The 72,089-nt window shown below is 38.1% G+C and overlaps 2 non-coding genes across 2 annotated transcripts; both read left to right on the forward strand.

Annotated features, from left to right (window-relative positions):
* Positions 1–32,323: 32,323 nt before the first annotated feature.
* On the forward strand, positions 32,324–32,430 carry LOC145123059 (small nucleolar RNA R71). Its single transcript, XR_013714939.1, has one exon. It is a non-coding gene; the product is annotated as a small nucleolar RNA R71 (small nucleolar RNA).
* Positions 32,431–40,698: 8,268 nt separating this feature from the next.
* Positions 40,699–40,805, forward strand: LOC145123122 (small nucleolar RNA R71). Its single transcript, XR_013715000.1, has one exon. It is a non-coding gene; the product is annotated as a small nucleolar RNA R71 (small nucleolar RNA).
* The last annotated feature ends 31,284 nt before the right edge of the window (positions 40,806–72,089 follow it).

The following is a 72,089-nucleotide window of genomic DNA, read 5'->3' on the forward strand; positions in this document are numbered from 1 at the left end:
TTTCTATTAAAGATATCATTAAACTCATATGTTATGGACTTGAAGAGTTTTTACAAGTTTCAAAACTTGCCCTCAAGTTTTGGAATTTGTAAAGTCTCACTAAATGAAACAATAATTCCAAACCTTAGAATTTTAAAAGCTAACATTCAACCCTTATACTATTATAATATTATAGGTTTAATATTTATATATATGTATAAGACAAGTCAATTTTACCGTTAGTAGGCCTCATTCACGAAGCTGGTCTATAAGGGCGGTATAAGGTTACTGCCTATAAAATGGTGGTTTAATGGGTGTCTAATCTCACCCACTGCTTCCTTGACTGGTGGAGGGTCGTTAGCCGAACGGGTAGGACAAAGACTCTAATTCTCATCAAAAGTTTAATGATAATTATAAAATAACTAAACTTTTTATAAATTCCCATTCTTAGTTACTTTAGGAAAATGTGAAATTGATGCTAATCCATGAAATTAAACTTTGCACCTTACCAAGTCGTTGACGGAGCATGTGTGGTTAACCGACACATTAACTTGGACTAGTAAGGGTGGCAAAGGGTGGCTTGATGTTTATCATAAGGTCAATGGAGCGTATGTGTGGTTAATCAGCACATTGATTAAGGTGATAATTGACATTAAGAGTACCAAGTACATTTGCATGGTTATTCACACCTTGTTTGTGATCCTCGGTATCCCGGTCACAAACCTGAAAGGCATAATCGAGATTTAAACATGCCATTGAAAAGTTCAATGAATCTCAAAGGATCTAGGAGTTTCAAATCCAATTAAAACCTAATAAACAATTTCGTTTTTCATGGTGGAAATTGGTAAATCGTCATTTACCTACCTTCAAATAAATTGCAAGCAGGATTACAACATCCCTCTTCCAAATTGTAAAATATTGTGTTGGGTCCTAGCCTTAATATTTCATTTGGGTGTTATATTAAGGACTCTTATCTAATCTAAACTTTGTTCTTTTCAGATGTTCCAACAATGCTGCTTCTGGCTCAAACCCCACTGGCTCCTTCTCTCTCATGAAACTTTGTGGGAGAGTCATCTTTGCTGGGACTAATTTCAATGAGTGCATTAGGAACATCAGGATGGTCACTCGCTACGAGGACAAGGAATATGTCCTCGACAAGGAGCTTAAGGAAATTGATGAGTCTGCTGCTACTCCTCAGGAGATTGCTGATTTCAGGGCACATGAGAAAGATCCCACCAAGGTAGCTTGTATCATGCTTGCCACCATGTCTCCTGAACTCCAAAAGTCCTATGAGGACTTCTACCCTTTTGAGATGCACCAGGACCTGATGGAAAGATACCATCAGAGTGATCGTCAACAGCGGTATGAAATCATCTGCTCCATGATTACAACAAAAATGAAGGATGGTGAACCCATCACGGGCCACTTGTAGAAAATGCAAAGGTTTGTAGACCGTTTGCTCAAATTGAATGTTAATTTCGATGAAGAGTTGGCCACAGACATCATTCTACACTCTCTACCTCCATGTTACGATCAGTTTCGTATGACTTATCATAGGAACAAGGAGGAGGTCACTCTGAGCAAACTTCAAGCCCTTCTGCGGACCGCTGAAGGTGGTCTAAATGGTAAATCTGTTGTAACCACTCCGACTGCTAATGCCCCTGTTCTGGCAATTAGGCAATGTAAGGGGAAGAAGAGGAAGGCTCCTTCCAAGAGCCGCAAGGGAAAGTCTCTTGATAGATCCTCTTCAAGTGGAACCAAAGGAGGTTCTGCTACTCCCTCGACCATCCCAAAAGAAGCAGAGTGTTTCTATTGCCATGAAAAGGGGCACTGGAAGCGAAGCTGCCCCAAGTACTTCCAGGATGTTAAGGATGGGAAGGTTAAACCCACTCATGCAGGTATTTACATTATTATATCTAAAAACTCATCACATACTAACTCTTGGGTCCTTGATACAGGTTGTGGATTTCACATTTGTTCTGATGTGCAGGGACTAAAAGGAAGTAAGGATGTGGAGCATACGAAGATAAGCTTGATCATGGGGAATAGGAAGGTTTCACCTGTCACCAAGATTGGAGTTTACTCTTTATTGCTTAGTAGTGGGTTAGGAATAGATTTGAATAATTGTTTCTACTCGTCTGATATGGCGAGAAATATTATTTCCTTTCATGGGTTGTACACACAAGGTTTCACATTTTCATTTGATAATTAAATTGGTATAGTAAATGTTTATTATAATGGTGTTTTTTATTTTAGAGCATTACCTTGTAATGGTGTATATGAAACTGTGATGGTTGTAGACAACTTAGGAAATAATGTGTTGCATATCGATTCTTCTAATGATTTAGATAAGGCATCCTTGTGGCATTGTCATCGTGGACATGTCAACAAGAAGCGCATAGGCCAACTCCAGAAGGCTGGAGTTTTGGAGTCATTCGACTTAAGGTCGGATGACACTTGCGAGTCTTGTTTGCTTAGGAAAATGACTAAGTCACCCTTCACTGGTTCTTGTGAAAGGAGTGAGGGTTTCTTGGATCTCATACACACCGATGTGTGTTGGCCCTTCAGAACCGCCACAAGGGATGCTAACCGCTTCTATGTGACTTTTACTGATGATTACAGCAGATATGGCTATATCTACTTAATCAAGCATAAGTCAGAAACCTTTGAGAAATTCAAAGAGTTTAATCAAGAAATGGAGAATCAGCTGGGCAGGAAGATAAAGATGCTCCGATCCGATCGAGGTGGTGAGTATCTTAGTATCAAGTTACTAGACTATCTTAAGGAGTGTGGAATTATTTCACAGTTGACGCCACCCAGGACACCACAGCTTAATGGTGTGGCTGAGAGGTGCAACCGAACCTTGTTGGACATGGTTCGTTCCATGATGAGTCGAGCTTAATTACCAATCTCATTCTGGGGGTATGCCTTAGAGACTGCCGCCCATATCCTTATCTTGTCCCAACTAAAAAGGTTGCCAAAACACCTCACGACATGTGGACATGGAAGGCTCCCTCATTAACACACATCAAGGTTTGGGGTTGCGAGGCTTTCGTGAGGCGTGAGACTCACGACAAGCTCGAACATCAGAGTGAGCGGTGTATATTCATCGGCTACCCACAAAATTCCTTTGGTTATCTCTTCTACAGACCGAGTGACAATGTTGTCTTCGTTGCGAGGAGAGGGGTTTCCCGAGAGAGGGAACTTATATTCCAAGGGGACAGTGGGAGGCAAATTGACCTTGAAGAACTTCAAGAGTTAAGCGGTGAAGGAACCTCAAAAACTAGCGGTCAACCTGAGGAGGAAACTCCTGTTGAGCCAGTTGACAAGTTCGTGCCTTTAAGGTGTTCCAGTAGAGTTAGTGTTCCACCTGTGTTATATGGTTTTCATATAACATCTGAGGGTGATACATTTATCAGTGATAGCACACTGGTAAATTTGGATGAACCTAACAACTACAAGGAAGCCATGGCAGACCCCGAGTCTGCTAAATGGAAAGAGTCTATGGACAACGAGATTCAGTCTATGTATGACAATCAAGTTTGGAACTTGGTTGACAATGTACCGAATCGTAAGACAGTCGGGTGCAAATGGATCTTCAAGAAAAAGACCGACATGGATGGGAAAGTACACACATACAAGGTGCGACTGGTTGCGAAGGGCTTTACTCAAACTCCAGGAGTTGACTATGATGAGACATTCTCACCGGTAGCGAAGATTAAATCTATTAGGGTTATGCTAGCCATAGCTGCATTTCATGACTATGAAATATGGTAAATAGATGTCAAAACCGCTTTCCTTAATGGAAAGTTGGCTGAAGATTTTTACATGAGCCAGCCAGAGGGTTTTGTCGATGCAAGGTATCCTAATAGAGTGTGTAAACTTGAGAAATCCATTTATGGATTGAAACAAGCATCTCACAGATGGAATCTTGTTTCGATGAGAAAGTCAAAGAGTTTGGTTTTTCGAGAAGCGAGGATGAGTCATGTGTGTATGTAAAGGCTAGTGGGAGTATAGTTACTTTTCTGGTGTTGTATGTGGATGACATACTACTCATATGAAATGACATCCCAACCTTGCAGGAGGTTAAGTCCTGGCTTGGGAAGTGTTTCGCTATGAAGGACCTTGGGGAAGTTGCCTATGTTCTTGCGATAGTGCGGTTGCCTTAGCCAAGGAACCAAGGGATCATGGTAGGTCTAGACACATCGACAGGAAATATCACTTCATAAGACACAAGATAGAAGAAGGACTCCTCGTGGCAAAGAGGGTGTCATCAGATGAAAACCCGACAGATCCCCTCACGAAGGGACTGAGTAGGGTTAAGCATTTACAGCATGGGAGGTGCATTGGGCTGAGGGATGATATTAGTTTTAATCATTAGATAGTTGTTTTGAAACTTGTAATAGATAAACTGTAATTGACATTTGATGCTTAAATAAAAGGTGTTTTTATTTACTAGTATGGTACTGTCTCATGTCAATTGTTTACTATTGTTTCATTTTGCATGTTTTGACTTCCAGAATATATTGAATTATTCAAACCATCCACAGCTGATCATACTTTGGAAGTAGATATTGAAGCAAGACTGTCATGAATTTGGCTTGTAGATTGTCAGAAATGGTTAGACATTGCTATGACATTCATGAGTGCTCATAAGGTCTGATTATTGGATTCAACCCGTGCTCACTTGTATCACTTCATGGAATTTATCTCGAGTGATCATGAGACGATAATATCATATAATCTTCAAACCTAGATATATGAGTTCTTGACTATAAGTTGGTTGTACATTAATAGTACGAAACCACATCGGTAAATCGATGTTATAAAACGTGTTGTTGTGTATAGTTCAATGAATAGTTAGTACAAGAATATACTGTCAAAGTTTATCTGTTCCTTTTAGTCCTTGGAGGATTAAAAGAGATATATTGTGCCCCTCGATGATTTTGTTTTGACTTATGTGTCGGGCCCGGTCAGAACTAAATTCATGTGTTCGATTAAGTTCTATGTCTAACGAATCGGAAATCGAGAAACAAACTGTTGGACAATAAGATTGACTATGTTCCATGTGTTTGTCCGGCTGATATCTTAAGAACTGAGTATTCTATGATCACTTATCTAAAATGGTACGTCTAAGTTCGAGAAAGGCATTTAAGAGCCACGATTGCTAGTCGTATCCTGAAGTTATACTTACAACTATAGTTATTAGACTTATCCAAGTGAGAGACTGTTAGATAAGGTGTCTAAGTCCATAACTATATTTGGTATGTACTTGACCCGAGAGTAGCATGGTCCATTTGGGTTGCATTTCACCGGAACAATTTGTAAGGATGGACTTTTGAGAAGAGATTATTTATGATTTATTAATATATTATATGTTCTAATATATTAATATGAAATCATATTATTTAATTAGTTTTGATCAAGAATTAATTTGGAATTAATTTTGTGATCAAAAGAGACTAATTAAATATATGAGGATTGATTGTGTAAATCATTCATTCTTATATAGTGGGCTAATGATCCATGATTCCTTATGTTGGGCTAAACCCATGTGGCGACCCATGGATACTCCATGGAGGTTAAAACCCATGGATCATGAGGAATGTGGAAAGTCATGCACATTAGGGTTTGCATGGTGTAACCCTAATGTAGTCACACTATATAAGAAGCCCTCTATTGCATGAAATCAGCCACTAGAGGATACTCGAGAGTGCTAGACGAAATTAGTGTGTGCAAATAACCTCTCTCTAGTTCGTCCAATTGTTGGTGGTGATTTGTGGTTCCATTTGAGGCATTCACATTATTGGTGCTAGGCTCTTAAAGCTTCAAGGTTTCAACTACACCAAAAGGTATGTCATCTAACTAGATTTTTGTATAGGAGTGTTAGAATTCTCAAATCCCTTCATATTGCTCATCATGGGGTTCCGGTATCCATTATTTTCAGACCGAGATGTTCGGTTCACTTCCCGTTTCTGGCAGAACTTCCATGAGGAACTGGGCACGAGGTTGCATTTCAGCACTACTTATCATCGGCAGACCGACGGTCAGAGTGAGCGGACCATCCATACCCTTGAGGATATGTTATGGGACTGTGTCATTGATTTCGGTGGGAGTTGGTATTCCTACCTACCTCTTATGGAGTTCTCCTACAACAACAGTTATCACTCTAGAATTGGAGCCCCACCATTTGAGCTCTTGTATGGTCGGAAATGCCGTACCCTGGTATGTTAGGGAGAGGTTGGTCATAGGGTCATGGGAAGGACCAAAGTAGTCCTTCAGACCATGAAGCTTATTCAGCAGATCAGGCAAAGACTACAGATTGCTCAAAGTCGGCAGAAGAGCTATGTCGACCGGCGCCGATCAGAGTTGGAGTTTCAGGTCGGCGATATGGTATTACTGAATGTCTCACCTTCGGAGGGTGTGATACGCTTCGGGAAGAGGGGGAAGTTGGGTCCTTGGTATATTGGACCTTTCCGTGTGATCGCTAGGGTAGCAGGGTGGATTACCGGTTGGATTTGTAGAGCGAGCTCAGTCAGATCCACAACACTTTCCATGTTTCTCAGTTGTGGAAGTGTGTGTTGGACTGTGAGACAGTGGTTCCTTTGGATGATATTCAGGTCGATGAGTGTCTGAATTATATCGAAGGAGACCGGTAGCTATTTTGGAAAGAAAGATGAAGGTTATACGCAACAAGGAGATACCTTTGGTAAAGGTTCAATGGCAGCATCGAAGAGGCTTCAAGTGGACCTAGGACCGGAGGCTGAGATGAGGGAGCCCTACCCCGATTTATTCATTGTAGAGACTTCTAGGACGAAGTCTAAGTCAAGTGGGGGAGAATTGTAACATCTTGTTTTTAGGTACTTCATTATTGACCTTGGTATTGAAATTTATTTCATTTTGGTCCCTCGGTAAAAGAAGGAGTGGAAAAGGACCCTTGATGGCATTTTGGTGAATTTTGGGTTTTAGGAGTATGTAGTGTGTACGTGTGTACGATGGGCGTACATCACGCAAGGCGTACGTGCCAGGCATGCAAACCCTAATTTTTAGGTTTTGGCTCATATTTAAGCACCACTATAAGCCTCACGTCTCATTCTTACTCAGCCTCTTTCTGTGAAATCGATTCCCCAGGAAACCCTAAGAGCAAGAGAGCATTTTGGAGCATTTAGAGTGATTAGAAGAGTCCTTGGAGAAGAAGAGAGTGGTGTGGAGATCTTGTAGTTGGGAAAGCACTTTGGATTTGAGGTTTCTTTCTTGTTGGCAAGTTCCAGAAGGTTAAAAAAGCTTGCAACTTTACCACTCTATCTTGTAGATCTAGACTTTTGCTCTTTTAAGTCACTTTTTGGTCCCAAAATGGTGAATCTTGAGCATGGCATGTTCTTGACCCATTAAGTCGTCCTTTCAGACCTTTAGAAGGGTCTTGAGTCATAAAAATGAGGTCTTAATGGTTGGTTTTTCTCCATGCATTACTTAGAAGGTCTTAATGTATTAAGATGGTTATTTAAGCACTTAATGGACATGCAAAGTCATGGAGTTGGAAACTTTATGACTCTTGAGGATGATTTATGGATGTTTGACCAGTTTGACCTTGACTTTGACCAAGTTTGACTTAAGGGTATTTTGGATATTTTGGATTGTGGTTTAGAATTGGTCATTTGGTTCGATAGGTGATGGTTAGAGCTGAGATTCGGAGTCGGGACCTCACTAGCTAGTGTTAAGACTGTGAGGTGAGTTTTCCTCACTATGCTTATGGGTCGAAGGCACCAAGGCCGGTCCATTGGATTGGATATTCCGTGATATGGTAGTTTGTTGTAGTGATCTGTAAGATCGACATCCTGGTATATAGGATGTTGTTATGCTTAGAGATCTGTTAGATCTGCTTGCTATCTGTTAACTGGTTATATGTTTATATGTTATGTATATGTCGACATGTTATGTGTGGTTGGGTTGAGGCGGACCAGTAGAGATTGAAGGCCAAGAGACCCAGGGCGGTTCGGATACACTAAAGGCCCGTGAGGCGGACCAGTCAGGCCGAAGGCCCGGAGAACGGTTCAAATAGGCTGAAGGCCTGGTGAGGCGGTACACTCATGCTGAAGGTTCTGTGAGTGGTCCAGATAGTCTATAGTCCTGCGAGGCGGTCCAGTCAGGTTGAAGTCGATCTGTAGGCATGTTGTTTGTTATTATGTGTATGTGGTGGTAGATTGGGGGAACTCACTAAGTGTTGGCTTACAATTTTGGGTTATAGTTTTAGGTACTTCGGATGAGTGCGAGAAGGCGAAGGCGTGACCGTACTCATCCTCTTGTTTATGGCTTATGATTTGGGAGACTCTAATATTTGGATAAAATTTTGAAAACAATGATTTGTAAACAATTTATGATTTTGGTTTGATTTTCAAAGTTTAAATTTGTTGTGATTTTTGAGATGTTACACTAATTACCACAATAATATTTGTTTATTATTTATATGATAGATTTGCATGCTAGTGATAGGCTTAGGATTTTTAGGAATTGCAAGATAGAATTGTCTGATGTGTGATGCTTGATAGCCTAGGAGGACTTCTTATATGATAGATGAAATTGACATCATTATTGTAGTTGCTTAGTGTGTGCATCATAGTTTTGCATAACTAAGGTTCTATATGATGGGTTTTGAGCATAACAAACAATTCCAATGTGTGCATGCAACCCTACTAAATTGGATCTATGTTTTCTCTATTAGACATACAAGCATTGAACACAAAACTAGAAACCCTAGAAGGTAACTATGAATTTCGAAATTCACAATAACTAGGGTTAGAAATCATACCTTTAAGATTGTTATTGTAAACAATCTTGAATCCTTTCTTGAAAGACCTTTGGTAGCAAGCGCCAAAAGTGTCGCGCCTCTAATAGCTCACAAACAAACCCTAGCAACCAAGCAAAACTATAGAGAGAGGGGGAGCCAAAATTTTGTCCAAGGCTCTTATATGGAAGGCTTAGACGAAATTCAACCCTAATGAGGGTTTATATAGGTGTTAGGAAGGTATTGGATAAGGCAGGTATATCCAAGATAACCCTAATCCCTTAACTTCCTCCCTAAGGCATCCAAGGAACCCTTAGAACCCAAGAAAGCCTACGACACTCTAGAATTCCCCCCCCCCCCCCATAGGGAGGTTCTAGAATGCTCAATGCTTAACTATTGAATATTGTCACCTTTAGTCCCTGCAGTTTTAATTAATTCTTTTCACCCCTTAATTCCAAATTAATTTCTGATTAAATATTAATTAAACAATATGATTTCTAATAAATATATTATTTCCATAATACATTAATAAATCATTTATTTTGATTCCTAATTAATTTATTAACCAAGTAATAAATTAATAAATCATTTATTTTGATTCCTAATTAATTTATTAACCAAGTAATAAATTAATAAATCATTCTTCTCTCTCTAAAAGTTATCCTATTCAATTGCCAGGTTTGAAGGCAACCCAAAAGGACTGTGGTACTATCAATTCAAGTTTATTAGACATCTAATGTAACACCCAAAAATTTCATGCCAAATTAAAACTTTTTCAAAGCATTTAAAACCATTCATCATTACAAAGTTTGTTTTCAAAATAACTAATATCAGAGTTTTCCCAGAAACATAAACAAATCATGAGGAGCTGTACGATCATGCCTTCGCCTTGCCGTGATCCCCTGATGTACCTGAAACAATAAACTGAACTGTAAGCCCGAAAGCTTAGTGAGCTCCCCCAAAATACCAACTCCATAACATATAACAATTACAGATCAGCATGCATAATGACCCTTCAGCCTGACTGGACCGCCTCACAGGGCCTACAGCCTATCTGGACCGCTCCCGAGCATTCGGCATGACTGGACCGCCTTGTAGGGCCTACAGCCTATCCGGACCGCTCACCGGGTATGTTGGCCTACAACACAAAGCAGGACCGCCTCAACCTAACCCCCAATCAAACAAACATGTGCACATAAATATCATACGCTATCTCATATCATATAACAGTCAAACGATCTATTAGATCACTAATCATAACAACATCCCAATAACCGGGATACAGACCTAACCGGTCATTAACATAGCATCATCCTATAACGAAGACACTGACCTAACCAGGTCACTAAGCATAAGCATACCACCATCCTAACTATCAGGATGAAATCGATAAACATATTATGCCATAATCCAGATACAAATATATAAAGGGTCGGCCTTGGTGCCTTAGACCCATTGGTATAGTGAGGATAACTCACCTCGTACTGTCGACTCGAAGATAAACTCAAGATCTTGGATTGCCGGTACTACCCCACCACCTAAATGCACCATAGAACCATGCTTGTAAATTCCCAATTCCCCAAAATAGACCCAGAAGTCCAATAGTCAACCATTGTCCAAAGTTCAAGTCATCTTTCAAGGTCAACAGTCCATGTTGACCTCAACTCGTCGAGTACCCTTAGCTACTCGTCGAGTTCCTAGCATGACTCACCAACTCGCCGTGTCACTTGAGTGACTCGTCGAGTTCCACGTCTCAGTGGACGTGACTCCTTGGCCAACGCGCCGAGTTTTCCCTATACAACTCGTCGTGCTTATATGTGTCCAAAGGTTGGGAAAACCCTAACCGACTCGCCGAGTCATTCTACTGACTCGCCGGCTCTACGACAATCTTCAACGGACTCGCCGAGTTTCTTATCCAACTCGTCGAGTACAGGACCATCTTCATGTGGCTCGCCGAGTTGACTATGCAACTCGCCGAGTCCCTTCAGACCTTCATCCATACAGGTACTTTTTAAGCCATGCAACGGCTCCATATTGCAGATCCAAGCTTCTAAGGCATGTTTATCACATAAAGTTGCAAACTTTACGTGCATGCAAAGCCCTAAAGCCTTAGAATGACAAAACTAAGCTTGCAAATGAGTTTAACACTTGAGGGGAGGTTCATACTTTCCAAAGCTAAAAACTTTATTTACTTAGAGGCCAAAGAGAGCTCAGATCTGAAGTTGCAACTTCAGATGTTAGCTCACTCACAAGAAAAGCTTCCTAAAAACCCACCAAAAAGAGATCTAGGAAGGATGAACCAAGATAACAGCTTAATACCTCCAAAAAGGTGCCCAGTGAAGTAGATCTCTGTTTCCCCCACGGGTTCCTTGCTTCAATCACTTGATCTCCAAGCTTCTTCCCACCAATTCCTCTTCCCAAGCTTAAGAACACAAATGGAGTACACTTCACACGATTTAGGGTTTAAGGGTGTCAAGTAACTATAAAGGGGAGGCTGGGGAAGGCCAATGATCCTTTAAATAGGGTGCAAAACCCCGGGATTTAGGGTTTCATCTGCCAGCTCCTACTCGTCGAGTCCCTTCTTGGACTCGGCGAGTAGGTCACTAAAACACGTGGATCAACCTGCTGCTACTCGACGAGTAGTGCAACCAACTCGTCGAGTAGACCTTGAAATCAAGAAAATTCTTATATAAAATCGATACCTGAGAATCGGGGCGTTACATCTAATCCAATAGTCTCCCACTTGGATAAGTCTAATAACTATAACTTCCAGTATAACTACCAAATTGACTAGAAAATTGTAGCTACCAAAATCCGCTGTCGAACTCTGACCTAGTCAGTAACGTATCCTTAGATAAGTGATCAAATGTTCCTCCATTCTACAAGATATGTATGGACATGACACATGGATTATAATCAATCTCTCTATCCAAGATTTGTTTCCCGATTTCTGATTTATGACGGCTGATATCAGACTACTAATTGAACACATCAATTCAGTCCATCCTTGGCCAAGCGCTTTAGATGTCATCATCAAGGGGCCCACATATATTGCATTTCCCATTAGGGAAAAAGGAACGAATAAACTTCGACTGGTATGCTTGAACTATTTACTCATGAAATCACGCACAACAATACATTTTATATCATCAAGTTACTAATGCGTTTACATATTATCAATGCACAACTGACTTGTAAACAACAACTCATATATATCCGTTTCAAGAATATAAGATATTATCGTCTCAAAGTTACTCATGATAAAATCCATGAAGTAATTCTCTGAGCGTGGGTTTATCCAATACTCAAATCACCATTTCGAAAGTACTCACGAACACTACAACAAATATTTGCTATGTCTAAGCTCTTAGACAATCTACAGTCAGATTCATGATAGTCTTAAGTCAGTACTTACTTCCAAAAGTATGATCGGCTGTGAATGTTTGAATAATTCAATTATTCGGGAAGTAAAACATGTGAAGTGAAACGCAATAATAACCTAATTAACTATGGTCTCAAAACTATTGAATATAAATAAAAAATTATTATTTAATCACCATATTAACTAGACTTTATTAATTGTTTAATGTTTCGAGTAATCAACTAAACACTTGAATTTAACATTAGTCATGTCATGTTCTAAACTTGCATACTATGTCTCTATATGGTCTTTCCTTTGTGAATAGATCAATTGGATATTATTCCAATGATTCTCATTTCACAATTCCAAATTCTTATTAGAACGTGTAAGAATTCCAAATTTTTGTCACTTCTAAATATGTTAGAGTCCAACCTTACATGCAATACCTTTTGTTACGTCGAGGCTTCAAAGTCATAGAGACTGAGCCAACGATATTACAAAACATTCTATTGGAGATTTGTTACTAAAACATTTCCATGGAAACGAAGTTTCAAATTCAAGGTACACTCCTTGAACAACTTCTTGCATTAAAGTCTCTAACTCACACGTAGATTTCAATAACCAACTCCCATTATGGAAACATTTCCATATTCCCATACGTCCATCAATTCTGAACAAGAGTTACCACCACTCAGAACATGTCAATATGGTTCATCCAAATTAATACTATACTTCCAACTATCCACAAGCAACCAATCTTCAGTAAACATCAGAGTGTTCTTGACAGTTGTTTAACAACTTTAGTCACACCAAGTTCTAGTTCTTTCTCCTCTCAATGCCCTAGGCATTTGAAAAAATCAGAACAAGTAAATATTATAGCATATGTAATCAATCATATATATGAAGCATATGGGACTTGATTCATAATGTCTTATAAAAAGACCTGGTATCTGTTCAGACTCTTGCTATAATATGTCCACATATCGAATTTCATATGTTGAAGCATTTCTACACGATATTCATATATGTCCAAGACTAAGATCATTTAAAAATTTTCAATCTAAACTTTTAGATTTGAAATGGATTATGAGTGCCTTCTCCCTAAAGCTTATCATAGCGAAACAATTCCTAAACTTTGCAACTCGCAAATTTGTAAACATTGTTTCCTATAAATAGTATTGCCAATTTGCAACACTTAGCATAACAATTATGCTCCCACTAGCGCAACAATTATGCTCCCACTAGCTTTGACATGTACCCATAAATCAACTCGACTTCTAGAAATCAATGCTCTTTGACTTTCTTACTAAAGTGTAGATTTCCGATACATAATGCTTCGATAAGTCTTCAACTAGACTTCTCAAGCTTATACACCTTCATTAGATAGAAAATGTGTGTGTTTAAACCCTTTCAGAACTTATAGCTATAAGTCTTGAACGTTCAAATTATTTCTTGTCATTTCTCACAATTCCAACTATGAAAATGGATGTCGTAATCATATGTGAATTTGAGAACACAATTATCACAACTGCTAATGATATTAATCAGATTTAAAATCTACTAGCAAAAGTGTTTCCTCATAATCATTTTCATGAATTAGAGTGAAACCTTTTGCCACCTAGATGTGTTCCTATCCACTTGAAATTTTCATTTCCAACCTACAATCATAAGATAAGGTTTATGCAAAACCAAAATCAAATTTAGCTTTCATGGACTGAACTTTTCTTATTCTTAATTTCTTGCCATTTGGCAGCACAAGGGCCTACCAGTGCTTCCATGTGGTTTAGTAGCTCACCCATATTGATCAACGTACTATCACTGACCAACGTGCTCTACCTTTTACAGTCAACTAAGAACCATAGAACTCATAAGCTTTACCAACTCAACAGGAAGGTGCATAGCAACAAGAATGTGTCAACTGAACACGATAGGTTATTAACCTCAGGTCGTGTGCTAGTGATAACTAAAAGGTTTATTCTTGATTGACTCCTGAAACTCTTCCAGATCAATAAGATTCCTACTAACTTCTTGACATATAAGTTTATTCCTACAAGGAACATTCCTTGACGAACTAAAAAAAATATTCAAAATTTAGTGTGGATTCTCAGCAAGAAAACATCTCAAGGAATTGGTCTTAGTCCATCTTATGTTTTAACCAAAACATTACAACTACCAATTTCAAATGTGCCAGAGTAAGAAAACATTATTACACCATATTTCATGATGTGTTATAAACCTACTTAGTATGAAATAAGCTTCAAGATACGATCTGTAGATACTAGAGTATGACTCTAAAACTTGATTGGAAACGAAGTATGACTTATCTCACGATTGAACCATTTCAACAATATTCGGTTCCTCTTCTTAGTCAAACAACTGCACTAAGATGTTCTTCTTTCGAGGATCAATTGTGACATGGTTCCATAATCATTAAGATGGTCATAAAACACGACGCTTAAGTACTCTCCTTTCCTTTCAGATTGGAGAAACTTTTATCTTTCTGCCTAACAGATTCTTCTTATTCGTTCTATTACACTTTGAAAACATCTCAACGTGTTAGAATTATGCTTAATCTTATAAACACAACCATATTTATTGAACCATCAGTAAACCATGACGAATAAACTTATTGTCCTTTGTGTTGGATCTAAATAGTTCACATCAATGTGTATTAGATCCTTTAGTCCTTCACTTGATTCACATAAACATGTGATCAACGAATTAGTCATGATCTTCCAACGATCAAGATTCTCATTCATCAAACAATTCAAATTGTATGATTCCAAGTTTCTATCTAGTTGAAACTTGGGTGATGAGAATTTCTTTTTACTTGGTTAATTATGACATTTCCACAAATGACATAATTAAGAATCAAATCCACTTTTAACATTGCTAATAATAGAAATATGACCATCAATTTTCATAAATGCCAATGCAAAGAAATATAAGGTAAACAAATCAAAATTCACTTTTATTGATAATAAGCGGAAAATTTTGTCCTTACAATGCAAATATATGAAAACTATGTTTCTAGATATTTCCTAAGCAATCTATTAGTCTATCATAACTCCTAAGTAGTAGCTTCCAAAATCTGATCATCAATCCATGCAACCGAAATCCATCTCTCACGATCAGATTCAGCTTACTCCTCTTAAGCTTCCTTCTTCTTGCAAAACATCAAAATGTGACTATCACATCATGTATTAAGAATCTATGAATAGGAACTTAATAAAATAGAGTTATATAGTGGATGTACTTGAAGTAGAGTCACACAACTTGACTTTACTATCTCTAAGATCTTTCAGGTAGTCAGGGCAGCTTCGCATCCAATTCCCCTTCAATTGACAATAGAAACATATGGACCTTTCAGGAATAGCACATGGAATATCTTAGAATTAGCCTTTCTCTTTACCATATGGTCAAATGATATGACCTTGGCCGATTCCTTTCCATTTGGAAGAGAAACCTTTTCTGGACTACCAGTGTTGCCATTGTCAATGTTCATGGAAATTTTGAAGACAGATCCTTCAAACAATTTTGCTTGACTTGTGCTTTGAAGCATTTCTGCTTCAGCAGCAATCAACATATATGTTAGATCAATTAAGGTCATGTCGTGGTCCCTCATATAGTAGTCTTTGATGAACTGACTATATGACTCAAAAAACGATATTAGAACCAAGTCAATGGCTAGCTCCCTTGGGAAAACGAAACCAACATCCCTAATCTGTCAATATACGATTTCAATTTCAGAACATGTGCACACACAGAATTTCCATCTCGATGTTTACATGCAACCAGGGCTTGAGTAACTTCGTATTTTTCAGCTTTAAGAAAATGTGGCTTAGGGAGAATTACTGGAGGAGGTGGAGGAAGAGTTGGAGAAGCATGATTTCCAGTTCCACCATTGTTCGAAGAAGGGAACATTCTTTCACCTTGATTAACATGTGGAAGATCACCTTCAAAAGGAAAAACATTTCCAGAAGAATGCGGAAACCATTGTTGTCTGAACTCGACATCTATGATGGGAGAAAATAGAATTCAAGTTAGTCGATTTTAATCCTTAATTATTAACCCAAAAATTAAAATTAAGGCTAGGATCCATATTTTCGATTCGAACTTTGAAGAGGGATGTCATAATCAAATTCGAATCTATTTTAGGTAGGTAAGCATTTACCAGTTTCAATCTAATGAAACTCCTAGATCATTGAGATTCATTGAACTATTCAATGGCATGTTTAACCTCGATTATGCTCTCACTTTGTGACTGGGATGCCGAGGATCACAAATGAGATGTGAATAACCATGCAAATTAGCTTGGTACTCTCCATGTCATTTATCATCTAATTAATGTGTCGGTTAGCCACACGCGATCCATTAATAAATGATAATTTACGAGACACCCATTGCCAACAATATTAATCCATATTAGTGTGGCGGTTAACCACACATGTTCCACTAACGACCAATAAGGTGCAATGTGCAAGTTCATAGATTAGCATTAAATTCACATTTTTTCTAAAGTAATTAAGAGTGGGATTTAAAATAGTTTAGTTACTTTATATCATTATACTTTTAATGAGATTAATTTTCCTATCGAACCCGTTCAGCTAACGAACCTCTACCAATCAAGGGAGGTGTGGGTAATAGTGGATACCCAATGGCGGTCATTTTATAGGCCGCTTCCTTAAACTCCCATTATAGATCGGCTTCGTGAATGAGGTGTGACAACCGTCAAAATTTGAGACAGTTCTAGATTTGAATAAACTTAATTGCACATATAGGCACGATACATACTAGGCTTTATAACTAGAAGCTAAGTTATAACCTACTAGAAACTTGTAAACAAGTAGAATCGAAGGATAGTGTACTTAGATTTCACATTGATACGTGACTTTTATAGTTACTTTAACTGTAACAACTACTCAAATTCGGGTCATTCCTTGACTTGAACACCTTTTCATGAATCATATACACACATCATGCACTTGAACTAGAAGTATAAATTAGGTCAGAGTCTCATAGGATCTTAAGTCAAAGTTAAAACTAGGACTAGTATACTTGATTCTTCAATTTCACTTGAATCTTGGAACCACTACATAGAAATGCCAATAAAGTAACAAAAATGAATTACAAACATTATTTATAACTATAAAAGAGTTATAAGACTCTAAAATAATTTCAAGTCTCAAAGATTCAATTTCTTTTGATATCCAATGATTTATTAAACTCCAAAACCCTAAAAGCCATAAAAACTCATATTTATTAACTTTAACCTTAAAAATTCTATAAAAATAATTATGAACCTTATAATATTATCTTATAATAATTAAAATTAAGAAAATGCATTCAAGAAAATTAAAATTTAACACATTAATATTTACCCTTAATTTATAAATCAAAAATCAAGGTTTTATGAATAAATATTTGATTAGGGTACATATTTTATAAAAGAATTGAGGTTTTTATAAAAGAATTGAGGTTTTTATAAAAGAATTAAGTTTTATAAAATTTGAAGAGAGAAGGGGGCCCTTTTCACCTCAAAAATTCGGCCACCCTCTTGCCTCCTTCAAAAATTGTATTCCCAAAACAATTAATCACTTTACACAAACCTATACACTCCATCTTCTCTCATCTCTCTCATTTCTCTCTCACACACTGCACCACACATTTCCTCTCTTCCTCTCTCTATGAACCACAAATTTTTCCAGAAAATAGGTCCAAGAACACACCTTAAACTCTAAATCTTCATCATCTAGAAGTGTTCTTAAAGGAAAACCCTAAAATCCTTCATTCTCCCTTCATTTTACCTTCATTTCACTAAGATTTTCATGCATATCTTCTTCTTCTACCCCTTAATAATGAAATATCATGAACACACACACACACATATGGTTTTGATGATGATGGTGGTAGGATTTCACCAAAAAACAACATGCATGTTGTAAATGGTGAAGTCCTATGACCAAAACCTAAGTCAAAATCAACATAATGCACTTTTCTACAAGTTTTGGTGGAAAATCACCACATGCACCCTAATTTTTCTTTAAAAAACGACTTTTGAAAATTTTAAACTCATGAATGGTCTTCAAACCAACATGTATGTGATGATCTTCAAGCTTAGATTCTAAATGATCAAAGTTTGTTGTTAAAAGCTTTCAAATATGTTCATAAAGGATTTATTCCTAAATAATTATCTAAAACTTCTTTTTCTGATCAAATCCAATTTTTCCCAGAATCCCATAAACAAAATGAGAAGTTCTATAAATTTCCAAAATATTACTTAATTTTCTCGAATTGTTATAATTATTGCAAGAAAATATAGAAATAATTCACATAAAATAATTTTTGCGGTCAATAAATTCTGGAAAATTTCTGATATTACCCATACACTGATTAAAGACGTTCCATGAAGTTTCATGCATTTATGTAACTGCCTTCTGTTGATTATTTGCAATGTCTTTCAATGTTTTGAACAAAGTTACATTAGTGGTTTAATTATAATAAAAATGAAATTTTTACCCTAGAATTTTTAGGTCGTTACAAGTTGGTATCAGAGCCTTGGTTTGAGGGATTCGGGCGTGCTCTTGGGTGTTCCTGAACACAAACTGAGGGTTTGGTGAATTTTTTTTATAAAAATAAATATTTAACAAAAAAAGAATTTCTAATCAAAGAAAAGGGTGTGATGCATTCAATCGGCCGAGCTCAAGTAAGTGGTTCCCAGAATACCAATACATGTTTATTATGATATATGTTGTGATTATGAGAATTGCATGCTAGATTAGGGCTAAGGATCTGCTCATTATTATACGACTGGAGAGATGCCTTTATATGCCTGATTGTATGAGCTTTAGATTTGCATGCTAGTATTGATTCCAGATAAGTAGATAGAATGGCTTAATTAGTGTTTTTGGTTAGATTTTTCCGTTTCATGAATGTTTCTTTCTTTGTTCTTTGTGGGAGGGTGATGGGAGTTAGCTACTAAGTGAATATGTTAAGTCACATGTGACAAGGGTTAAATAATCTCAAAGTGATGGATTTAACCCTATTGCGCAGCTCTCGTTTGAGTCTTAACCGTTGTAGGGATGAGTCCTTTACTCGAAGGATTATCCGAGCTTCGTTACATGTGATGGTATTCCTGAAGTGGCTAATTGGATTTATGAGGAGTCCTTCAGCAGTTGAGGGTTGGGTGGAGTTAGGAACCTAGGAGAGCCTAGGATATGCTTCAGTGGGTTAGTAGTGCGGTTTAGTGAGTTTGGTGCATTGGTTTAAGGAAGTGACTTAGAGGATTCGGGAGGAATGCTGATGAAAGTATGGATATGTGTGGAAGGTAGTATTAGGCCCGTACTACTGAAATCACAGGATCCATACTCGAAAAGGTGAGAGTCTTGGAGAATCCAAGAAGCTTAGGGGAGGAGAATTCTTGGTTATGTTCTGATCGTGGATATAGTTGCTTTTCAGATTGGTGATGAGCACGCATGGGGAAGGTTCAGGGTGTGGTCCCGGTTCAGGTGTTGAGCTAGTTGGTGGAAGGACTGCCAGGGTTTTGAGTTCGCATTGGATTAAGGAGATGGAAAGTGTTTTCCGCACTAGTCCCTACCTTATAGGAGCCAAGGTACGGTTCGCCTTGGATCTCTTATATCGGGCGGAAAGGAGTTTTAGGGAATTTATGGTGTGATCTATTGTGCTTTCTGAATTGGAGGCTATGTCTTGGGAGGAATTTGTGACCCAGTTTAGGGCAGAGGTTGCACCAGCTATTGCAGTTCACCCATTGGCAAGTGAGCCGGTGAGTGTGTCAGGGTGCCAGACCCTGAATGATATGACTTTCAGAGCCTGAGGGCGGGAGATCGATTTGGAGCACCTTGGGAAGAGAGGGTCATACCAGGTGTGTATAGTGGAGGGTCCCTAGAAGACACCAAAGACTTCGGATGATCGATTGAGGGGCTAGCAGGGTCAGGGTCAGGGTCAGTGCAGCACGTGCGGGAAACGGCACGATGGAGTTTGTCGTTCCAGGGGTATGGTTTGCTACAAGTGTGGAAGGGTTAATCATGTCAGCAGGGATTGTACTCAGGGGCAAGCTCGTTATGTTTTCTCTGTAACCAAGTGGGCCACAATCGGGTCGTCTGTCCGAGGAGGAGGAGAGGAGCAGTGAATGCACCTGCTCCGGTTATTTTTCAAACCTCTGATAGTCGAGAGGATAGGGCAGGAGCCCCAACAGAGAGGAGTCGGGCTTGGCAGTGTCAGACAGGGGAGGTCATGACTCCAGCAGGCGATGTGGCATGTATGTATCTTGTACTTTCTTTTCAGTTTTATCTGCATTTTGTTATTGTCATCTTGCATCGGCTTGGGTAAGTGTATCACTTGTTTATTTCTCTGCTTATGTTTGGGTTATATCTTTAAGAAATCTTATATGCCAATTGCATGCCATGAATCATTAGTGGTTTAGTAAAGGGTTGTTTCTCTTATAGCGGGTTTAGAGTGTTCTGTGTTATCTTGGTAATAGTCGGAATCGGTTTAGGAGCATTGTGTGGAAGGTTTATGGTCAGGGTTCAGTGGGTTAGTTGTCCAGTATCTCCAGGATTCTGTGGTTTTAGCATTTATGCTTAGATTGGCTTTTAGGAGGTGCCGAAGGAAGTGGTTTGTTGCTGAGATTTTGGTTGGAGCATCCGTCCTTTGGACTTTAAGATTTGAGTGAGATATCAGGTTAAGCATATGGGGTCATCAGTGTTGCAGGGATTCGGGAAGTGTTCAGCTGGCCTTCAGGGGTTGTGCGGTCTTTTGAGTTGGCTAGTAATGGATCACTAGCAAGGGTAAGCGTTGGTTGTCAGTGGATCGATCGTTGGAAAGTAAGAAGGATTGGGAATTTTTCAATTCTCAAGTGTTGTGAGGATTTAGTCGAATCAAAGTGGGGGAGAATCGTTCAGGGATTCAGGAGAAAAAGCGGTTGTTAAACTTGGGCATGTTTCGCATCCCCGTCGGGGAGGAAGGCGACCCAAGTGTCTGTTTGGATGGAGGGTTGGGTGAGTTGTAATTTCGGGAAACTTACCAATATTGAGATAGCGTTCTCTTGGTGCTTGGTAGCAGGCTTTGGGGAACCAATTTGGGATTCTAATCATGACTCGAGTTCAGCTTGGGTGTTCGGTCGAGTGTGTGCTCGACTCTGGGTGTGTCGAATTGATAAATTAGGGGTAAGGCTTTGGGCTGCAGTTATGGTCAGTTGGTGTGGGAGTGCTGTAAGACTGTGGGGTGGCCCGCAGCATTCACCCGTCGTAGTTTAGTGGTGAGACTGTGGCAAACCTGTGTTTTTCTCGCGGTTTTCTTTGGATGCTTTAGGCCAGGGTGGTTCAGTTCGCTAGGCTGTAGGAGGACCACAATATGTTTGGAATCAGGATATGGTAGACCGTGGGAGACCGGGTATGAGTAAAGACTACAGTTGATCCTGTAGCGTTCAGTTTAGCATCGAGTTAGTGTCGAGATAGTTTGGATAGTTATTGCCTGTGAGGCTTTCTGTCGGAAGTCACGATGGGCGACTGTGTGGGAGGCTTTTGGCTCAGCAACCGGGTTGGAACCCGATATTTCAGATGACTGGCAGAAGAAATTGGGACCAGGGAGGTCTCGGTGGATTTTGGAAAGCAGCCAGGAGGCAGCATGTTGTTTGGGGCAGTTTCAATGTTTCGGGCAATTCCAGTGTTTCAGGCAGTTTCAGTGTTTCAGGCAGTTTTAATGTTTCGGGCAGTTTCAGTGTTTCGAGCAGTCTCAGTGTTTCGGGCAGTATTAGTGAGTTGGGTCTCGTGTGTGTGTGGAGTAACTGGTTGATTGGGAAATGCTAAGTCACTCACAGTAGGATTATATAATCTCACAGTAATTGATTTGACCCTGTTGTGCAGCTCTCGTCTAAGTCTAACCGTTGCAGGGATGAATTTTCTACTCGAAGGATTATCTGAGCCTTCTGTCTAGTATAAGTGTTCTATAGCTATATATGGTCAGTGACTTTGTTTCCCTTTGAAGCATTTTGTTGGTTCAAAATTTATGGGGTTGGCTTGGTGGCGGTTCAGTGTGGGAGGTCTGACAAGGAGTCAGACCGTTGATATTGTAGGTTTCAGAATTCAGGCGAGATATGATTGGGTTTTATTTAGAATACTGAGGATTCGTTCTTCACCAGGATTGAAGAACTATTTTGAGGATGGTTTCAGTAGATCTGGATAGGTCGTTGAATGATCACAGTTGGAAGGGTTATGATCGGTTTGTTATTCGTTGAGAGTTGGCATGGGTTGTTTCAGCATGGGCGGTCAGTCGGGAAGTCGGGTCATTGTTGATTTCAGGTCTCAGAACGTAGATGTGGTTTGCAAGGGCTGAAGGATTTATTAGTGTATTCGGGTTGGAAGTTTCGTTTTAGGTTTCGGTTGTCTTGGGAAGATTGTCTTTCGCGCAGAATTTTCGATTGTGATAATCAAGTTGGTCATTTTGATATGAGGGTTAAGAAGAAGCGATTTCGAGGACGAAATTTGATCTAAGTAGAGGAGAGTTGTAACACCCGGAATCTAGAAGGTTAATTGTGGAATTATGCCATATTCAAGTTGAACTCGGCGAGTTGGAGGAGCTAACTCGGCGTGTTGAAGATGAAGAATTGTAAGGATTTAATGGGTCTACTCGACGAGTTGAGGAGCCTCAACTCGGCGAGTAGAAGTTGGCTTGACCGTGAAGATTAATGAGGCGACTCGACGAGTTTAGGAGCCTCAACTCGGCGAGTTGGCCACTCAGAAGGAAACCCTGATTTTAGGGTTTTGCACCCTATTTAAACACCTGAAGTCCTAGGTGTTGGCCTCATTTCCAGCCTCCATAGCCCCTAACCCTAATCTCGAAACCCTAGAGCCTCCTTGAGTGTTTTGATCTCATTGTGGGTGTTTTTTGGTGTGTTTGAAGCTCATTGAGGGAAGAGAAGCTTGGTGCAAGATGATGGTTCAAGTAGGAGCTTTGAGATCTTGGTTCTCTGCTCCATTTCCAACATACTTCGGGTATAAAGTTCTAACCTTACTCAATATTGGCTTAGATCTCTTCTTGGATTTATTTATATGCATTTAGCCATGTTTGGGTGGTTTGTGGGGATGTTGGACGTCCCAAGGTTTATCTTTTCATATCTAAGACCTTCATGATCTCTTTTGGTATAAAGGTGCCAACTTTATGGTCTTAAGGGCTTCATGATTTCATTAAGCCCTTCTTTTGGTCTCTTTTGAGCTTTTGAGCTTCTTCTAGTCATGAATAAGTGTAAAGTTGGAAACTTTACATGGCCATCTAGCCTTATATGGTTAGATATGCATTTTGGAGTTGTGTCCTTGTCGTATAGGTGCTTAATGATTAAGTCCTTACCCTTTCAAGTTTAAGGTTTGGGCTTTGAACCCATTTTGGTGGTTCTTAAGGATAAAGTTGGAAAGTTTACCCTTCTTGAGGCCATTTCAGTTAAGATCTGGGTTGAGAAGTCCTTAGTTTCGAAAAGGTCGGCTTAATGAATTAAGAGGTTGGATTCCTGGCGAAATCGGCGAGTTTATGAGTCAACTCGGCGAGTTTATGAGTCAACTCGGCGAGTTGATGGGGTTTTACCCGATCTTTGCAGACTAATGAAGAAACTCGACGAGTTGAAGGACAACTCGGCGAGTTGGGTCAACTTGCACCGTTGACTTTGACTTTTGATTTATGTCTTTGAACTAGTTTTTCCCAAAGGGCGTTTAAGGTAATCTGAATTTTATTTGAGGAAATTATGGGCTTAGGATAAGGTCCATATGGGATTGGGCCCAATTCCATTAGTGGACCTTTGTGGATATTTTGGTTTTGAGCCTTTTGGTTAGTGGAATGGGGCCTTAGTTTTGGTTCTTCATGGGGTTAGGGGGTAAAATGGTCAGTTTACCCCAAGTATGGTTGGTGGGCCTTGGAATGGGATCCAATTTCTAATTGGGTGTTATTTTGATCTGATAGTTCGGAGGTGTCGTCAGGGCAGCAGCTAGGGATTCTTTCAGGGAGCTTCTGCATTCGACGTGAGTTTCCTTACCGGGTTTAGCGGGTTGAAGGCACCTAGGCCGGCCCATGTTTATATTATGTTGCTAGTATGCTAGTTGTCTTTGTGCCTCTTACATGTGCTTGCGTTTATCTGTTTTTCGGGCTAAGGCCCGATGTCGGGCGGGGCCTGATGGATATTTGTATGCTATGTATCTCTGTGATTATTTCATGTGTATGTGTCTATTTGATATATGTTACTATATGTTAGGCGGGGCCCGATTTACCGAGCTCAGCACGATGTCGAGCCGGGCCCAATGCCGGGCGGTGCCCAATGCCAGACGGGGCCCGATGCCGGACGGGTTCCGAAGCCGGGTGTGGCCCGAAGACGGGCAGGACCCACTATATGTTTATTGTATGTATGATATGTGGTATTTGGGGAACTCACTAAGCTTTGTGCATACGGTTTTCAGTTTATGTTTCAGGTACTCCACATAGACCGTCACTTCTAATTCACCATTAAGAAACACACCCTTCACGTCCATTTGATAAACTTCGAAATTCTTGTGAGCTGCGTAGGCAAGGAAAATGTGAACAGATTCTAGCCTTGCAACCGGTGTGAAAGTTTCTTCATAGTCTATGCATTCCTCTTGACAGCATCCCTTCACAACTAATCGTGCTTTGTTTCTGATTACGTTGCCTTCTTTGTCAAGCTTATTGCGAAAAACCCATTTCATACCTACAACCGATGCATCCTTCGGAGTTGGAATCAGCCTCCAAACTTTAATGCGCTCAAACTCATTAAGCTCTTCCGGCATTGCTTGCACCCAATAGGAATAATTTAGAGCAATCTGATGTGCACGGAAGTACCCACTAATTTTAATATTTATAACCTAACAAACTTAGACTAACTATGCACTTATAGGCAGTGTACCTAGTCAGATTACAGTATAGCTTGGGTAAGTCGGGTGTCGATCACAGGGAACGGTGTTATTAATTAATCTATTTACTACTAAATTAATCTAATTATTAACAAGCTAAAAAGGGTTTTTATCTGATTTTGCAAGATCAGACTAACTTAACTCAAATTCAATCAATAATTAAAAACACACTCTTATCCAGTTCGAATCCACTTCATCCTTATGGCTAGCTAATAATTATGGATTATTAAGTTGGTTGTTATTATATTAGTAATTTAGGTCTAAATTTACCAATAGTTAATTAATTCATGTAAAACTATGTATGGTCACACACAATTAAACACATAACCAATTATGTTTATGAATACGCTATGTAAGATTTATCATGTAAACACAATTATAGTCATAATCTATGTTCTCTAGCACAGCAAAGTTAATTACTTCAATTACTAACTAAGATTTTGGTTGATCCTAGCTCTAGTAATTCAATGTTCACTAAATTACCAAGTTATCAAGTTCATGCAGTTAATGGTCACTAAACTACACATAACATGAATTTAAACAACTAAAGCAACAACATAAGCATGCTAGGTAACAATAAATCAAACACAAGCAATTCACCAACAAAATAAATCCATATAAAATTATGCTATTCATAAGTTAGAAGCTTCATCTAGCTAGATAAGAGTAGCTAGATTCAGCTGCTCATAGTAGCAACTAACACATAAACACAACTCAAATAAGAAAACATGTTCATAAGGATCAAACAAATAACTTAATTATGAACTTTTACTCTTTTGGTGTTGAAAACCCTTTTTCCAGAGCCTTACTTCTGCTGTAAATCGTCTCCTGGAACCTCTTCCTTCAGCCAAAAGTCTCCCAAATCGTAATGGGCAAAGGTATTTATAATATCTTTAAATTTCCCATTCACGTCGTGAGAATTTAAGACTCACGTCGTGAACTTCGAGATAATCGTGTTCGGCAAGGATTCCTTCACCCGGATGCTTATCTTCTAAACCTCTCTACTCACGTCGTGAACCATGAACTGTTCACGTCGTGAGTACGTCTTTTGGGTGTTTTTTCGTTCTTCTCTTCTTCAAGCCCCCCAAAGTTCCAAGTATTGTTACTTCTGGTCCCTTTCTTTGAAAATACTTCTATTTGGCTTCACATAACAATTTATCCTTATAAGTACCATAATTCTGTGCAAATAACCAAAATATTTAATAAAATGTAGATCAATATTGCCTAAAACTATGTATAAATATAGCAATATCAAAATACCCCACACTTAGGCTTTGCTTGCCCTCAAGCAAATCTACTTATTTAAACTTAAACCTTCATCACTAGCATTACATAGAACAATCCAATTCCAGCTCAGCCATTATGCCAAGACCTCAAAGCATGCATTTGTGTCTAAATTTTTTCCTAAATGACCCCCCCATACTTTAAATACTCACAATCTTCATAAACAATTACCCACTTCTTTCGAACAATGCTCATTTTATGCAACCCTCCGAATCCATCCTCAGAGAGCTTTCTAACCTCAAGATATTTTTGTAAAGCTACCCAAGCATACATAAACTAGAGAATTACAACTTTTTAGAAGATACCACAACTTGGAGCTCTTGAATTCTTCTTTCCTTTAATGTTTGATCTTTCACTTCATTGAATTCACTTCTTTCATGATTTTTGGCATCTTTAACTTTTGATTCTTTAGAACTTTGATCTTCTGATCTTCAACTTTGATAGCTCCAAAATTCTTCAAGAACTTTTACTTTTCGGTAATTTCTCTCTTTTTTTTACATGTATAACACACTTTTTTTTTATATCACTCAAAAACCTACATGCTTAAGCAGGGGCGCTTAACTTCAACCTTTATTGGTTAAGACATATATTTCCTGGATACATTTCAAGTTTAGGCTGCTAAACATGTTGCATTCCTCAAACTAAGCAGGGTTATGTTTTTGTTCCATGATTTCACTAAAATAAGGGAGGCTACAAATGCATTGTAACGTATATCGGCTCAACTAAACATTTGAGCTCTTATCGGATCATTCCACTAGCAAGTACAGTTCAAATTATTACTACTAGATCCAATTAATAAAATTTTTAAATTGTACCAAATTATCTAGCAATTTACTTTTTCTACCCTCTACCCCCTACCCCACACTTATTTCATACAATGCCCTCATTGTATGCTTAAAATAATATAAAAATTAAGAGAAGGGAGAAAAAGGAACAGACTCCCCTGGGATAGTGGCGTGATCAAAACTCCAAAAGTGTGGAAAAACGTGCATCTCGAATATGGACCTCTTTTAAATAAGAACTCGGACTTGAACTTGCGAAACCAGCCATCAATCAAAACTCCAATCTTCAAAAAGAATGGTGCAAGCCTCCAAATCATGTAGACAATGTGGGAAAGCATATGCCACATTGTATATTAGAGAAAACAACCCATCGAATCGTCACAAAAGTGTCATAAGGAATGGTAGTAATTTCGTGTAATGAAGAAGAACGGAACGAAATGAATATGGTGGAAATTCACAACTCACGACGTGAATCAGTACAGGCTCACGACGTGAAGTCGCTGAATCGCGTATTCTGAATTTCCTTGGAACTTTGTTCACGACGTGAGAAATAAAGGGTCACGACGTGAACTCTGGGTAAACCAGAATGAAAACTGCCTTTTTCCTTGTAAATGCATATACTCCACTCAACATCTTAACGAATTAAGACCCTTTTAAATTCAGTGTATTTTAACGACTCTTCTAACTATAACCTCTCTCTCGACTCACCCCACACTTATTTCCAATTGTGGGTTTCGACTTTCAACTTCTAAACTTGAACGACACTCGCTTAAACGAACACGACTCTTGACTTGACCTTACTCCTTCCCCAAGACTCCTTAGCAAACTGAAAGTTAACAACCAAAGAGCAAAGTAACATAATATCTTAAAGTCTTACAATCCAAACAAATTTAAAAACAAAATAAAAACAAACCAAACAAAAATAAACAAAATAAAACTAATTGATCAATCATCTTCATCCTCCTCGTTTGCTCCACTAGTGCCCGCCCCATCTCCTCCATGTCCTCGATACTCCGTCCACCTCGGGCAAATTGGGTAATGATACCCCAAATGAGGCGGCTGCTCCACCCCAAGGTGTCGAACCACGTTCTCCATGGTACCCCCAATCCAGTTGACGCTCAATGATAACTGGTCAAAATACCCAGCCATATCATTCCAAAAAGGTGCTCCTACCATGGGTGCGGGTGGATGCATTGGCTGTCCTCTCTCTCCTCTTCCTCTCACGTTTCTTCTCCTCGGTCGTGGCTGTGGTTGTTGTTCTGGTTGTGTATCAGGATGCTCATCACCCTCATTACCCTCATCATCTGCAGGTACCAATCCCCAATGCGACCCAAAGTTTCTGACAACCCGCATGGTCTCCAAATACCCCATGCCAAAATCATGCTCATCCACACAAGTCATGGAACGAGTAATATCAGGGACAAGCAAATGATATGAGCGGGCCAAACGCGTAATAAATTGCCCTCCACAAATAGGGCTCCCCGGGCGAGAACTAGCTGCAGACCCGGCCAGAAAACGTGCCAAAAAATACGGAATGTTGCAACACACTCCGGGCTGCAAGATACACCATAAGAAGAATAGATTTTGCTTTGTTACTTTGTCTCCATGCCTCCTATGATTGATGGAGAATGTGATGAAACGTTGGAGTAAGCGGTGGATAGGGGACCGAATACTACTCTCGGGAGACACTCCGGAATTAAAAATCCCGGATGCAATACTATGCCAGAAAGCATATCCAGTGACACCCTCCGTGTATCCTCTAGCTGCGTCGCTCAAGAACATACCAAATTCGGGAGTCATTGCCTCTTGTCTATCATATATTCCAACCCTCCAAGCGAATTCAACGAGGCTGCACTCCCGATACTCACCCCCTAACCGGAATACCAAAGCTTGCAGCCAATGTGGGTCTAGGACAGTCTCCTGGAATGTCACTGTTGAGTAAAACTCAACACAAAATTCCTTATACACCCGCTCTTGGATCCGAAATAGGTTGAGCCAACCCGAGCAAGTGAATGAATACCCATCTCCAATAAATATTTCTGTCAAAAACGGGGACAGCCTTTCCACGAGCCCGACTTCCCTCAACCGCGTCCAATTGATTGTAGGAGCAACAACAATCTCTCGATTGTAGAGCCACCCTAATTTGTTGTTCCATCGGGTCAAGATGTCTCGGAACATCATTGTGGGAAAATTGTAAAACGAGTGTAAACCCGCAACTCCAAGAGGTGCCTCCCTTCTAGGACCCATTTCTGCAAAAACAAGCAACAAACACAGCCAAAAGAAACAACCCACAAGTTTAGAAATAAAAGAAACAGAAAACTGTTCAGCCCAGAATTCACGTCGTGAATTCCTAAGAATTCACGTCGTGAGTTCGTCATCGATGTCAAATTATGTTCTGTTCCTGTACAAATCGGCCAATACAATGCTGAGGGTTTACTCCTATGTTATTTTCGACCATAAATCGTCTACATTCCAAGGCTAATTCATGAATTCTAGGGCATACAATTCAACTAACTAACAAACCCTAAACCTAAGTTCAACTATTAGAGAATAATTAAACTTAGTACTTAAGAACCATTACCTTAGATTGAAGTATTACGTAAGCAAAAAGGAAAATAGAGTGGTTGTCGGCCAATATCGAATGGAGGGGACCAGCTGACGCTTTCACTTTGTGAGGAATAAACAAAGTGGTAGGTCAAACTGATTCCTTATCCTTTAATCTGTGGTCCCGAATAATTTACAACTCACGTCGTGAATCCATAATGGTTCCCGTGTGAGTTTTGTCTGGACTCTAAAATTGGGCCATTTAAGTAGGAAGTGGGCTAAGGCATAAAAAGTAGTTATCATAAAATATTTATGCCCGTATTCCGTCGTGAATCCGAAATGGTTCACGTCGTGAGTCCTTTCTAATCATGAAATTTATTAATTTCTCCAAATTTAATTTTGTAAGATATTCAATAAGTGTTACCACTTGATTTTAATGACTCCTTATGCAGATAATAATTCGGATGACATGATCGACTTCTTAAGAACTAAAAACATGCTAAAAATTAAAAAGAAAAAGAAAGAAAATGCAAACCAAACTCGGGTTGCCTCCCAAGAAGCGCTTCTTTTTGAGGAGTCTTGAGCTGGACTCCGTGCCTCCTACGTTGAATCATCTGAAGAGTTCACCACCAGGATCTTTTGCTCCTTGAAACGCCTCTTGTAAGCTTGAACACGTCTTTTATACGCCTTTTTCGAATTTTCCTTTTTAGCTTTGACCTCGTCTCTATCAAGCTTGCGTTTGGTCGCTTTAGTCTCTATCTTGTCTTCATACTTACACTCCATAGTATCCTTTTCTTCCTTTACCACTGGACTTGTTATTTTTGATGTGACCTCCTCTTCATCACTCGTCATCTCATCATCTTCCTTGCTCACCCAAGAAGTTGGATTCGTGTAGGCAATGACTTCAACTAAAAATGGAACAGATGCTCTCGGTTTTGTTCTTTTAACTTGGTGAATTGTTTTGATTTCTTCTTCCATGAGCTTCTCTAATTCTTCAAGTTCATTTTCTTCATCAATGTTGAAAACCCCTTCTCGAGCATGATTCCCTTGGAAACCATCTTCTATTCCAAAAATTTCCTTCTCATCCCCAACTCTCAAGGTGAGCTTGGATTCGCGTATATCAACCAGAGCTCCAGCAGTGTTAAGTAACGGGCGACCAAGAATAATTGGAACATTGGGATCTTCTTTCATATCGAAAACCACAAAGTCTATTGGAAAAACGAATTTCCCAATTTTCACGAGAATATCTTCCACAATGCCCCGTGGCTGTGTCACTGAACGGTTTGCCATGTGAATAGTCATCTTTGTAGCCTTCAACTTCTAAATATTTAATTTTTGATAAAACGAATAAGGCATCAAATTTATGCTAGCCCCAGAATCGGCTAAAGCATAAACCTTCATATTATTCCCAAACTCACATGGGAGAGTGAGTCGTCCAGGATCCCCCATCTTCTTAGGTATTTCTCCCAACACAGCTTTTGAGCTTTGCTCACTTAGAATCACCTTAGAATTCTCCTTTAATTGCTGACGAGTGTCTAACAAGTCTTGTAAGAACTTAGCATATTCTGGAACTTTTGCAAGTGAACCAATAAAATGAGTATTGATAGGAATACCCTTCAATTGCTTGATAAACTCCAGATGTTCTCTCTCCAGTGGACTGAGATTAGATCTAGACGGGAATGGAAAAGGTGGTTTATAAGCTGGAACATATACGAATTTCTTCTGTTCAGACTGAGCCCACGACGTGAGCATGGCGGGCTCACGACGTGAACTGGGTATTACAGCAGATTCTTCAATTTCGAGCTTCGACTTCTTTGGCTTTGGATCGGGCTGTTGTGGCTCCACTTCTAAGACTTCTAGGAACTCAGAAATCGCCTCTTCTTCAATATCTATGGCCATTACGTGAGATTGGATTTTGTTTTCAGGATTTTTCGGGAACATCTTCTCATTAACCAAAGTGGTAAGTTGACCAAGTTGTACTTCAAGGTTATTGATGGAGGCTTGCTGATTCTTTATTAATGCTTGCTGATCTATCATCATTTCGTGATGATTCTTCAATATAGTTCTTTGTTCTTCCATTGCAGTGCCAGTAGCATCGTGTCTTTTTTCTGAAGCTTCCATGAATTTCATCAACATGGTCTCTAATTCTGATTTCTTCTCAACTGGTGGTTGCTCTCTTTGGTAGAAGCCTCGGCCAGTTTGCCTAAATTTCTCTTCTTTTTGCTTCTTGTATTCTTCGTAAGGCAGCCACTCTTTCTTTGGTTTTCTCCAATCTTCATCATACTTGTCCCCACTTGAGTAGCATACTTGAGCTTTCTTGTTTCCATATTCATCCATATTGCAATCCTTTGTCAAGTGTGGGCCACTACATCTCTCGCAACCAACTCGAATTGCATGAATTGATTGGTCCAATTGAGTCAATCTCCTATCCATAGTGTTAAGCATTGCCATTGCAGCAGCCATCTCTTTAGTTTGTGTACCTCCACTGCCTTTTATTCCATCACGCCCTGGGTTGTGATACTCACGAGAGTGCCTTGAAAACTCTTCAATCAACTCCTTGGCCTGATTTGGGTTCTTCTTCGTTAGTGGTCCTTGCGAATCAAGGAGTTGTCTAGTCATGACATTCACCCCATCATAAAATATCGACATCTCTTGCTGAATATTGAGGTCATGTTGAGGACAATTCCTTAACAACCCCTTGTAGCGTTCCCAGGCCTCGTATAATGACTCCCCCGGATTTTGCTCAAAGTTGGCAATTGTCTTCTTGAGTTTAGAGATTTTGGAGGGTGGACAAAACTGATCTAGAAATCTCTCACGCAATTGGGCCCATGTGGTGATTGTACCAGGTGGGAGTGCCTTCAACCAGTCTTTTGCTGCTCCCTTGAAAGTGACTGGTAGCATCCTTAGCAAAGCTGTCTCCCTTGGGATATTGGGAGTATTAAAATAATCCGCAATATCGTTCACCTCGTCTAAGTGTTTGAAAGCATCCTCGTGATCCTTCCCGTAAAATGGGATATCCTTAAGTGCAGTAAGGATATGTCCCTTTAACTCGAATGTGGCATTGGCAGGAATCGTAGGATGTACTAAACCCGGCCCCCCATCATCTCGAATGCGCTTCTTGTAATCCCCCATGGCCATCTCATCAATGTTCGCCATTTCGTTCACCGGATCGTTCTCAGGTTCACTCGTATAAAGTCCAAATTTTGTTTCTGATTCGTACTCGGTCTCGTGTGGGTTAGGAGTTTGATCGAAGACTTCAAACTTGCTCTTTGAGGCTGAAATCGATTCTCCCGTTTTCTTTCCTGACTTCCTTGAAAAGGCTGATTTCAGTTCTAGTAAAGGCGACTTCTTATTATCGTTTTTGTGCAGCGTACACTCCGGATCTTCCAGCGGTGGCACCAAAGGTGTGTTGGAACCTCTGGTCATGAACTCCTGGAATAAAACAAAAAGATAAAACGTAAAACTGATCAAAACGAACTGAAATAAACAAAACTAAGGACTTCAGTTCTCACATCGTGAATCTTGAAGGTTCACGTCGTGAGTCCTGTAATGCAGAAAAATTAAAAACAGAAAAGTAACTTCTTGTAGGTTTTAACCTACAAAAAGGATCGATTAATTTAAAGCAAACAAACTAATAATTAACTAAGTCGTTCCCCGGCAACGACGCCAAAAACTTGATGTGCACGGAAGTACCCACTAATTTTAATATTTATAACCTAACAAACTTATACTAACTATGCACTTATAGGCAATGTACCTAGTCAGATTACAGTATAGCTTGGGTAAGTCGGGTGTCGATCACAGGGAACGGTGTTATTAATTAATATATTTACTACTAAATTAATCTAATTATTAACAAGCTAAAAAGGGTTTTTATCTGATTTTGCAAGATCAGACTAACTTAACTCAAATTCAATCAATAATTAAAAACACACTCTTATCCAGTTCGAATCCACTTCGTCCTTATGGCTAGCTAATAATTATGGATTATTAAGTTGGTTGTTATTATATTAGTAATTTAGGTCTAAATTTACCAATAGTTAATTAATTCATGTAAAACTATGTATGGTCACACACAATTAAACACATAACCAATTATGTTTATGAATACGCTATGTAAGATTTATCATGTAAACACAATTATAGTCATAATCTATGTTCTTTAGCACAGCAAAGTTAATTACTTCAATTACTAACTAAGATTTTGGTTGATCCTAGCTCTAGTAATTCAATGTTCACTAAATTACCAGGTTATCAAGTTCATGCAGTTAATGGTCACTAAACTACACATAACATGAATTTAAACAACTAAAGCAACAACATAAGCATGCTAGGTAACAATAAATCAAACACAAGCAATTCACCAACTAAATAAATCCATATAAAATTATGCTATTCATAAGTTAGAAGCTTCATCTAGCTAGATAAGAGTAGCTAGATTCAGCTGCTCATAGTAGCAACTAACACATAAACACAACTCAAATAAGAAAACATGTTCATAAGGATCAAACAAATAACTTAATTATGAACTTTTACTCTTTTGGTGTTGAAAACCCTTTTTCCAGAGCCTTACTTCTGCTGTAAATCGTCTCCTGGAACCTCTTCCTTCAGCCAAAAGTCTCCCAAATCGTAATGGGCAAAGGTATTTATAATATCTTTAAATTTCCCGTTCACGTCGTGAGAATTTAAGACTCACGTCGTGAACTTCGAGATAATCGTGTTCGGCAAGGATTCCTTCACCCGGATGCTTATCTTCTAAACCTCTCTACTCACGTCGTAAACCATGAACTGTTCACGTCGTGAGTACGTCTTTTGGGTGTTTTTTCGTTCTTCTCTTCTTCAAGCCCCCCAAAGTTCCAAGTATTGTTACTTCTGGTCCCTTTCTTTGAAAATACTTCTATTTGGCTGCACATAACAATTTATCCTTATAAGTACCATAATTCTGTGCAAATAACCAAAATATTTAATAAAATGTAGATCAATATTGCCTAAAACTATGTATAAATTTGGCAATATCAAAATACCCCACACTTAGGCTTTGCTTGCCCTCAAGCAAATCTACTTATTTAAACTTAAACCTTCATCACTAGCATTACATAGAACAATCCAATTCCAGCTCAGCCATTATGCCAAGACCTCAACGCATGCATTTGTGTCTAAATTTTTTCCTAAATGACCCCCCCCCATACTTTAAATACTCACAATCTTCATAAACAATTACCCACTTCTTTCGAACAATGCTCATTTTATGCAACCCTCCGAATCCATCCTCAGAGAGCTTTCTAACCTCAAGATATTTTTGTAAAGCTACCCAAGCATACATAAACTAGAGAATTACAACTTTTTAGAAGATACCACAATTAGGAGCTCTTGAATTCTTCTTTCCTTTAATGTTTGATCTTTCACTTCATTGAATTCACTTCTTTCATGATTTTTGGCATCTTTAACTTTTGATTCTTTAGAACTTTGATCTTCTGATCTTCAACTTTGATAGCTCCAAAATTCTTCAAGAATTTTTACTTTTCGGTAATTTCTCTCTTTTTTTTACATGTATAACACACTTTTTTTTTATATCACTCAAAAACCTACATGCTTAAGCAGGGGCGCTTAACTTCAACCTTTATTGGTTAAGACATATATTTCCTGGATACATTTCAAGTTTAGGCTGCTAAACATGTTGCATTCCTCAAACTAAGCAGGGTTATGTTTTTGTTCCATGATTTCACTAAAATAAGGGAGGCCACAAATGCATTGTAACGTATATCGGCTCAACTAAACCTTTGAGCTCTTATCGGATCATTCCACTAGCAAGTACAGTTCAAATTATTACTACTAGATCCAATTAATAAAATTTTTAAAATGTACCAAATTATCTAGCAATTTACTTTTTCTACCCTCTACCCCCTACCCCACACTTATTTCATACAATGCCCTCATTGTATGCTTAAAATAATATAAAAATTAAGAGAAGGGAGAAAGAGGAACAGACTCCCCTGGGATAGTGGCGTGATCAAAACTCCAAAAGTGTGGAAAAACATGCATCTCGAATATGGACCTCTTTAAAATAAGAACTCGGACTTGAACTTGCGAAACCAGCCATCAATCAAAACTCCAATCTTCAAAAAGAATGGTGCAAGCCTCCAAATCATGTAGACAATGTGGGAAAGCATATGCCACATTGTATATTAGAGAAAACAGCCCATCGAATCGTCATAAAAGTGTCATAAGGAATGGTAGTAATTCCGTGTAATGAAGAAGAACGGAACGAAATGAATATGGTGGAAATTCACAACTCACGACGTGAATCAGTACAGGCTCACGACGTGAAGTCGCTGAATCGCGTATTCTGAATTTCCTTGGAACTTTGTTCACGACGTGAGAAATAAAGGGTCACGACGTGAACTCTGGGTAAACCAGAATGAAAACTGCCTTTTTCCTTGTAAATGCATATACTCCACTCAACATCTTAACGAATTAAGACCCTTCTAAATTCAGTGTATTTTGACGACTCTTCTAACTATAACCTCTCTCGACTCACCCCACACTTATTTCCAATTGTGGGTTTCGACTTTCAACTTCTAAACTTGAACGACACTCGCTTAAACGAACACGACTCTTGACTTGACCTTACTCCTTCCCCAAGACTCCTTAGCAAACTGAAAGTTAACAACCAAAGAGCAAAGTAATATAATATCTTAAAGTCTTACAATCCAAACAAATTTAAAAACAAAATAAAAACAAACCAAACAAAAATAAACAAAATAAAACTAATTGATCAATCATCTTCATCCTCCTCGTTTGCTCCACTAGTGCCCGCCCCATCCCCTCCATGTCCTCGATACTCCGTCCACCTCGGGCAAATTGGGTAATGATACCCCAAATGAGGCGGCTGCTCCACCCCAAGGTGTCGAACCACGTTCTCCATGGTACCCCCAATCCAGTTGACGCTCAATGATAACTGGTCAAAATACCCAGCCATATCATTCCCAAAAGGTGCTCCTACCATGGGTGCGGGTGGATGCATTGGCTGTCCTCTCTCTCCTCTTCCTCTCACGTTTCTTCTCCTCGGTCGTGGCTGTGGTTGTTGTTCTGGTTGTGTATCTGGCTGCTCATCACCCTCATTACCCTCATCATCAGAAGGTACCAATCCCCAATGCGACCCAAAGTTTCTGACAACCCGCATGGTCTCCAAATACCCCATGCCAAACTCATGCTCATCCACACAAGTCATGGAACGAGTAATATCAGGGACAAGCAAATGATATGAGCGGGCCAAATGCGTAATAAATTGCCCTCCACAAATAGGGCTCCCCGGGCAAGAACTAGCTGCAGACCCGGCCAGAAAACGTGCCAAAAAATACGGAATGTTGCAACACACTCCGGGCTGCAAGATACACCATAAGAAGAATAGATTTTGCTTTGTTACTTTGTCTCCATGCCTCCTATGATTGATGGAGAATGTGATGAAACGTTGGAGTAAGCGGTGGATAGGGGACCGAATACTACTCTCGGGAGACACTCCGGAATTAAAAATCCCGGATGCAATATTATGCCAGAAAGCATATCCAGTGACACCCTCCGTGTATCCTCTAGCTGCATCGCTCAAGAACATACCAAATTCGGGAGTCATTGCCTCTTGTCTATCATATATTCCAACCCTCCAAGCGAATTCAACGAGGCTGCACTCCCGATACTCACCCCCTAACCGGAATACCAAAGCTTGCAGCCAATGTGGGTCTAGGACAGTCTCCTGGAATGTCACTGTTGAGTAAAACTCAACACAAAATTCCTTATACACCCGCTCTTGGATCCGAAATAGGTTGAGCCAACCCGAGCAAGTGAATGAATACCCATCTCCAATAAATATTTCTGTCAAAAACGGGGACAGCCTTTCCACGAGCCCGACTTCCCTCAACCGCGTCCAATTGATTGTAGGAGCAACAACAATCTCTCGATTGTAGAGCCACCCTAATTTGTTGTTCCATCGGGTCAAGATGTCTCGGGACATCGTTGTGGGAAAATTGTAAAACGAGTGTAAACCCGCAACTCCAAGAGGTGCCTCCCTTCAAGGACCCATTTCTGCAAAAACAAGCAACAAACACAGCCAAAAGAAACAACCCACAAGTTTAGAAATAAAAGAAACAGAAAACTGTTCAGCCCAGAATTCATGTCGTGAATTCCTAAGAATTCACGTCGTGAGTTCGTCATCGATGTCAAATTATGTTCTGTTCCTGTACAAATCGGCCAATACAATGCTGAGGGTTTACTCCTATGTTATTTTCGACCATAAATCGTCTACATTCCAAGGCTAATTCACGAATTCTAGGGCATACAATTCAACTAACTAACAAACCCTAAACCTGAGTTCAACTATTAGAGAATAATTAAACTTAGTACTTAAGAACCATTACCTTAGATTGAAGTATTACGTAAGCAAAAAGGAAAATAGAGTGGTTGTCGGCCAATATCGAATGGAGGGGACCAGCTGCCGCTTTCACTTCGTGAGGAATAAACAAAGTGGTAGGTCAAACTGATTCCTTATCCTTTAATCTGTGGTCCCGAACAATTTACAACTCACGCCGTGAATCCATAATGGTTCCCGTCGTGAGTTTTGTCTGGACTCTAAAATTGGGCCATTTAAGTAGGAAGTGGGCTAAGGCATAAAAAATAGTTATCATAAAATATTTATGCCCGTATTCCGTTGTGAATCCTAAATGGTTCACGTCGTGAGTCCTTTCTAATCATGAAATTTATTAATTTCTCCAAATTTAATTTTGTAAGATATTCAATAAGTGTTACCACTTGATTTTAATGACTCCTTATGCAGATAATAATTCGGATGACATGATCGACTTCTTAAGAACTAAAAACATGCTAAAAATTAAAAAGAAAAAGAAAGAAAATGCAAACCAAACTCGGGTTGCCTCCCGAGAAGCGCTTCTTTTTGAGGAGTCTTGAGCTGGACTCCGTGCCTCCGACGTTGAATCATCTGAAGAGTTCACCACCAGGATCTTTTGCTCCTTGAAACGCCTCTTGTAAGCTTGAACACGTCTTTTATACGCCTTTTTCGAATTTTCCTTTTTAGCTTTGGCCTCGTCTCCATCAAGCTTGCGTTTGGTCCCTTTAGTCTCTATCTTGTCTTCATACTTACACTCCATAGTATCCTTTTCTTCCTTTACCACTGGACTTGTTATTTTTGATGTGACCTCCTCTTCATCACTCGTCATCTCATCATCTTCCTTGCTCACCCAAGAAGTTGGATTCGTGTAGGCAATGACTTCAACTAAAAATGGAACAGATGCTCTCGGTTTTGTTCTTTTAACTTGGTGAATTGTTTTGATTTCTTCTTCCATGAGCTTCTCTAATTCTTCAAGTTCATTTTCTTCATCAATGTTGAAAACCCCTTCTCGAGCATGATTCCCTTGGAAACCATCTTCTATTCCAAAAATTTCCTTCTCATCCCCAACTCTCAAGGTGAGCTTGGATTCGCGTATATCAACCAGAGCTCCAGCAGTGTTAAGTAACGGGCAACCAAGAATAATTGGAACATTGGGATCTTCTTTCATATCGAAAACCACAAAGTCTATTGGAAAAACGAATTTCCCAATTTTCACGAGAATATCTTCCACAATGCCCCGTGGCTGTGTCACTGAACGGTTTGCCATGTGAATAGTCATCTTTGTAGCCTTCAACTTCTAAATATTTAATTTTTGATAAAACGAATAAGGCATCAAATTTATGCTAGCCCCAGAATCGGCTAAAGCATAAACCTTCATATTATTCCCAAACTCACATGGGAGAGTGAGTCGTCCAGGATCCCCCATCTTCTTAGGTATTTCTCCCAACACAGCTTTTGAGCTTTGCTCACTTAGAATCACCTTAGAATTCTCCTTTAATTGCTGACGAGTGTCTAACAAGTCTTGTAAGAACTTAGCATATTCTGGAACTTTTGCAAGTGAACCAATAAAATGAGTATTGATAGGAATACCCTTCAATTGCTTGATAAACTCCAGATGTTCTCTCTCCAGTGGACTGAGATTAGATCTAGACGGGAATGGAAAAGGTGGTTTATAAGCTGGAACATATACGAATTTCTTCTGTTCAGACTGAGCCCACGACGTGAGTATGGCGGGCTCACGACGTGAACTGGGTATTCCAGCAGATTCTTCAATTTCGAGCTTCGGCTTCTTTGGCTTTGGATCGGGCTGTTGTGGCTCCACTTCTAAGACTTCTAGGAACTCAGAAATCGCCTCTTCTTCAATATCTATGGCCATTATGTGAGATTGGATTTTGTTTTCAGGATTTTTCGGGAACATCTTCTCATTAACCAAAGTGGTAAGTTGACCAAGTTGTACTTCAAGGTTATTGATGGAGGCTTGCTGATTCTTTATTAATGCTTGCTGATCTATCATCATTTCGTGATGATTCTTCAATATAGTTCTTTGTTCTTCCATTGCAGTGCCAGTAGCATCGTGTCTTTTTTCTGAAGCTTCCATGAATTTCATCAACATGGTCTCTAATTCTGATTTCTTCTCAACTGGTGGTTGCTCTCTTTGGTAGAAGCCTCGGCCAGTTTGCCTAAATTTCTCTTCTTTTTGCTTCTTGTATTCTTCGTAAGGGAGCCACTCTTTCTTTGGTTTTCTCCAATCTTCATCATACTTGTCCCCACTTGAGTAGCATACTTGAGCTTTCTTGTTTCCATATTCATCCATATTGCAATCCTTTGTCAAGTGTGGGCCACTACATCTCTCGCAACCAACTCGAATTGCATGAATTGATTGGTCCAATTGAGTCAATCTCCTATCCATAGTGTTAAGCATTGCCATTGCAGCAGCCATCTCTTTAGTTTGTGTACCTCCACTGCCTTTTATTCCATCACGCCCTGGGTTGTGATACTCACGAGAGTGCCTTGAAAACTCTTCAATCAACTCCTTGGCCTGATTTGGGTTCTTCTTCGTTAGTGGTCCTTGCGAATCAAGGAGTTGTCTAGTCATGACATTCACCCCATCATAAAATATCGACATCTCTTGCTGAATATTGAGGTCATTTTGAGGACAATTCCTTAACAACCCCTTGTAGCGTTCCCAGGCCTCGTATAATGACTCCCCCGGATTTTGCTCAAAGTTGGCAATTGTCTTCTTGAGTTTAGAGATTTTGGAGGGTGGACAAAACTGATCTAGAAATCTCTCACGCAATTGGGCCCATGTGGTGATTGTACCAGGTGGGAGTGCCTTCAACCAGTCTTTTGCTGCTCCCTTGAAAGTGACTGGTAGCATCCTTAGCAAAGCTGTCTCCCTTGGGATATTGGGAGTATTAAAATAATCCGCAATATCGTTCACCTCGTCTAAGTGTTTGAAAGCATCCTCATGATCCTTCCCGTAAAATGGGATATCCTTAAGTGCAGTAAGGATATGTCCCTTTAACTCGAATGTGGCATTGGCAGGAATCGTAGGATGTACTAAACCCGGCCCCCCATCATCTCGAATGCGCTTCTTGTAATCCCCCATGGCCATCTCATCAATGTTTGCCATTTCGTTCACCGGATCGTTCTCAGGTTCACTCGTATAAAGTCCAAATTCTGTTTCTGATTCGTACTCGGTCTCGTGTGGGTTAGGAGTTTGATCGAAGACTTCAAACTTGCTCTTTGAGGCTGAAATCGATTCTCCCGTTTTCTTTCCTGACTTCCTTGAAAAGGCTGATTTCAGTTCTTGTAAAGGCGACTTCTTATTATCGTTTTTGTGCAGCGTAGACTCCGGATCTTCCAGCGGTGGCACCAAAAGTGTGTTGGAACCTCTGTTCATGAACTCCTGGAATAAAACAAAAAGATAAAACGTAAAACTGAACAAAACGAACTGAAATAAACAAAACTAAGGACTTCAGTTCTCACGTCGTGAATCTTGAAGGTTCACGTCGTGAGTCCTGTAATGCAGAAAAACTAAAAACAGAAAAGTAACTTCTTGCAGGTTTTAACCTACAAAAAGGATCGATTAATTTAAATCAAACAAACTAATAATTAACTAAGCCGTTCCCCGGCAACGACGCCAAAAACTTGATGTGCACGGAAGTACCCACTAATTTTAATATTTATAACCTAACAAACTTAGACTAACTATGCACTTATAGGCAGTGTACCTAGTCAGATTACAGTATATAGCTTGGGTAAGTCGGGTGTCGATCACAGGGAACGGTGTTATTAATTAATATATTTACTACTAAATTAATCTAATTATTAACAAGTTAAAAAGGGTTTTTATCTGATTTTGCAAGATCAGACTAACTTAACTCAAATTCAATCAATAATTAAAAACACACTCTTATCCAGTTCGAATCCACTTCGTCCTTATGGCTAGCTAATAATTATGGATTATTAAGTTGGTTGTTATTATATTAGTAATTTAGGTCTAAATTTACCAATAGTTAATTAATTCATGTAAAACTATGTATGGTCACACACAATTAAACACATAACCAATTATGTTTATGAATACGCTATGTAAGATTTATCATGTAAACACAATTATAGTCATAATCTATGTTCTCTAGCACAGCAAAGTTAATTACTTCAATTACTAACTAAGATTTTGGTTGATCCTAGCTCTAGTAATTCAATGTTCACTAAATTACCAGGTTATCAAGTTCATGCAGTTAATGGTCACTAAACTACACATAACATGAATTTAAACAACTAAAGCAACAACATAAGCATGCTAGGTAACAATAAATCAAACACAAGCAATTCACCAACTAAATAAATCCATATAAAATTATGCTATTCATAAGTTAGAAGCTTCATCTAGCTAGATAAGAGTAGCTAGATTCAGCTGCTCATAGTAGCAACTAACACATAAACACAACTCAAATAAGAAAACATGTTCATAAGGATCAAACAAATAACTTAATTATGAACTTTTACTCTTTTGGTGTTGAAAACCCTTTTTCCAGAGCCTTACTTCTGCTGTAAATCGTCTCCTGGAACCTCTTCCTTCAGCCAAAAGTCTCCCAAATCGTAATGGGCAAAGGTATTTACAATATCTTTAAATTTCTCGTTCACGTCGTGAGAATTTAAGACTCACGTCGTGAACTTCGAGATAATCGTGTTCGGCAAGGATTCCTTCACCCGGATGCTTATCTTCTAAACCTCTCTACTCACGTCGTGAACCATGAACTGTTCATGTCGTGAGTACGTCTTTTGGGTGTTTTTTCGTTCTTCTCTTCTTCAAGCCCCCCAAAGTTCCAAGTATTGTTACTTCTGGTCCCTTTCTTTGAAAATACTTCTATTTGGCTGCACATAACAATTTATCCTTATAAGTACCATAATTCTGTGCAAATAACCAAAATATTTAATAAAATGTAGATCAATATTGCCTAAAACTATGTATAAATATGGCAATATCACAATCTTAACTGTTTTTGGCTCAATCTTGGAAATGAACGAATTAAACATGCAAAATTCCATTTTGGAAAATAATGCAGTCTGATTTGCTTTTTGCTGAGCTCTAGTGAGAACACCGGAAGAAGTTGAACCAATCACTTGTGATTTGGGATGATCTCTGGTCCACTTTGCCAAAGGAAGGTAGCTCGGATAAGAGGATGGATCCAATTTGGCATTTACATTTTCGAATTCCGACTGAGCATCTGAGTCATTATTTTCACCTTCATTCTCCCCATGGAATGGTGCATTAGGCTCAATATTCAGAATCGGGTTCTCCCCTTGGAATGGAGTGTCAAGGCTGACTTTGGGGTTTGTATTCTCCCCCTAAACAGGTGAATCAGATGTTGAGGTTGAAGTAGAACCTTCCCCCTGAACAGGTGCATTTGTAGTTTGTGGTGAGGACGGAATTTCGGAGGTGTTCGGAATTTGAGGCTCTGTTTCAAGGTCTTTGGTAGCATCATCAATGATCTTCTTTAGTTCATCTTCCTTGTTGTCTATTGCTTTTGATTCCAAATAAATCACCTTTTCTGGCTCATCAAACAGATTCATGAATTCCTCGTAGAGATTTGAAAGAGGAATTATCATCAGATTTGTAATTGAAAAAATCTCTTTAGTCAGGCAATCAACCTTCTGATACTTCTTCATATAGTTATCATCAAATGTGACATAATAGGTTTCTTCTATCTTTTTCGACTTTTTTTTCAGAACTTTATATGCCTTAGAAGTAAGAGAATACCCCAAAAAGATTCATTCGTCTGCTTTCACGTCGAACTTTTTCCGTTGCTCTTTAGAATTATAGATAAAACACTTGGAACCAAACACATGAAAGAAATTGACATTAGGTTTTCATTTATTTAGAATCTCATAAGGAGTGATTGAAAATCATTTATTGATGAGAGATCGATTCTGAGTGAAAGAAGCAGTGCCGATAGCCTCAGCCCAGAAGTAGAGTGGCAAGTTCGCAAAAGATAACATGGTCCTCGCAGTTTCGCACAGACACCGGTTTCGTCTTTCAAAGACTCCATTCTGTTGAGGAGTGTAAGTAGCAGAGAAGTTATGAGCAACTCCTTTTTCAATCAGGATTTCATCGAACGTTTGGTTTTTGAATTCCGAACCGTTATCACTCCAAATGTTCCGATCCAGCTTTCGCAATTGAAGCTCGATTTGCTTGATAAAGTATTTAAGCTTGGAAGTGGATTCTTATTTATGTTTAAGAAAATAAACCCAGGTAAATCTAGAAAAGTCATCAACAATAACTAGAATGTATTTGTTACCACCAATACTCTCGATGGCAGAAGAACCACAAAGATCTATATATGATAGTTCAAGTGGCTCGATCACTTTGGTGTTGATGATAGTTGAATGACTATTCCGACCGTGCTTTCCCAGCTCGCAGGCAGCACAGAGATGTACTTTCTCAAACTTCAGAAGTGGAAGCCCTCGCACATGATCCCCAAGTACGAGTTTTTTGATGTCCTTGAAGTTGAGATGCGAGAGCCTTCGGTGCCATAACCAACTATCATCCGAAGATGCTTTCGTAAGAAGGCATATTGAAGGCTTTCCTGTGACCGACTTTATATCTAAAGGAAACATCTCTCCATTTCTTTTGGATTTAAGAAGCACTTCCTTTGTTTTCTTTTCTCTTATTTCAGATCCCTCATCATTGAATGATATTTTCAGCCTTGTCCCTACAACCAATTGAGAAACGCTTATCAGGTTATGTTGCAGGCCTTCCACATATGCTACCTTGCGAATGGAAAATTTGACATTCGTGATCATGCCATATCCTTTGATTTCTCCCATGACATTATTTCCATACTTCACTTTGCCTCCTTCCTTCAGTGATTGGAATTCCCTCAGCTCTTCTCTCCTTCCAGTCATGTGACGCGAACAACCACTATCAATATACCATTCCGAGTCGTACTGTTCGTCACAAATCACCTACAAAATTCAGAGAGATTTAGGAACCCAAAGTTGTTTGGGTCCTTGTGAAGTTTTCTTAAGAACACGAAAAGTTATTGCTTCATCAACCAAATATGATCTCTTTATCAAAGTTGAATTTTCTCCTTTAATTATTTTGAAAACAATTATCCTTTCATCCTTTGGATTTCTTTTAAAAGGAATTTTTGTTTTTTTAGAAGATATTTGTTGCTTGGAAATCTTTTTCGCAATTTTTTTTCCTCCTTTTTCAGCTGAGCTTTGGAATCCTTTGAAGATAATTTGGTTCTGAAACTAGTTTGCCTTTGCCCTTAACATCTTTTGATGTATTGGCAGTTTTTGAAAAATCGGTTTTGGAAGAAGAAAAATTGGGTTTAGCTTTTTCAAATGATTTCGAAACTTGAGGTTTTGAAAAAGATTATGGTTTCGCACTAGGTTTTGTAACCAGAGGTTTCGCAACCTGTTTTGGAACAAAATTTTGATTCGAACTCTGAACAAGAGAAGATTTCACATTTCGAACCGAAGATTTTACTAAATTAACAGTATTATTATTGGAATAATGACTTTTCCAGAATTGTTTCCTAGCTTGTTGATTTTTCTTGTATCTATTATTCATTTGCCTTTTCTTAGCAATCATTTCTTCAGTAGACAAATGAACCTTAGATCTAGGATTTTCTTTTTGGATCTGAGGATGGGACGTTTTTTGGAAGAGGTTTCACAAGGGACGTCTTTCATGACACTGGGACTAGCTTGATTGCTACAGGGATCGGCAGAATTGATGGGATTGGAGACATATTTGAATTTGGTCTTCCAAGAGGTTAATTCGGACAGACCTCTTGTCTCATCTTCATTGTCTATTGGACCATCCCAGAAAAATTTGGGACAACCATTAGTATTATCATCATTAATGATGGTTGTTAGTTCTGGAGTATCTTTTGTGTCCAGTCTAGTCATTATGAACACTTGGTTCAAGATTGTTTTGACTTTCGGACAAATTGCAGCTTTTTCTTTTAAAACATCTCAACCTTTGTTTTCAACAATGCGACCGTATTCAATAGAGTTTTCAGATATTAACGTTTTCTTTGGTTCAGTTTCAGTTTGAACAAATGTGGAACAATCAATCTCATCCTCTACAGAAATTTCACTCATCTCGCTTTCATCAAATTCAGAAAAAACTTCAGCATCGAAAGTGTTTTCTGAACTTAATTTTGTGCACAACGAGTCAAATTTTTGCACAATATCAGATTTAATTTTATGTTTATCTTTTTCATCCAAAACTTGTTTTAGCATGCTTTTATGATCTTTGGACTGAATATATGCTTCAATTTTGTCAAGTCTGACTTTATAAGATTCAGAAACATCATCCGAGGACACTATGGATTCACACTTGTAACACTCTGCATCGATTGCATCCTCTTTCAATTCGAGAAAGGGTAAAATCATTTTTTTTATCTTTTTCCCTATTTCACAATCAAGATGCAGTTGGGTAATGTTAAAATATAATCTCTTAGCAATCAAACAGAAAATATTCCTTTGTTTTAAAAGCGCTAAATTGTCTCTTTTCAAATAAATGACATCGTCCCTAGACCTAATCAGCTCTAAATCCAACTTCTCTATCCACATCCGTCTCTCTTCATTCTTGTTTGTTATCCAGCTGATTTGATCAGTTAGGTTGGAATTGTTTAGACGTGTTCTTTTAAAACTATCACTAAAACTAGAGACAGTAAAATTCAAATTCGTAATGAGCGACTGGAAAATTAAGAGACTGGAGAATAGATTGTACCTTACTGATGACTCTCTCGCGTTCACTGGCCTATTCTGAAATAGGTCTTGCAGCAAAACAGTTGGCAGCGGCCTGCACGCTGTCAGTGGTGTATCCTCTCTACTCTGAAACATCACCACGAATCATCAAGCATCTTCCATCATACTCACGGACTCCAGACTTCACAATGAAGCATCCACCATGCGTGGGCTTCCGAACTTCCTCGTATTCTAAATCTGTTGACCAGACTTCAAAAAGTCCAAACTCATCAACATACTTATGCACAATCAAAGCAGGCTTAGCACTATCACCACTCTTTATCTTTCTAAGCTTTTCTAACTTTCGAAGATAGTAAGTTTCATCATCAACTTCATCCTTCTTCTCACTCATTCTTCTTAACATACACTTTTTGGCCAAATGATTCTTGCCATGACAATAGTTGCAGTCATAGCCGGAATCTCCCATCTGCTTCTTTTCTTTATTCATCTCATCATTTTGCGAGTTATTGAGGATCTCATCCTTTGCTTTGTCAGAACTGTAGTTCCCTTGCCAGTTCCTGTTTTTGAGGCGTCCAAATTCTTTTTAGCGAACTTTCTGGGATTTGACACCATCATAGAATATTCTTCTTTTGTAAGCTCACAATCAGAGAGATCAGACTCTGAATATTCTTCTATTACCTTTTAGCCCTTCGCAACTAGGGCCAACAAACCCATACTGGAAACAAGCTTAACATCTTTCGTCGCTTCATCTTCGTGGGATCTTAGAATACCCACCAAGTTTGCCAAAGTATAATTCTTAAATTGTTCATGAGCTTTTACGGTTGACACTACTGTTTTCCATTCCGATCTCAAACTGTTCGTGAAAGTCACCTTTTGCTCTATCATTTCACGCATGATCTTGTGTTTTAACATCCTGCTTAAAAGATGATCAAAACGATTAAAAGTTTGATCAAGTTTCTCATTTGGCTTTTGAGCAAAAGCACCAAACTCCGAAAGAAGTTGTCTTTGAACTAAATGCTCAAGATCTGCATCACTCGAATAGAGCTCTTTCAGCCTGTCCCATATCTCCTTCACTGTTTCACAAGAACTCACCAGACAAAACGTGTTTGGAGGAAGAGCGAACCTGATTATCCTCGTTGCATTGACGTTACTCATTAACTTCTCCTTTTCATCTTGAGGAATGTTCGTTTGTTCAATGAGAAGAGCATTGTATTCTGCTTGACTTTTAATAACTTTCCTTGTAGCAGTGTGAGAAAACGTATGCTGAGTTATTGACTCCCATATTAATGAACCATGATCTTCAAGGCCTAGCACGTAGTCTTCAAAGTGCAACGCCCTGTTGGGTTTTAATACGAAATCAAAGTTTCTTTTCGGCAACGGAAGACTTTAATAATAACAAGTTTATTTTTAGTTCATAACAAAAACGAACCATCATGGATCCATTGATAGAGGTTAGAATGAAATAAAACCAACCATAGGATGTTTTAGAGATAACCTTTGAAGCCTTTGAACCCACTCGGTTTTGGGGTGTTGATGAAGATAACAAAAGATCAAAGTGTATGATCTTCTCTACAAATATCCACCATCAAGAGTAAGGCGCTTGGAATGCTAGTTCCTTCTTGTATTCTTGAGTGTCTAAAGCCTTTAAGTGCTTAACTCAATTAAGCACCAAAGGGAACAACTCAAAAGGGCTTCTAAACCACCAAACTATCTTCAAAAGAGAGAGAGAGGAAGAAAAGAAGAGATAGTTTCGGCCATAAGCTTCAAGAGAAGAAAGAAGACCAAAAACTTGTTCTCTAGTGATAAAACAACTAGCCTTATATAATATGATCATGTTGGTTATTACATGCAAGGTAATGAACAAACATGGGGCATCATCCAACATGGGGGGACAAGAATGTTGGAGGTTGACTTTCAACCTCCTTGTCTTGATAACCCACGGTTTTAAGGACAAAAAGGTCCATTGGATTTTCTAGTTTGTTGTTTAGTCACTTAATTAACTAGCTAGTCTGTCAATCTTTGGTGAAAGTGTCCAAAACGTTTTACATGACTTATATATCATACCATATGATATAATAACTAGTAATACTCTCTTATAATTATTATTTTCCTCAAAACAATAATTACTCCCTAATTAAAATACAATAATTGATATTATTTATTAATAATCATATTAATAATAAATATACAAAATGTGCCAACTTGATAAATGTGTAACCCTATAGGATCATATATTATTAGCAATATCACTCCATAATGATTCTTGGGCATATAAATCCAACAATCTCCCACTTGCACAAGGTTCATTATAGATTGACATAGACAGTAGTTGTGTCTAGCAATGGGCTACTGCCCCTAAAAACATATGAAGGGTGCCATTTCATCAACAGCTAATTCCAGGAGCTCTAAGCTGCAATTGTTACTAAAGGTGTGGTATCAATTATTCATTTGTCTTAGACATCATGTCGAACACGAGATATGGATAGCGGTCAATCTCATTTACTGTTCAACTTTAACTAAGGCCTTAGATGTCATGCTCTCAACAAATAAGAGGGACAAATCCCATCTTGAATACATACGCCCATCAATGCAGTTCATGTCATACCCAACGATGGCCCTTATGATTGCCCCTTTACGAAATAGCGGTAAACCATGTCAAAGCACAACAATTCCTACACTTCAAGTCCCAAATATGCATCTCAGGTCTAAGAATACAAAGATCATCTTGACTACATACGCCTATTAATGCAGTTCACGTCATACCCAACGATGGGCTTTATGACTGCCCTTTACAAAACAGCGTTGAACCATGTCTAAGCACAACAATCCCTACACCTCAAGTCCCAAATATGTATCTCAGGTCTAAGATTAAAAAGATACAACCTTGATCAAAACATCACTCTTGACTACAATCCATAAAGTTGTTTTGATGCGGGTCAAGTCCAATACTTATTCTCCTAATCCAGTACCTATGAAGTTGGTAGCAGCTCTTTTCCATTCTCATCTCTATGAAAATCCACCAATCCACTCATATTAGTCTTACCTCATAGATTCTCCCACAACTATGAACGACTATGGACATTTAGAATAACCTAGTTATTCAAGTATTCAAACATGCTAATATAGAACACACCAATTATTTAATGAAAGACTCATATCCAATATATCATTCATTACAATATATGTTGCTTTATTCTTCCAATATCTAAATGCTAAATTTCAATCAAATACATCTACTTATATCAACAAGGCCTTATAGCACCAGCTTGACTTTCATGCTTTAGCTAATGAAGCAGCTTTGTTAGGTAGATTTTGACAAACTTGATTTGTGTAAACTTTGCGAATATAATCATTTTCAGTTTTATATATAACTCATATATAAAGAAAAACTATTAAGAATGAATTAGATGCTTGAATATGACTTAGATACCAATATTTGCATAATGGGATTACTTACAGTCACAATGAACTATACATTAAGCATCTTTGTACGTGGTTCTCCCAAACTACAAGGTACTCTAACTCTGAATTGTAACTGTAATTAAAATCTACATGGAACCACTATACATGTAACTATCTCTTCATTCATAATGAGGATACAACCGATTTTGACTGAGATTTATCTCAATCTATTTGAAAATTTAGCACATGTGTAATAATTTTAAACATAGCCTTCTTTCAGATACTCCGTAGACTAGGAATGTTTTTCTAGTTCTCGCAAGTACTTTAGAATGTTCCTATAAGTCACACAATGACTTGTTCTTAGATTATACTGGTATCATTCGACATGCTCTAAGCATACGACTTATTTGGTCTTTATGCATAATCATGACATGTATTATTTCTCCAATTGCTTCAGCATACGAAATACTATCATATTATCTAGTTCAAAAACATTTTCACTAGGATTTGCTCAAAATCATGTCATCTAGTGTTTAACAAGATGACTCTCTCAGAGTCCTTTATCTTAAGGTCTTTAAGATCCTTGACAATTAATGCAATTTTACTTAATCCTTTAAGTTCCCATGATCTATCTATATATATCCTTATTCCATGAATTAATATGTCGACTACATATGACATTAGGAATGTTACTGCGCTCCCACTAACTTTGTAGAAAACACAAGAGTCATCTAGATTCATAATTAAATCACACTATGTAATTATCTTATAAGAAAGAAGATTCTTACTTTGAGATGTTAGCTTAAATCTGAGAAGATTTTCAATCATGTATATTTTCTCCCATGAAAACTCACTTACTCTTTATATTCAACCCATATCGAGGAAGATTAATCAAGCCCATAGTTGATAATCATACATGAATGCATCTCTATCTGTTTTATTAGCTTCTGGTCAACCATTGAGCAGATTCAACAACAATTGAAATTTGCTAGTTCCAAACTATGATGCATTTAGTTTATGGTTCTTAAGCTCTTAAAGTTCCATATAGCTCCCACTTAGAAAAAGAACTTTCTAATCACTTGTCTTATGGAATGACAATTACTGGGATTAGTAGAAACTTCATCCTAAACAATCATTTACGATATTCTACATAAATGCAATTAGTAGATACTAGAGTGGTTATGCTTATTGTCTAACATCAGCTTAATGACTCCATACCTTTTAGATAAGGATAAACTATTTTATCCTTAGCCTAATATCAATATCTAATCCACTTGTTTGGTTGGAAATATATATTCAATATATATTTGTTGCAGTGAGCGTAATTCCAGAAATTTATAAAGTAAATAGTTCTTTTAAAACATCATATAATAGACTGAAAGGTCTATTTTTATCCTCTTCAAAAACTTCTACTATCGACATTCAGCTAGTGGTTACGTGACCCTATCCCACTAGAGAATTCGAAGGCTACCTCGAATATCAAAAGATAGATTCAAGTGACCAGGTGATCCTGTGCCACAAGAAACATACTAATGTCAAGTGAGTGTTTTTGTCGGAATGAGTTGTGAATCGATTCCACAATTCCTAAGATGTTCCAAGAAGACTTGGTTTATAAAAATCATTTTCTTTATCACAACGAAAGGTTAATGATGATCTCATTAATGTGTATTTCAACCTTCACTATGAAAAATTTGATCAATTCAAAAGGTTTCATCAACGACGAATAAAAGTCGTCAGTGAAATTGATTAAGTATCTATTCATGGATTAAAAAAGATTACATACATCACTTATGTATAAATCTTTGTCAAGCCTTTTGTTCTTTAACTACTAATAGATAAAGACACTTGTGAATCATCTTCCCACATAAATAGGATTCACATATATCAAATGAATCAAGCTCATTTGCCTTCAAAAATTCCATTCTTTTGAAGTTTGTATATGTATTTCCTTTTTATATTGTCATGATGATTATAACATAGATAAGTTCCAATCAAATATCATTTGATATATAGGTTTTATGATCAGAACTATTAATTTAATGAAAGATTATAGATTTACTTCATAAATAACACTATGAGAAAATATTCTTTAACACAGAATACATCGTTTCAGAACATGAATGTGAACATTCATTAAATGATAAGTAAATCGTTTCAGAACATGCGTGATGTCGATTCACAAAAACCTATTAAGAATCAGATTTTTAAAATAATAATCGAGTCTAGGGCTCAAAAAGAAACCAGATCTATTGTCTGCAATCGATGAGAACGATGAAGACAACAAGAACGGATCTTATAGAAACTTAAAAACCCTAATAAGCTCGACAAAAGATATGCATATAAATTACACAATCTGCTGCTCTGATACCAATTGTTCAAACAATAAATTAATGATCGATAGATTCAGAACAGTTTAATTGAATCAAAACAATAAGAACAAGAATTGAATGTAAATGAATGTGTGTCGAATACTTTATTATCAATGCCTTAGAAAAGTTCGATAAGAACTTCTCTATAAAGACACGTAGGGCTACAAAACATTAACCCTAAACGATACATGCATGCGATATTTATAGCCTAACCCTAGCACCATAAAAGCGGATGGACAAGCCCAATCCGTTAACAATAAAGACTAAATACATGCATAACTAATTTGACACAATACATTAAATATCCCAACATTATTTGTGTTCTTGATATTTATGATGGATGAACAAAATATACATGTTTTATTTGATTTAAACTGTATATGTACTTTATACCTATAATTATGATGGGTAAAGATGGGTAAATGAAATAAATGATGAGCGATGAATTAAAATGATGAGAGGCCTCGGCGTTTAATTTGACATAGTCTTCTAGCGGAGTACAGATGACAACCACTGACTATTCTAGACAGTCTAGTGGAGCGTTGGCAGGCTCGCAACCTGTAGGTGTTTGTGAACGATGTGTTCACCGGTGTACTCCATCCCCCTCATGGTTTCCTTATTGACATATATTGTTGAGGAATCCCCTAAGCAGTATTGTCATCCCGATGATGATCCTTAGGCTAGGTCCCTTAATTTAAATGCTTTAGGGACAGAAAGTGAGGATAACAGGAATGGGTAATCGGGTTGATTCATGTGATGAAATTAATAAACTTAATTATTGTGGGGTTAAAACCCTATGTGCTCACCAGGCTCCGAAGCCTGACCCACTCAATTTCTTATATTACGGGTAGTGGAAAGAGAGCACAAGAGTAGTTATCTGATGAGAGATCAATGGATTATAGGCCACTAGAATAATAGATGTTGTAAGGCCTATGTTGTTTCTATTTATCCTTTTGATCTGTATTGACAATGACATCCCGAGGTTTTTAATATAATGAAAATACATTTCTTCAGAAATTCTTTGATAAATTCTTTACCATATTTTTGGGAACGAATTCCGCATCATATTTCTTTAAAAATATACTCTGATTTTCAAATAAAGCATAAACAAACTGGTCTTTTCTGGCCATGAAATTGGGGATGTCACAGTTGGTATCAGAGCATTAATTTAAGCGAACTAGGAATTTGTAAGATTTCTAGACTTAAACTTAGAATGCTAAGCGATGATCGTGAGATGAGTGTCTGCTATATTTTAGACACGAGCACTAGCTTATTTTAGGAAAGATGCCTAAAATTCTTATATGTGCTAAATGATTTATGTTATAGCTATAGAGATGCCTTATATGCTATTATTTGAATGGATATATGGCATGTTGCTGACCAGATCTGGAAACTTTATGTGTTCAATATCTAAATGCTAAATTTCAATCAAATACGTCTACTTATATCAACAAGGCCTTATAGCACTAGCTTGACTTTCATGCTTTAGCTAATGAAGCAGCTTTGTTAGGTAGATTTTGACAAACTTGATTTGTGTAAACTTTGCGAATATAATCATTTTCAGTTTTATATATATAACTCATATATAAAGAAAAACTATTAAGAATGAATTAGATGCTTGAATATGACTTAGATACCAATACTTGCGTAATGGGATTACTTACAGTCACAATGAACTATACATTAAGCATCTTTGTACGTGGTTCTCCTAAACTACAAGGTACTCCAACTCTGAATTGTAACTGTAATTAAAATCTACATGGAACCACTATCCATATAACTATCTCTTCATTCATAATGAGGATACACCCGATTTTGACTGAGAGTTATCTCAATCTATTTGAAAATTTAGCACATGTGTAACAATTTTAAACATAGCCTTCTTTCAGGTTCTCCTTAGACTAGGAATATTTTGCTAGTTCTCGCAAGTACTTTAGAATGTTCCTATAAGTCACACAATGACTTGTTCTCGGATTATACCGGTATCATTCGACATGCTCTAAGCATACGACTTATTTGGTCTTTATGCATAATCATGACATGTATGATTTCTCCAATTGCTTTAGCATACGGAATACTATTGTGACATCCCCATTTTCACGGCCAGAAAAGACCGGTTTGTTTATGCTTTGTTTTTAAAATAAGAGTAATCTTTTAAAGAAAACAGTTGCGAAATTTGTCCCAAAAACAAAATATGATAACCATTTATCAAAACATTTCTCAAAGAGAATATATTTTCATTAAATAATAAAATCTTGGGATGTCATGTTCCGATACAGACCAAAAGCGTAAACAGTATAAAATAGACCTTACAACAGTTATTCATAACTATTGGCCTATAATCCAAAATCTCTCGTTATGTCAGCCAACTTATGCTCTCGTGCCATAACCTGTAATGCAAAGAAAACTGAGTGGGTCAGGCTTGGGAGCCTGGTGAGCATATAGGGTTTTCAACCCACAATAATATAATTATTATTTTCAATCATCAAACAATCAACCCAATTACCCACCCCATTATCTTCGTTTAATATTCCCTAAAGATATTATCCTACGGGTCATCTCATATATCATGTTTACCTCTCATCTCCTTACATCTTATTTCCTTATATGTTTGTTCCTAAGAACTTTTCCTAAGGATCATCGCCTACATCGCATAGACAATACTAATTCAGGGATCACTCCCTCAATATGTGTCTAGTAAGGGTTAGGGTATCATCGCACGATTACGCAGCCACAACATCTCCTGGACTCGTAAATCATAATAAGGGTTAGACTATCATCGCATGAATACGCAGCCACAACATCGCCTGGACTCGTAATTCATAATAAGGGTTACACTATCATCGCCTGAATTCGCAGCCACAACATCGCCTGGACTCGTAATTCATAATAAGGGTTAGACTATCATCGCCTGAATACGCAGCCACAACATCGCCTGGACTCGTATTTCATCACCTATCTATCATCACCTTATTTCATCACACACCAACTATTTCATCTACCCATGTTCTACCCAACATATTTGTAGATATACATTACATATACAGTTTAAAACTATTTAAAAACTCGTATAAAACATTCATTCAGCATCCATCTCAAGTAAACAAACAATGTATAAACACATAGCACGTATTTCATAGCAAATACTTCATATCTATGTGTTAGAAGAAAGTAACTACACACTCACACAAAACATATACTTAATACATTCAAACAATACTTGTATTAAAATTGTGTTTGTGAAAGGGACTATACACTCACTTGATCAGAAGATGATCGGACAGCACTACGGCTCTAAGAGTAGTACTTCTTCGGTGAAACTGGAAGATCTTCACACATCGGGCTTCTCGCAGGCAGAGCTTCGGCTCGGAAACTCTTTTCTTCTCGGAATCTTCGGGCTTCGGGACTTGCTTCGTGTCTCGGGATGATACCGGGGCTTCGGGGGGGGGGGGGTTAAAAGAGGGCTTAGAGAGAGTATCGGGAGTGAGAGAGAAGATATAGAGCAACCAAAATCGGCTGACCCTCGATTTCTATTTATAGGGTCATTTTTCAGCTCTCACGTCGTGAATTTTAAGTTTTCACGTCGTGAACTTAGTCGTCACTGCATGCGTCATCACAGGTTGCGTCTGTCAGGCTCCAGAAGTCATAAATACTGAGTTCACATCGTGAACACTGTATTCACGTCGTGAACTCTGACAGTTTTGGGGTTTCGCGCCCCGAACTTCAGAAATTCATAACTTTCGTATACGAACTCCGTTTTCGACGTTCTTTATATCCACGCGTAGGTAAGATTATGCTCTACAACTCTCGTTTAGACTTCGTCGGCTAATTTTGACTTTATTTTTATTATATTATTTTTAGTAGGCCGGGACAGGAAAACTCCGTTAGAAATCCATAACTTCTTCGTCTAACGTCCGTTTTCGTCTGTCTTTTTACCGTTGGACTACTATCGATGAGATCTTTGATTTTCATTTAGAAAGTTTTGGCTAAATATCACTCGATCTCTATTTCAAGTATTCGGGATGCATACCGCTAAGTCGAAACTTCGAAAAATCATAACTTCCTCATACGAAGTCAGATTTAGACATTCTTTTTATGCACGCTCTCGGTTTAACGTACTCTACGACTCTTGTTTAGATCGCTAAATCCAAATATCACTCTATCGTAAATTCACTATTTACGTCGCGTTGTGTCGTGTCGGTTCTATCGTGAAACTTCGACAGGTCATAACTTCTTCGTTATAACTCGGATTTCGGCGTTCTTTATATTTTCGGAAACCTGGTGACATATACTACAACTTGGTTAAGATTAATCCTTCTAAATAATCTTCCATCAAAAAGTCATTTTTGATGCTTATCGTCTCTAAATTGACTAGCCCGGATCTACGGGCGTTACAATTATCTCCCCCTTAGGATGATTACGTCCCGGAATCATCAACAAAAATAGGACTTGTATAATGATTCCATACGTTATCTTTCCATCCTAAGTAATAACCATGATGCTCAATCTTGCACCTGCTCTTCGTACTAGGTTGGACTTTCAATTGTAACCTACAAGTTACAAAATAAATCCTTATTGAGGACTCCTTCTTCTTCTTAGGATAAGTACTTCCCCTTATCTATTGTAACAGATCGGCGGATCATGTTCTAATGACCTTCATCGGATGATGCAACGTCTAGACTCAAGTCTCTTAGAGTCAAATTCCAAAATGGAATATACCTTCCTTCATATTCTAATGTGATATAGTCACATTTTAACATGTGGCATCTCTAGCTACTAACGAGCGCGATGGTATTGGTCGCATTGATTTCAATCTTCTGACTTAAGTCAGATGCTACCTTGAACTTGGTTCTCTGAACCACGTAACAAACTCATTGTAGTCGGACTCAATTCGATATGACCACTAGGGTCGGAATAACAACCATCTTACTAGTCATTACCGAAACAATGGTAATGACATACTTGAATAAAACGGAATCAATTACTAGCTTCTCGGTAACCTTGTGACTTTCCCTGATCCAAGCGTGAGTCCTGTGCTTCCAGTAGTATAGATCTCTACTACTATTCACACCTACTCATACTCGTCCCAAGTATTGTCCCGCAATCCCCAAGTCCTAAAATCACAAAACAGTTTAACACATACGAATGTGTCCAATTAATCATAAAAATTCTCCTAGACTCTACTAGGACTTCTTCCATGCGTATCTTCAATCATCAATTCTACTTCAACTCGGTTGGTGATGGAAATTCCAGATGATGGGACAACTTCAAGAATTACACCAATCGTTCCATCATCCTGCCAATCGAAGGTGTACTTCAGACGTACCGTACTCCTCTAAACGTTCCGTTATTTTATCAGACATATTCTAAAGGCAAGATACCACTCTTACGATATCTTCCGATAGGTGTCATTCACTATCATAAGCCTTTCATTTCCTCCATGTAGTCAATTCTCTACGAATCTTCACCATAACGTTTTGCACACCCAAGCAGACGCTCGGTGTACCTAGGCGAGAATTTTAAGATAGGAAAGCTTTATTTACGATAGACGTATAAATCTCCTTATCACTCCGAAACGTTTACATGCTAGTTCTAATATCGTAGTTGTACGCTTAGAATCCTAAACACTTAAGGTTTCCAGATCCGGTCGGCATCAGACCATAGATCCGAACAAAAAATATAATATATGGAAAACATATAGCATTTAGCACATAAAAGCATTTTAGGCATCTTTCCTAAAATATGCTAGTGCTCGTGTCTATAATATGGTAGACACTCATCTCACAATCATCGCTTAGCATTCTAAGTTTAAGTCTAGAAATCCTACAAATTCCTAGTTCGCTTAAACTGATGCTCTGATACCAACTGTGACATCCCCATTTTCACGGCCAGAAAAGACCGATTTGTTTATGCTTTGTTTTAAAATCAGAGTAATCGTTTACAGAAAACAGTTGCGGAATTTGTTCCCAAAACAAAATGTGATAACCATTTATCAAAACATTTCTCAAAGAGAATATATTTTCATTAAATAATAAAATCTTGGGATGTCATGTTTCGATACAGACCAAAAGCATAAACAGTATAAAATAGACCTTACAACAGTTATTAATAAAACTTTATATTATACTTACGACTTGGAGTTTTGGATTAGTTATAAAATCACTATTTTAAACTTCCTTTTAACAATTAAAAACTTATGACTTTATGAATTTATAGAATAAACTCATTTTATTTTATAAATTCAATTTTATGCATCTTATGATAAAAGTCATATTTTGATAAACCAAAACTTGGGTGATGATACTTATGTTTTAAATCTCATTTAGCATGCATAAAACATAATATCAACATGTTGCGTTATGTTTAAAACATCAATATCATATATTAAGTTTTGACGCAAATAATAATCACTAGTTTTATTATTTGCCGTTATAATGCTATCAACTGATTTTAGTCTTTTTAATAAAAACTCCTTATTTATTATAAAGACATGGAGTTTATATAAAGTTTGAACATATTTTAAACCATTTCAAATATTTTAAAGTTAGGTATTTTTAAGTTTTACAATAAAACTATTTTCAACAAAATATTGAGTTTTTAACCGGTAACCGGTAAAAAGTTTTTATTTATATCTATTTATAAACATCTTATGTTATCTTTTAAATATTTTTTACTCAAACTCCAAGTGATATTATCTTATGAAAAAAATGTTATTTGACATGTAAAAACCATTTTCATACATAAAACATAACATACATTTAACATAAAATAAACATCACAAGCATGCATTATAATGTGTATAAACCAAGCCATGTCTAGTAATAATTTGTGTGAGCCATCACAAGAATTATTAAGTCTTTCATAAAGTACTTAAGGGACACTTCAAAAGGTCTTCAAGGTGGTAATTTCATCATCTTGTTACATTTAAAGTAAATACAACTAGTCAAACTAATTTATTACATCAAATCAACAAATGAAAAATACGTATTTATCTATTACATCTTATGAATAAATAAATATCAACCAAACACTACACAAAGGTCCAAATGGCTTGTTTATACACAACAACATATCAAATATTATAACAAACAACTCTTTGTTTTTTAAGGCAACTTTTATATAACCAAAATGCATGAAAAGTGATTATATATAAAAATAAACAATTTTAACCAAGAAGTTGCTAAAGAAGACAAATATGGATTTTTCTTAACAAAATGAAATCCATGCTCGTTTTCCAAAAACCAAAGATTATCAAACATAAAAAAATAATTCTAACATATAAAAGATGTCTCCGATACCACTGTTGGGTTTTGATACGAAATCAAAGTTTGTTTTTCATAAAAACCGGCAACGGAAGACTTTAAAAATAACAAGTTTACTTTTAGTTCATAATAAAACCGAGCTATCATGGATCCATTTATAGAGTTTAGAATGAAATAAAACCAACCATAAGATGTTTTAGATATAACCTTTGAAGCCTTTGAAACCACTCGGTTTTGGGGTGTTGATGAAGATAACAAAAGATCAAAGTGTATGATCTTCTCTACAAGTATCCACCATCAAGAGTAAGGTACTTGGAATGCTAGTTCCTTCTTGTATCCTTGAGTGTCTAAAGCCTTTAAGTGCTTTACTCAATTAAGCACCAAAGGGGACAACTCAAGAGGGCTTCTAAACCACCAAACTATCTTCAAAAGAGAGAGAGGAAGAAAATAAGAGAGAGTTTCGGCCATGAGCTTCAAGAGAAGAAAGAAGACCAAAAACTTGTTCTTTGGTGATAAAACAACTAGCCTTATATAATATGATCATGTTGGTTATTACATGCAAGGTAATAAAAAAACATGGGACATCATCCAATATGGGGGGACAAGACTATTGGAGGTTGACTTTCAACCTCCTTTCCTTGATAACCCACAGTTTTAAGGAGAAAAAAGGTCCATTGGATTTTCTAGTTTGTTGTTTAGTCACTTAATTAACTAGCTAGTTTGTCAATCTTTGGTGAAAGTGTTCAAAACTTTGTACATGACTTATATACCATATCATACGATATAATAACTAGTAATACTCTCTTATAATTATTATTTTTCTCAAAACAATAATTATTCCCTAATTAAAATACAAGAATTAATATTATTTATTAATAATCATATTAATAATAAATATACAAAATGTGTCAACTTGATAAAGTTGTGACCATATAGGATCATATATTATTAGCAATATCTATCCATAATGATTATTGGGACACACATACTTCGTAATCTTGCGGAAAAAAGAATAGGGATCCTGGTAGAAGATTCGATGTTGCTTGATAGATTGAAGGAAAGAGGGTGTGGATCTTCTGGTTGTGTGATGTCGATTCACAAAAACCTATTAAGAATCAGATTTTTTAAATAATAATCGATTTTAGGGCTCAAAAAGAAACCAGATCTATTGTCTGCAATCGATGAGAACGATGAAGACAACAAGAACGGATCTTATAGGAACTTAAAAACCCTAATCAGCTCGACAAAAGATATGCATATAAATTACACAATCTCCTGCTCTGATACCAATTGTTCAAACAATAAATTAATGATCGATAGATTCAGAACAGTTTAATTGAATCAAAACAATAAGAACAAGAATTGAATGTAAATGAATGTATGTCGAATGCTTTATTATCAATGCCTTAGAAAAGTTCGATAAGAACTTCTCTGTAAAGACACGTAGGGCTACAAAACATTAACCCTAAACGATACATGCATGCTATATTTATAGCCTAACCCTAGCACCATAAAAGCGGATGGACAAGCCCAATCCGTTAACAATAAAGACTAAATACATGCATAACTAATTTGACACAATACATTAAATATCCCAACATTATTTGTGTTCTTGATATTTATGATGGATGATCAAAATATACATGTTTTATTTGATTTAAACTGTATATGTACTTTATACCTATAATTATGATGGGTAAAGAGGGGTAGATGAAATAAATGATGAGCGATGAATTAAAATGATGAGAGGCCTCGGTGTTTAATCTAACATAGTCTTCTAACGGAGTACAGATGACGACCACTGACTATTCTAGACAGTCTAGTAGAACACTGGCAGGCTCGCAACCTGTAGGTGTTTGTGAACGATGTGTTCACCGGTGTACTCCATCCCCCTCATGGTTGCCTTACTGACATATATTGTTGAGGAATCCCCTAAGCAATATTGTCATCTCGATGATGATCCTTAGGCTAGGTCCCTTATTTTAGATGCTTTAGGGACAGAAAGTGAGGATAACAGGAACGGGTAATCGGGTTGATTCATGTGATGAAATTAATAAACTTAATTATTATGGGGTTAAAACCCTATGTGCTCACCAAGCTCCGAAGCCTGGCCCACTCAATTTCTTGTATTACACGTAGTGGAAAGAGAGCACAAGAGTAGTGATCTGATAAGAGATTAATGGATTATAGGCCACTAGAATAATAGATGTTGTAAGGCCTATGTTGTTTCTATTTATCCTTTTGATCTGTATTGACAATGACATCCCGAGGTTTTTAATATAATGAAAATACATTTCTTCAGAAAAGCTTTGATAAATTCTTTACCATATTTTTGGGAACGAATTCCGCATCATATTTCTTTAAAAATATACTCTGATTTTCAAATAAAGCATAAACAAACTGGTCTTTTCTGGCCGTGAAATTGGGGATGTCACAGTTGGTATCAGAGCATTAATTTAAGCGAACTAGGAATTTGTAGGATTTCTAGACTTAAACTTAGAATGCTAAGCGATGATTGTGAGATGAGTGTCTGCTATATTGTAGACACGAGCACTAGCTTATTTTAGGAAAGAATCCTAAAATTCTTATATGTGCTAAATGATTTATGTTATAGCTATAGAGATGCCTTATATGCTATTATTTCAGTGGATCTATGGCATGTGGCTGACCAGATCTGGAAACTTTATGTGTTCAATATCTAAATGCTAAATTTAAATCAAATACATCTACTTATATCAACAAGGCCTTATAGCACCAGCTTGACTTTCATGCTTTAGCTAATGAAGCAGCTTTGTTAGGTAGATTTTGACAAACTTGATTTATGTGAACTTTGCGAATATAATCATTTTCAGTTTTATATATATATAACTCATATATAAAGAAAAACTATTAACAATGAATTAGATGCTTGAATATGACTTAGATACCAATACTTATGTAATGGGATTACTTACAGTCACAATGAACTATACATTAAACATCTTTGTATGTAGTTCTCCCAAACTACGAGGTACTCTAACTCTGAATTGTAACTGTAATTAAAATCTACATGGAACCACTATCAATGTAACTATCTCTTCATTCATAAAGAGGATACACCCGATTTTGACTGAGAGTTATCTCAATCTATTTGAAAATTTAGCACATGTGTAACAATTTTAAACATAGCCTTCTTTCAGCTTCTCCGTAGACTAGGAATATTTTTCTAGTTCTCGCAAGTACTTTAGAATGTTCCTATAAGTCACACAATGACTTGTTCTCGGATTATACCAGTATCATTCGACATGCTCTAAGCATACGACTTATTTGGTCTTTATGCATAATCATGACATGTATGATTTCTCCAATTGCTTCAGCATACGGAATACTATCATATTATCTAGTTCAAAAACATTTGCACTAGGATTTGCTCAAAATTATGTCATGTAGTGTTTAACAAGATGACTCTCTCAGAGTCCTTTATCTTAAGGTCTTTAAGATCCTTGACAATTAATGCAATTTTACTTAATCCTTTAAGTTCCCATGATCTATCTATCTATCTATCTATATATATATATATATATATCCTTATTCCATGAATTAATATGTCGACTACATATGACAATAGGAATGTTACTACGCTCCCACTAACTTTGTAGAAAACACAAGAGTTATCTAGATTCATAATTAAATCACACTATGTAATTATCTTATAAGAAAGAAGATTCTTACTTTGAGATGTTAGCTTAAATCTGAGAAGATTTTCAATCATGTATGTTTTCTCCCATGAAAACTCACTTACTCTTTATATTCAAACCATATCGAGGAAGATTAATCAAGCCCATAGTTGATAATCACACATGAATGCATAACTATGTGTTTTATTAGCTTCTGGTCAACCATTGAGCAGATTCAACAACAATTGAAATTTGCTAGTTCCAAACTATGATGCATTTAGTTTATGGTTCTTAAGCCTTAAAGTTCCATATAGTTCCCACTTAGAAAAAGAACTTTCTAATCAATTGTCTTATGGAATGACAATTACTGGGATTAGCAGAAAATTCATCCTAAACAATCATTTATGATATTCTACATAAATGCAATTAATAGATACTAGAGTGGTTAAGCTTATTGTCTAACATGAGCTTAATGACTTCATACCTTTTAGATAAGGATAAACTATTTCATCCTTAGCCTAATATCAGTATCTAATCCACTTGTTTGGTTGGAAATATATATTCAATATGTCTTTGTTGCAGTGAGCGTAATTCCAGAAATTTATAAAGTAAATACTTCATTTAAAACATCATATAATAGACTTAAAGGTCTACTTTTATCCTCTTCAAAAACTTGTACTATCGACATTCAGCTAGCGGTTAGGTGACCCTATCCCACTAGAGAATTCAAAGGCTACTTCGAATATGAAAAGATAGATTCAAGTGACCAGGTGATCCTGTGCCACAAGAAACATACTAATGACAAGTGAGTGTTTTTGTCAGAATGAGTTGTGAATCTTTTCCACAATTCCTAAAATGTTCAAAGAAGACTTGGTTTATAAAAATCATTTTCTTTATCACAACGAAAGGTTAATGATGATCTCATTAATGTGTATTTCAATATTCACTATGAAAATTTTGATCAAATCAAAAGGTTTCATCAACGACGAATAAAAGTCGTCAGTGAAATTGATTAAGTATCTATCACCAAATCTATTCATGGATTGAAAAACATTACATACATCACTTATGTATAAATCTTTGTCAAGCCTTTTGTTCTTTACCTACTAATACATAAAGACACTTGTGAATCATCTTCCCACATAAATAGGATTCACATATATCAAATGAATCAAGCTCATTTGCCTTCAAAAATTCCATCCTTTTGAAGTTTGTATATGTATTTCCTTTTTATATTGTCATGATGATTATAACATAGATAAGTTTCAATCAAATATCATTTGATTATATAGGTATTATGATCAGAACTATTAATTTAATGAAAGATTATAGATTTACTTCATAAATAACACTATGAGAAAATATTCTTTAACACAGAATACATCGTTTCAGAACATGAATGTGAACATTCATTAAATGATAAGTAAATCTAGATTTATTCAAAAATTACAACTGTTACATGTCCCTATAAGGATAGGTACAATACATATATTGTTTAAATAAAAGACTATAACAACACTTGTTATATCTTCAACACAAAATACCATTCTTTTGTAAGGAGTTGATTATTTCTTCCAATCATCAACACATAATATCAATTATTAGTGTCACATGAAGTATAACATACTCAAGTGAATGATGGAAAAAATAAATAGTTCTATCATATAGATGTATGAAGTCTTATCCACTTTAGACTTCTTTCAACTCGATGAGATTAGAGGAGCAATTCCTCTTTTAGTGTCTAGTTTCTTCCATAGTAGAAACAACACTAATCATTTGGTCCTTTCTTGATTTCTGGGTTTATGTTGTATTTCCCTTAACTGAACTATAAGTCAATATGAGTGCATAATCCCTTAGACTTCCTTTTACTCAATGCTTCAAAAGACTTGAAACTGTTTCTAGTGTTCTGATTGAATATCTACTTTACTTGATGAAACATCAGATATGTTTCATAACTATCCAAGACTTTCTGCAAGTCAAGGTTAATTTCTCCAGTATGATGTGAGACACATCAATATCATCACAATAATACATATATCAAAGTATCATGATCAGACTAAGGTGTTGTTTGTTTTTTTGAAACCAAAATGTCTGCAGTCTGCGGACCACATCTGCAAGCCTCTGCGGCAGAAGAGGTGGACCAAATGTCTGCAGTCTGCAATAAAACTATTTTCAACAAAATATTGAGTTTTTAACCGGTAACCGGTAAAAAGTTTTTATTTATATCTATTTATAAACATCTTATGTTATCTTTTAAATATTTTTTACTCAAACTCCAAGTGATATTATCTTATGAAAAAAATGTTATTTGACATGTAAAAACCATTTTCATACATAAAACATAACATACATTTAACATAAAATAAACATCACAAGCATGCATTATAATGTGTATAAACCAAGCCATGTCTAGTAATAATTTGTGTGAGCCATCACAAGAATTATTAAGTCTTTCATAAAGTACTTAAGGGACACTTCAAAAGGTCTTCAAGGTGGTAATTTCATCATCTTCTTACATTTAAAGTAAGTACAACTAGTCAAACTAATTTATTACATCAAATCAACAAATGAAAAATACGTATTTATCTATTACATCTTATAAATAAATAAATATCAACCAAACACTACACAAAGGTCCAAATGGCTTGTTTATACACAACAACATATCAAATATTATAACAAACAACTCTTTGTTTTTTAAGGCAACTTTTATATAACCAAAATGCATGAAAAGTGATTATATATAAAAATAAACAATTTTAACCAAGAAGTTGCTAAAGAAGACAAATATGGATTTTTCTTAACAAAATGAAATCCATGCTCGTTTTCCAAAAACCAAAGATTATCAAACATAAAAAAATAATTCTAACATATAAAAGATGTCTCCGATACCACTGTTGGGTTTTGATACGAAATCAAAGTTTGTTTTTCATAAAAACCGGCAACGGAAGACTTTAAAAATAACAAGTTTACTTTTAGTTCATAATAAAACCGAGCTATCATGGATCCATTTATAGAGTTTAGAATGAAATAAAACCAACCATAAGATGTTTTAGATATAACCTTTGAAGCCTTTGAAACCACTCGGTTTTGGGGTGTTGATGAAGATAACAAAAGATCAAAGTGTATGATGAAGTATAACATACTCAAGTGAATGATGGAAAAAATAAATAGTTCTATCATATAAATGTATGAAGTCTTATCCACTTTAGACTTCTTTCAACTCGATGAGATTAGAGGAGCAATTCCTCTTTTAGTGTCTAGTTTCTTCCATAGTAGAAACAACACTAATCATTTGGTCTTTTCTTGATTTCTGGGTTTATGTTGTATTTCCCTTAACTGAACTATAAGTCAATATGAGTGCATAATCCCTTAGACTTCCTTTTACTCAATGCTTCAAAAGACTTGAAACTGTTTCTAGTGTTCTGATTGAATATCTACTTTACTTGATGAAACATCAGATATGTTTCATAACTATCCAAGACTTTCTGCAAGTCAAGGTTAATTTCTCCAGTATGATGTGAGACACATCAATATCATCACAATAATACATATATCAAAGTATCATGATCAGACTAAGGTGTTGTTTGTTTTTTTGAAACCAAAATATCTGCAGTCTGCGGACCACATCTGCAAGCCTCTGCGGCAGAAGAGGTGGACCAAATGTCTGCAGTCTGCAATAAGAAGACTGTTTGTTTTTAACGCTGCAGCTGTTGAAATAAATTGATTTTTCAAACTTAATTTCATATCATAAACATTGAAAATGCATTTTCAGCAAAAAAGAAAGAAAAATAAAATTGCACGGTGGCCCATGTTTTTTTTTGTTTAGGTTAAAATGGGGTCTGAAGACCTCTAAATACAGTGGTCCATGTCTGCGCTAGGAAGACCTCACACAGACGTTTTTTGATCTGCACACTATCAAAAAACAAACACTCTGCGAGGGCATATATAACACCGTAAATTTCAAAACAATTTTTCACTTTTTAAAATATAATTTCATTCATAAGTTATTTTCGAATTCCAATGTATCACATATCAAATCCATAAAAACACATCCCAAGATCATAATATATAAAATTCCAATAGTGTGTACTGATCATGCCGACGCCTTCCCGCGATCCTCACTAGTACCTGAAACACATAACACAAAACACTGTAAGCATAAATGCTTAGTGAGTTCCCCACAATACCACACACAACACATATTAGCCACTCGAGGCTATAACTCTGTTTGACCCTCTGGTCAATGTGTCTCAGTGGGACCCTCCAGTCCCATAACTCTGTGGGCCCTCTGGCCCTAACTCTGTGGACCTTCCGGTCCTAACTCTGTAAACTCTGTAACATACATAGCATAAATCACATAGGAATCACATCATGCAAAAGCATACAAAATACTCTGTCACATAACTCTAATTACCACCCTAGGTAAAGTATAGTGAGATGACTCACCTCGAGTAACTCGGTAAATCTCGAACTCTGAATTACTGTGCTAGCCCTCGCCTAATCACATAAATAATTACTCTAATTAATACAACTTCTAAAGGCTAGGTCAACCCCTCTCTATAAGTTCTCTAAGAAGGGCAAAAGACCAATCTGCCCCTCTAATGGCTCATAAGACCAACCACTGACTAAACCCTAAAAGTCAACAAAAGTCAACGGTCAACATTGACCGGACTCGCCGAGTGCACTAGAGTGACTCGGCGAGTACATGTTTGTACTCTACGTCCCTGGTCCTCCCTAGGCTCGCTGGTCAACCCGGTGCTCCCTGGGTCATCACAGGTCGCGAGTCGCGGGGCAACCCGACTCGAATCGTCGAGTCCCTTATGGACTCGGCGAGTTCCTCCCATGAAAACCCTCAAAAGATCTCTTGAGGTCAGATCTGCTTCACCAAACAGTAGATCCATCCTTTTAACACTCAAAAGTCACATAAAGGTGCAACCTTTACGTGCATGCATCCCATATCAAGCCTCAAATGGAGAAATAACACTAGAAATGGCAACCTAGTCTCCAATCCTCCATGAATCAGCATAAAGCAGAGTGGGAAAGGTCCTCTGGACCTCTATGGGTCCATATCTGATGTCATAATCCCAAAGTGGACCTCATACTCTCTAGATCTTCCATAAAATGAGGGTAAAAACCCTAAAAGCAAGAAATCCATCAATATAACACGAAATGGGAAAGGTTTATACCTCCAAAGATGATACCACAAGATGATTAGCTCAGATCCAGTCCCCTTCATGTTCTAGATGTGTGCTCCTATCTTCCTTCAAGCCAAACCACACAAAAGGATGAAGAAATAGCCTCCTTTTGCTCTCAACTCTCTTACTGCTCTCTCTAGGGTTCCTCTGGGGTGCATTGGCCGCAAATGGAGGCCATAAAGGCCTTTAAATAGGGCTCAGGCCCCGAGGATTAGGGTTTCACTTAACAGCGCGGACTCGCCGAGTCCACGCATGGACTCGCCGAGTCCATTCATTTAATACAGTCAACAAACGTCGTTCCTACTCGGCGAGTTTAAGCGTCTACTCGCCGAGTCCCTCTCTAATATTCAATAAAAATACATAAAATAAGATACCTGGGAATCCGGATGTTACAATTCTCCCCCACTAGAATCAGACTTCGCCCTCGAAGTCCTGCTCATCGAACAATTCTGGATGCTGCTCCCGCATCTCCAACTCCGGCTCCCAGGTCAGCTCGGACCCTTTCCGATGTTGCCACTGGACCTGCACCAGGGGCACTTCCTTGTTCCTCGGAACCTTGATCTTCCGATCCCGGATCGCAATCGGCCTCTCAGCATAATTCAGGCTCGCATCCACCTGAATATCCTCCAATGACACCACCGCCGACTCGTCGGCTATACACTTCCTCAATTGGGACACGTGGAAGGTATTGTGAATCTGGCTCAACTCTACAGGTAGCTCCAGCCGATATGCTACCTTGCCCACCCTAGCGGTCACCCTAAACGGACCGATGTACCGGGGCCCCAACTCTCCCCTCTTCCTTAATCGAGTCACTCCTTTCCTAGGAGATACCTTCAGGAGTACGAAATCTCCCACCTGGAACTCAAGATCGGATTGTCGCCTATCCGCATAACTCTTCTGACGACTATGGGCCGTCAGTAATCTCTGTCTAACCTGTTGTATCTGCTCTGTCGTCCGAAGCACTATCTCGGTGCTACCCATCACACGCTGCCCTACCTCTCCCCAGCATATGGGAGTCCGACACCTCCTCCCATATAACAACTCGAAGGGAGGCATACCAATACTCGAATGATGGCTGTTGTTGTAGGAAAACTCAGCCAACGGCAGATACGTGTCCCAACTTCCTCCGAAGTCTAACACACATGCTCGAAGCATGTCCTCGAGCGTTTGAATCATCCGCTCACTCTGTCCGTCCGTCTGGGGGTGGTAGACGGTACTGAAATGCAATCTCATACCGAACTCCTCGTGGAACTTCTTCCAGAACCTGGAAGTGAAACGTACATCTCGATCTGACACAATCGAGATCGGTACTCCATGACGCGATACCACCTCCCGCACATACGACTCTGTCAACCTCTCAGCAGAAGAGCTCTCACTGATGGCAAGAAAATGCGCGCTCTTCGTCAGCCGATCGACGATCACCCAAATTGCATCGACACCTCTCGCGGTCCTCGGCAATTTGGTGATGAAATCCATGGAAATATGTTCCCACTTCCACTGGGGAATATCAAGCGGCTGCAACTTGCCATGCGGACGCTGGTGCTCAGCCTTAACCTTGCGACAGGTCAAGCACCTCTCCACAAACCACGCGACATCCCTCTTCATACAGGGCCACCAATAATCTTTCTTCAGGTCCAAATACATCTTAGTGGCCCCGGGATGGATCGAGAACCTCGATCTGTGCGCCTCCTCCATCAAAGTGATGCGCGTCCCGCCCGTATACGGCACCCAAACCCGACTCTGAAAGGTCATAAGCCCACGGCTATCGGTAACGAACTCAGGTGCCTGCCTAATCACCCGCTCCCTCTTGCGGTTCTCCGGTCTCACGGCCTCTGCCTGGGCCTCCCGAATGGTGTCCAGCACCGGAGTCATCACTGTCAATCTCAAGCAAACATCTCGTATCGGGGAACTCTCCGCCCTACGGCTCAGGGCATCAGCTACAACGTTAGCTTTGCCCGGGTGGTACAGGATCTCACAATCGTAATCCTTTACCACGTCCAACCATCTCCTCTGGCTCATATTCAGGTTGGGCTGATCCATCAAATACTTCAAGCTCTTGTGGTCCGTGTATATGGTACACCGAACCCCATACAGATAGTGACGCCAGATCTTGAGAGCGAACACCACAGCCCCCAACTCCAGGTCATGAGTGGGATACCTCGTCTCATGAGGCTTCAGCTGCCTAGATGCGTATGCTATCACATGCCCCCTCTGCATAAGCACTACACCCAAACCTGATATCTATGCGTCACAATATACCACAAAATCCTCCATTCCCTCTGGAAGGGATAACACCGGGGCTTCGCACAACCTCTGGCGAAGAGTCTCAAACGAGGCCTGCTGCTCAGGACCCCACGAAAAAGTAACGCCCTTCCGGGTCAACCTGGTGAGAGGCACGGCGATCTTAGAGAAATCTTTAATAAATCTCCTATAATAGCCGGCCAACCCCAGAATACTCCTGATCTCGGTGGGGGTCCTCGGCACCTCCCAGCTCATTACCGCCTCAATCTTAGCCGGATCGACCAATATCCCATTCTGATTAACGAGATGTCCCAGGAACTGGACCTCTCGCAACCATAAATCACACTTGGAGAATTCGGCGTAAATCCTCTCCGATCTCAGAACTCCGAGGATCTCCCTCAAATGCTCCTCATGCTGCTCTCTGGATCTCGAATACACCAATATGTCATCGATGAACACGATCACCGATCGATCCAACATCGGTATACACACCCTGTTCATGAGATCCATGAATGCTGCTGGTGCATTGGTGAGCCCGAAGGGCATCACCACGAACTCGTAATGCCCATAACGAGTCCTGAATGCCGTCTTCTGGATATCCTCATCCCGCACTCTCATTTGATGATATCCAGACCTCAGATCAATCTTGGAGAACCAAGACGCTCCCTGCAACTGATCGAACAGATCATCGATCCTCGGCAATGGGTAACGGTTCTTGACCGTTAACTTGTTCAACTCCCGGTAGTCAATGCACATCCGGTGTGAACCATCTTTTTTTTTTTGACAAAAAGGATCGGCGCTCCCCACGGCGAGCTACTCGGCCGTATAAACCCCTTTCCCAGCAGCTCCTGAAGCTGCGAGGATAACTCCTGCATCTCTGGAGGTGCAAGGCGATAGGGCGCCTTGGCGATAGGCGCTGCCCCCGGAACCAAATCGATACGGAACTCCACCTGCCTCTCGGGAGGCACACCCGGCAACTCCTTGGGGAAAACATCCGGGAACTCACGCACTATCGGGACCTCATCGACCGACCTCGGTCTCTCTGCACCTACTCTTGTATCCACCACATAAGCCACAAACCTACTACAGCCCTGCTGTAGACTCTGCCTCGCTCTTTCGGCTGAACAAAATGCCGACCCAGAACGGGTACCCTCGCCATAAACTGTAAGAAC

The sequence above is a fragment of the Lactuca virosa genome, chromosome 6, assembly GCF_052849685.1.
Source record: "Lactuca virosa cultivar CGN04683 chromosome 6, Lactuca_virosa_CGN04683_v6, whole genome shotgun sequence".
In the NCBI taxonomy this organism is placed as follows: domain Eukaryota; kingdom Viridiplantae; phylum Streptophyta; class Magnoliopsida; order Asterales; family Asteraceae; genus Lactuca; species Lactuca virosa.